The sequence below is a fragment of the Kryptolebias marmoratus genome, linkage group LG15 (genome assembly GCF_001649575.2).
Source record: "Kryptolebias marmoratus isolate JLee-2015 linkage group LG15, ASM164957v2, whole genome shotgun sequence".
Lineage (NCBI taxonomy): Eukaryota > Metazoa > Chordata > Actinopteri > Cyprinodontiformes > Rivulidae > Kryptolebias > Kryptolebias marmoratus.
The window spans coordinates 21,943,036-22,015,124 of record NC_051444.1 but is presented as its reverse complement, the minus strand read 5'-3'; the positions used below and the strand labels follow the sequence as shown (position 1 = coordinate 22,015,124).

The window sequence follows — 72,089 nt, the reverse complement described above, 5'->3', positions numbered from 1 at the left end:
TGTACCATGCCAATAGCTGCCTGCTTGAACCTCCCAGCTAGCTCACATAACACCCATGCACACAATTCAAGTGCGTACACACAGACAATGCAGCCTTAATGTTGAGTCTATAATCTGTGCCTTTGGTACACATTTTTATATCAAAGAAATGAGAAATAAATTTGTTTGCACAAAAACCGGCAACTATGAGTAGCCAAGTCTCTAGAAATTGGTCTATAGTGACTGTCTCTCTTGCACACATACACACATCAACACACGCATCCACACATTCACCACACCCCCAAGCCAAAATCAGGCCATTTTTGTCTTGAGATGTTCACGCAATTAAGTCATCTTAATGCGAGTGGACAGGCGCCTACTGCTGAAGCTGCCAGACACAATATACTATAATTACACATTCACTAAATGCAAACATCTGAAAATGTTTTCTTCTGTTCGACTCTGGAGCCTAAAAGAATAAAGAATTCCAGGGTTACATGCCAGAATCTGAGGTGAACCTTGTGGTGTGCAACTTCACTGCTAATGTTAGAAAGGCCATGATCTAGTAGCGCTGTGCTTCTCCCGTGTGTGGAAATGAGGATTTTGGAAAGATTTTAGATGCCGCCGGGAGCGTGACATTGTGTTACACACCCACATGCATTTGACTGAATACAAACTTTTCATCACTGTAAACTCACCAAAACTAGCAGAACTGCTTCTGTAAAACAATGTGCCAAAACGAAAGCCGCCTGGCTTAATTCATTAGTGTGGGTGTTGCTCTAAGCTTGCCATGCATTCAGGGATGTTAATGCAGTCTGCAGACAGATGTGGTTCTAAATAGCACCACACTGTGAGCCTTCACTATAGCCCACCATGACCCCCACGCTACATTGTGGAATAAAAAGACGCCAGAAAAATGCTTGTTTAGGAATAAAGCACTGCAGAACTTTGCACTACATTGTGAAAAAAAAACCCAGAATAAGTAGGCTGGCCCATCCAAGGCTCAGATATGCGAATGTGAGAATGGATGTCTGGTTGCGGATCTCACTGCACAGAAGAGATTGAATGCAGTCGGTACTCATTTATTCACTGCAGCCTAATCAGTGGAGGTGGTAGAACTACACCTGACTGTTGGGCTCCAGCCGGTTCATCAAGCACCCGCTGCTGGAGCTTTCTTCAGTTGACAAAATTTTGCTGGCAGCACGCTTGCCCAGATCACACTCCCCAGGCTGTAATTAGAAATAATGGCAAATTCTGACCATCCACTACACCGCCATAGTTGTTGCTCAATCTGTGTAGAGAGGCTTTCTACCCAGACAACTTTCAAAAACACCAAAGTTTGGCTGACGTCATATTTGTGATAAGGAACAGTTGATTGTTTTCTGTGTGATGCTTCAGTCTAAGGAGACTGAATTCTGCAGGTGATCACATTTTATTAGTTGCTTGTTAGTTTACACTGCAAGATGTCTCCACTGCAATTGAAACTCACAGCACTGTGATGACAACTCACCACATCAGATGATGATATCACTCTGCACTATTATATCTAGTATCACCCAATTAGCACCGTCTATATTTTGCTGTCTTTAACATAATATTTTGTTCAACTGAGTTCTCCCAAACAGCATAAAAAGAGTGATTCTCGGCATCAGTACCAGAAGAGAATTAGAAGAAAGCAGATGATTAGCAGAAAAAGCAAACAGAAAATAAATATATGTCTGTAAAATATAAGAATTCATTGATTTTTAGTGAATTGGCATTGTCTGTATCTACGTCAAACTCAAAACTTCATAACCAAAAAGAAAGATAACTAATTTATATTTAAATGTTCCAACAATCTTAAGGACAAATAAAACATTATTTATGTTTGCCAGTTTAAAATTAAGAGCACTTAAAACCTTTTAGTTGTCAAGTTTTTAACATAAAAGTTTTAGAGAAAAAGGAAAAATAGATTAAAAAAAGGTTTTCCTAAACTATGCTAAGCATTTTTACAGGTGACTATTCTCCTTTTTCCTTCTTTCTTTCTTTTTTTTCTGAAAACAGAATGTATATTCAGTGAAATGGAAATGCAATTTTGGTGCCATTTTTACTAACATGACTGATCAAATAAATAAATAAATAAAACTCTACTCAATACATAAACAAATGATCAGGTTGCAAATATTATTTGGCAAGAAAACATATTTCTGTTTTTTTATATATATATATATTTGCCCCAGCTACAAATTTTCTTTTATAAGTACTTAAGTATGACCCAGTACCACTTTGTTTATTTGAACCAAACCGGGAAATATAAACTGATTTTCTTTTAAAAGTTGGCTTCAAATTCTCTTGACAAATGAACGAAAAAACAGCTTGTGAACCAACTGTGTCACAGGCTGTAAATGAGGGCAATAGAAGCGGCTGAGAATGCATTCCTCAGACGAGACTGTTTCCACGGCCTGTTCTCAAAGAAAAGCTGAGTAGACGCTGTCCTATAAACTCCTGCATATAAACCTTGCTGGGACCTCTCACTGGGTCAAGTTAATGTCATTCCTCAACCTGTCTGCATTAGACTAGTGGAACTGAGAATAATGGTCATTGCAGGTCTAAGTAAGACCTGTAGGGGCCCTAACTTTCAAGGTGGTCCCATTGATGAACATTAGTTTTACAGATCTCCTTAACAGGCCTGACTTCCCAGATGACCTGAAATGTCACCATTAGTGGTTCAAGACTAACAAAACACTGTTAAAGATTCTCAGAAAGCTAAAAAAAATTGCCAGGTGACAGCAATTCGCACACAATAAGTGGTGTAACAGTGCACGTAATCACAGTTGGTATGTACCTCAGTTTTTGGGTCATGGTTCAGTATGGGTCTGGCACTACCACTACAGGAAAAAATAACAAATGCCAAATGCTAATTGGCTTGATTCAATTTTATTTTATTTATTTTTGAGTCTTATTTTTAAAAGAATCCTCACAAAAACAATGTGCTAACATAACTAATCTGTGGGAGCCAGATTTGTGTCTTGGTTGTCGGGGATTCAAATACATTTTTTCCTCAGTGATTTGCAAATCAGTGTTTTATTTATTTATTTTTTTTCTGGACTTTTATTTCTTATTCTGTTTTTTGACTGATCTTTTTTGTTTTTTGGAAGCTAACAAATTAACAAAATAATCAGGGAATTAAATGATTATTTCCCGTACGGTAACTACGTTTACTGAATCCTTCTTTTAGTCTCTGCTCCAGAGTCCTTGCTTTCTTGGTTCAATAGAAACTGTATTGAGTGGCCAGCCTTCAGTCAACCCACTTTGGCCTCTTATTTTTGGATACCTTGCATTTCCTGCTGGTTGTGGGCAACAAACTTTGAGGGGGCTACCCACACGCTCCAAAAGATTGGCTTGTGTTAAAAAGAAAGGTCTTCACATGCCCAGCATGCCTGCTGCATGGGCCAGTGGGCAACATGTGGGCATTCTACAGGACATGCTGGGGAAGACTGGGGATACTGGGGGGGTCAATGGAAAAGGTGGGAGAAATTTCGGTGTGTGGCAATATGGGCACGCTGCTCTTCACAACTATGTTTTTCACATCTTTAATCTTGATCAACATTAGCTTGGTCCTTCTTTTTGTCTCCGATATATCCTGGCATTACTAATAAAACAAGCTGGGTAAGTAGGGAGCTGGCTAAAAGCAACATAAATTCATATTACAACATGAGAAAACATCTAAAACAATGGATAGATGCTGGACACAAGTCTCTTCTCAACATCTTCACCATGTAAATTCATTCCATTTATAATCCTTTTGGGTTTTTCTGTTGAACTTATCACCTGTGTTTGCATAACATTGAAGCTACATAGCATGCCTATTTCTTCTTCTTAGTTTTTTTTATCACATCTTTGTTTATTGACCTTTGTGTATTGTGTTGCTGTTGATAATAATATATCAATTAATATATCAATTATTGTTTCAATAATAACGCCAAGAATAGCAGTTTATATATATGATATACCACGACTTGGGTTGGCGTAGATTCTCAAAGTTCTCTCAAGTTTTCAAGAAAGAAGAAAGCAAGTTCAGCTGCATTTTCATGAAGCGTATTATTTTAATCCAAGTTTGTACTTGTGATTTCTGATTGTTGAATTGCAGAAGAGCTACAAAAAATAAACTGAAATGGTAAAATCTGGAGTAAAGGAGAGTCTAAGTGAAAATGACAGTATCAGCAGCATGGTTTTTTTTAGCTAAACTCTCCACTCCTTTCCTCTCTGTGCTCCAGGTTTTATCTTTGGCCATTTGTAGCAGCCATTAACTTTGAAGGGCCAACTAATCTCTAGCTGCAGGGAAAGAAATTCACTTTCAAAGAGCCCAGGCAATTCACTGCCCCCTCTTATACCTCCTCCCCCTCTGTTGTTGCCTCCTCCTCTGGGGCTCAGGCCTTTATGGTGACATCTGTCTACCACATTCCAAAGACATCTCCTCATCCATACCTGTTGGTCCAACACAAAATGCAGGGTTTTTTTCAGAACATATAATACATTCTTAAATGCTGCCAGTTTTTAAATGTAATAAGTGTATATTCTTTAGAGATAAAATATTAATAAACAAATAAAAAACTTGTTTATTCAAAACAACTGGGATGGCTACATTATTGCCATTTTCTATTGCATAGTAGGACTTTCTAAACATAACTTTTTTTTTTTTGGAATAGGGATAAATTTTATGTTGTTATTTTTTTCCCTGGTGCTATTTTGTATCCCCTCCCAGTGGAATGAGCTGAAATAGCATCATGAAACACTGAGAGTTATTTGCCCATTTCAAACATCACTAGCACATTGGTTTCTAAAATGTGTTCATGATTAGATGCTGGGTGAACAGGTGTGGGACAACAACAAATCACTAGCTGCTACTGGACCACGGGAGACCACTTCTCAGTCCTTATAACCGCTTCGCTGTTTATTTGTTTTCTCGCTGGCAGTACTGTGGCTGTTTATAGTCCATATAAGGCACTTTAAAAAAAATCCCTTCAAGCCCCGACTGAGATGCTTTCTGGCCATCTCAGTGCAGTTTCTGAATGGACCAAGGCAGCATGTAGGGGTTGAAGCTTTTGAGCTGCCAAACGAGGTAGTAACAGAGCCGTAACAGTTGTTACTTGAAAAAGGTAAGCTGGGTTACGACTCCAGGATGTGATGTAGAAAAGAAATACAATCTGTGCGACCACCCGGCCGTGGAATTTAAAAGATTAAACAACAATAAACATATTCTTTACTGAGGAGAAGACTGAACATGACGCACAGCCACTTTGCCTTTAGTTAAAGAATTTGGCTAACCATAAAGAGGATAAGTAAACTGAGTTGATTTATCCTGTTTTGAAAATGATGTGAGGATGTCAGACATCTGTCACACATTTAATGCATAGTTCTCAGTTTAAGTGCAGCCGAGTTCCACTCCACCCCTATTTTCTTAATTTCTGAAAGCTTACTTCTGATGTGGTCACTTGATTGATTTACAAACGCTCAGAGGCAGCTTCAAGACAAACTGGCCTTTGCAGCCATTTTGCAAAACTGTTTTATGAATGAGGTCTATATCTACCTGGCCTTTTTTAGTTCCTGCTTCAGGGTAGGTGCTTTTTGGGCACAGAACGAACTCTTGAGGGACACAAGGGAGAGGTCTTAGCTGTAAATGTACGTTGATTGGCTGAGCAAATTGAATGTTCTTTCAGCACTCGCACTGTTAATGTTGCTTGCAGCACAAGTAGACTGATCTCTTGTAATAATCTTTGGTTCTTATAACTCTTTCTTCTGAAGGTTTGTAGCACTCTTTCAAACTCTGCTTTACACATTAAATCAATGACCCACAACATGCAGTTCTTAACTCCATTGTTGTTGTTATTGAATGTCACATGCATAAGAGACGTGGTTGTCAGCACTGTCAGCTGAGTACTGCACAATCTCAGCTTTCTCATGGCGGTGCGAAAGCAAACACATAGGTCCTTATAACTGCTCATAGTGGGACTAAAAGTCCTTATAAACCTCTGAGAGTCCTTATAGGTGTTTGGTCCAAAAATCCCTTCTGTGTGCTTAGACATAACAAGTGGGCATTTGAGACTCAGCAGGGTGACGGCCACGTTGTTGGTATGATCAGGGTGTTCCACTTTACACCTCCCACTTCACACTTACACACCAGTTTGCTTCTGCAAGAACTTCAGTAGCTGCATAGGTCAGAGGGGCATCAGCTGAACCCTCAATCTGCCTCTGATCAGTTAATACAAACCTATCGGGTGGCTTTGTTGCAAATTAGCATTAAGCTTGAAACTACAGGGGAAATGCTTAGGCAGATTTTATTTAATCAAGGCCATGACTCATTTACTATGTTCAGAAATTTTTGCTACCCCACAAGCAAAGTTGACATTTATGTAGGCAAAGAATACAAATGTAAGACATGGTGTTTAGTGTGTTGAAGACATGAGGCGGGGGAAAGTGGAATTGAACCAACAACCTCACAGCTGGCAGACTGCTGTTCCTCCTGAACCATAAATATCAATTTTTAATGCATAGATCCATTGGTGTTTTACCTTTAATGTCATTCAACTTCAAAACCTGGTGAGACTGACGTGCTTCTTTAAATATACAGCAAAAGCCTTTTAGTGTTAGCATGTTACATCTAATCACTTTGTCACTTCATTTGGCATCATCCAAATGGTTTCATCAGTAAGAAGAACTGCCTTTCCTTTATTTCCACCGACTCCAACTTCTACTCTTGCTTCCTTCACTTTATCTCAGAACTTGAAAGTCATTTTATCCTCTTTATTTTGCTATATTTGCTTCTCATCAGCAGTTATATATAGTTGACATAGGAAAAAAATGAGCTAATGAAGCTCTTCCACTATTGTTTTTCCATATATTGATTAGAAAATCCAACTTTTTATTGGCAGCTTTTCCTCATTTGTCAATGAAAGCAGCAACATACTGTATGTTCAATAGTTGTTTGTCATTGCAATAATTTGCACACAATAATAAAACATGAACTATGCAACAACAAGTCACTAGGACTTTGGCTAAACTGATACTGAAGTCAGTACAAACACATATAAAACCCAAAACACTATTCTCAGATCAGTGTTTGGACAACAAAAAGGATGACAGAGGTCAAATTTCAGTGGAGAAGTCCCCCTTGAAAGCAATGCTTTTCTGTTTCTTTGTGCCCCCCCACTCATAAAAATGTCACACCGTCCCCAATCAGAATAAAGTGCCTAAATGTTGAGTCACACCCCCTTCCCTGCGTACAAGAGTGGAAACAATCCAAATTCACTTCTCCTCTGTGTGAGAATAAAGACACAGAAAGGAACAATCACACTTGTTCTTGGCTCTTCACTGGAGCACCAAAAACAACAGAACAGTAGTGGTGAACGTGAGCTCAGAGGGTGATTTGTGACTGCCTTTAAGTTATGATAATAAATCTAGTTATACAGAGAGCATCAACAAATCATCTTGTAGAGAACGAGTGAGTTAGTGTGGCAGAATATTCAAATCATGTAATAAAATGTGCAAAAGTTTTAAAGAAATTGAAAGTATTATGTAAAAGGACCCAGATAAACTCAGCATGTCATTATACACTAGTTGCTGCAGAGGGGAATAGGGACTTTAATAGTAGTTTGCTCATTTGCTGTTTTCACTGGATTTGTGTGACCTTTAATGTTTGATGTCCATCAGCTGACATCAAAACTCTAGAAGTATTTAACAAGACGTTTAAGCAGCATGCCAACAAGCTTTGTACATTTGAATTTTAGCAGGCGCTCTGGTGTCCTTTTAAATGTTTCTTCTTTATTGTGACCCCTTCGGATGCTTGAAGTACATCAGAAGTAGTGGTGAAGAAAAAGAAGATGACAGTTCACAGAAGAAGATCAGCTAACCTATATTTTTATTATCATGTGAAATGATGTCATGTTTTCCTGTTTTTATATAAAAGCAGGACTTTGGGATAAACACTGGTTTAGGATAATACTCCCTAGTCCAGGCATCGCTACAGCAAGCAAACTTGCACAAAAGATTTTGCAATTGTTTTACGCCGGATGCCCTTCCTGACGGAGCCTGGGCTCAAACCTGCAGCCTAAGGACCCTATCACTGACCACCGAGCTACTGCAGCCCCCTGCAACAGTTTTTAATTAAATAAATATTTAATTCAAACAATATTTCATCATTTAATTCAACGTTTTACAGGTTTCTTCAGTTATACTTGAGCTCCTCATCATTCTGTGTGAGCTGACCTGAAGATGTTTTGACAGCAAGTTCATTTCTCCCTGTAAGGACAGACAGACCACATGGCAAAGGAATCAAACATCATTCATGTTAGTGTGTTTTGATTTGTATTTTTATCATTATTTATCACTTCCCAGCGTCCCTTTTTGAAAATGCAGGCACCTCTTGCAGAGTTTTTGAAAAAGATCCATTCAGTAAAGAATTCATGTCATAACTTGTTGGATCCCGGTCAACACAACGAACATGCCAAATATCACGGTCCAGTTTGCAAGTTACTGACGGAATAGTGTGTTGGCACAAATAAAAATGTTAAGGTCCACCATATTTATGCTACTACATTTGTTTTTATTTTGTTGATCAGTAATCAGGACTGCATGGGAACATCTGTTTAATCTAAATTAAAATCAATGATTTTAAAAACACTGAAGATGCCAGAGAACCAGAAGCACTTGGAGAGCGGTAACCTCCGCCAAGGCCACAGTGTCGTTAAATAATTCAATCTGGATTACAACCAAAACCTAATCAGTTGTTTCCCCCAAATTTCCTAACGAATAAACAACCAAACCAATACTGCTGAAAACATGATCTCCTTGGCGAAGGTAATTAGGTTCAATTCTAAAGACTGATGTAAAAATTGACTTTTTTAATTGAAATTGATTTGTTTTTATTATTATTACTTTTTTTGACTGGTGTAAATATAGCACAAAGAGTAAGAAAATTTATGTTTGGTCAAATATTGCTTCATTACAACAATGCTTCTTGGCAATAAATCTTCCTCCACTGATAAGTCTGTTATTTCCCCTTAAATGGTGCCAGGTTTGTTAGGAAAAGGCATTCATGGGTTGAGCAACGGAGTTGAGTATGGGGCCCATGAACAGTTTGCCAAATCTTCTCTGCTAATGCCAAATAGCTGAGTGTGCTATTGACTCTTTTTTGGTGTTGTAATGGATTTGATGACGCTGTAGTCATAAACCTTTACATGGACATAAGGTCTGCCATTGGATGGCGTCTTTGAGCTCTGTATAAGTCCCTTTTCTTCCAAATACTGACGATATGAAGCAATAAAGCAAACATTTAAACACAACTATAAGGCCCCCGAAACAAAGGATAGGCTCTATGATCCAAGAGAAAGCTAAACTGGTTGACAATATTAGCAAGGTCAACAACACATGGGGCTGAGTTATTTGGAATGTGAGAAATAGCAGGCAGTTGTTTTTTCAGACAACACAGTGCTTTGATTTTTGAGGTAAAATGACAATAATCGCACGGACAAGCTCAGCTCTGTGAACTTATCACAGCCCAGAACCTATAAAAATGTGTGACATTAACAGATTTTAAGTGAATGAAGCAAAAATGCTTCTAGGTTTAGCTGAATGTGAGTTAGGGGGAAGAGAAGAGAAAACTTTGGGAAAACAAAACAGGAATTTGAACTAATGAAATGTTAATTGTTTCACAGTGGTTATATTCTAAAACACAAATAAAAACACATCAGGTTATTATTTTTATTTTACAGATTTCTTGTTCACTTTTCTTGCTCTCATGAATGTTGCAGCTGCAGAGTGCAATCTTTGCGAACATTAATAACTTTTCCTGGAGTAATCTAAAGGTATGTGCCACACTAAAGTTAAATGTGAGATAACTGAGACAAAAGGACACAAATAAGATGCTGAGAATGCTCAGGTTCAGGGAACTATAAAAAACTTTTTTTCAGGGTTGAAAAATGTATCTTTTTTTTAAATATACAAGTTTTATTCCTCATGTGTCGAAATGAAAAGAATATATATACACACACACACACACACACACACACACACATATATATATATATATATATATATATATATATACTATATGTTTGAAAGAACGATACTCAGTGACATACTCAGTTTTGTGTTTGTCCAATATTACTTTGACATTTTTGTGCATTTCATTTTAAAAAAATGACAGAAAAAAAAATCTGAACACAATCTATAGTCACTTAAATTACAAAAAAAAGTAAGTTGTTACTTCCTTGTGTGTGTGCACGCGTGTGTGTGCATCCTCCTCACTCAGATAACAATGATCGCTCTGTGGAGGGCTGCACCACTACAACCCTTGATAGAGATACAGAGAGTGAGGGAGCAGGAAAAGAGAGCATGGCAAAAAGAAGAAGGAAAAAAAGAGGTCTGATTTGTGGAGTGTGCCTCACACCCTCCTTTTGGTGCCCCCTCTCCTTTGGGTGCCCCTCTCCTCTCTCTGCTCCCGTTCCTTTCTTCTCTGCCACTCTGATGTAATCCAAAGGCCTCCGCAGGAGCAGCTGCACAGCGAACCAGCCTTCCCTCCTTCCCTCTCCCTTTCTCTAAATTTCTTTCTCTCCTTTCTTTGCACTTCCAGAGGCATGCGAGGCAAGGCGAGGCGAGGGAGAGGAGGGTGCTCAGACACAATTGGGGTCTTTTTCTGTCCTGAAAAAAGGGGACTATCGCCTCACATGTCCTTCTGTCGCCCCTCTACTGTACTATATTTGAGGCGGGTGAGTGGGTGAGTGCAGTGGCACGATGTCTTCATGTGGTGAAAGGACAGCATAAAGAAACAAGCGCACGTAAATACTGAAGCCAGACAGCAGTAACTGCAGACAAACAGGATGCTGGCATTACAGAACACCATGAGGACAGATGTATCAAAAATGAGTTTGTCCAAGTTTTTATTAATGTTTAAACTCCAAAATTTAGTTTTGAGCTTTTGTTAAATGATGCAAAACTTATCCCAAACCTCAGCCAGACTGTTAAAAACTCTACATCGTACACAGCACACAGTGTAATTGACTAATGACAAAATCTTGTACATGAGTGAAATGTCTTTAAGAATGTATACTCGATCCATGCCTTCTGTTATAATCCATATCTGAAGCTGTGCTAGCAGCCCCTACAGGTTGTAATGTGACTTACAGCTCACATTTCAAGACTGATGGATGCAGTAAGTTCAATAACTCCTATACTTCACTCCTATCAGTTCAGACTCTACGAGACTTTTTACGCACCAAAACTGACTGCGAACACTGCTAGTCTGTTTCTAAATACGTTTTTGTGATGACTATGTGTTAAGATAACAGTTCTTGAGAGATCCTATTATTATAAAAGTATATTAGAGATCTTTTTATTACATTAGTAAAGCTTCGATTTCAGTATGAGAACACCAGCCTTTTTAAAAAAACATGTATCCATTTGAATCAGTTTCAGGTTTTTGCATAAATCCCATCTAGTGATCATCCTTCAAATGTATCTGGTTTCTTTTTATGAATGAATATAGAAAGTATCTAGAAGAGTTTGTCAGGAAGGTTTATTTAATTTAAAACAGACATGTTGATTTATTTTTTTCATTTATTGAAAAGTTGTGTTTTTGAAGGTATTAGATTTCTGTCTGACAGCAGCATTGACATGTTGGCAAGTGACCTTATATGGTTCTGTGTGTTTTCTGTGTATATATTAATTTATTTACTTACCACATTGAAAAAAAAAACAGTCATGTTTCACCTTGTCAGCGCAGTTTGAGGAGAATCTCTCTAGCGGAGTGTGTGCATTTCCAGTTTCCACAACCGCTGCGACTGAAGATTAAATGTTACTAACTCAAAATGGGGAGTCATACCTTACTTGATCAGACTGTGTCGATGTAGTTCATGTCAATAGTTTGTGTCCAAAACAAGAACAATACAAGAACACCAATACAATCAATACAAGAACAGCAAAATTTAAATGTGCCTGTTACATATAGGAAAGTCATAAAACACACATTTATACGGAAAAACTACTGTGGAGCCTGCTGTCTAAAACTGGCTCCAGCATGCATTTCACACAAGCCATAAAAAAATGAGGTATCTGAAGCTGCAATGAGAGACCGGTTTTGGACAGGTGGGGGCAGTGCAACAAACTTTAAACACAACATGACTGAGAACAGCCCACACAAACCCCATTAAGGATTTTGGCCTAAAAATAGAATGACATCACATGTCTTTATTTTGTTTAACTGTTTGAGGATTTATTTGAAAAAACAAAATAATAGGTCTGATCTTTTTTAACACGCTTTTGAGTCTAGAAAAAGAAAGAACAAATGAAATGCATCAATCAGGTTCAATTAATCAAAACATTTCATGCTCACTGGGTGGAAAATGCTCTGCTGTGTTTCTGAATTTATCTCTAATCATGTCTAATGTTGAAACGAGATTTAAAAAAAACTTTGTAGCAATGGCCAAATGAGACAAGCAGGCAGTAATTATTGGTTTCTGCAAACATGAAAAACAAAACAACAACAACAAAAAACATGTGGTGTGCTCTACAAGTTCCCGCCTTGTATGTTTCAATGTTTACTAGTATGAAAAGCAGGTTAAGGTCACTCAGATTTGTGTTTGTTGATACTGTCAGAGAATGATGAGGCAGCTACTGCTTATAGGAACCATCCACACCACTGAGAATGTGTAAAGGGCTGCTTTGTGCGTTTGACTCTATAATGTTTAAGTCTGTGTTTATGTCATGCGTATGTGCGTTTGTCTGACTGTTAGCAAAATATGTCATGTACCACTGGTCAGATTTTGATGAAACTTTCAGAAAGTAATTATATCATGCACATCTACAACTGATTAACTTTTGAAGTCGATCCAATCCAAGACAACTGCGCCAAATAATCAACCTTAGCTGACACAAAAATGGCTGTAAATGTTACAGAAATTGTGCTAAAATTTGATGTGATTTCTAGCTGAGAATCATTTGCAACTACAACGCGGACACTGCGCTCTAACAGATTGTGTGTAATAGCATGAGTTCATAAAAACTATTTTTTTTTTAAGGTTTGACCAAAGTGTCTTCAGCTCCATCATTTCTGAGCACAAGATCTTAGTTGAGCACTCTTGCATGAAGGGCAACGGGCGATATGCATTCCTTTAAGGAATGCTAGGTCTTTAAATCAACTTGTATTCAGTCTTCATAGAGGTCTCCTTTGACACAGACTGACCTGAACATCTCTTACTTGCTGGTATCAAACAATATGTTTACACAATGGCTTTACGATAAGCAAAAATGTCTAAGTGGGGCACTTTTGTATTTGTCATACTTTTTTTTTTAGGTGTAACACTGCCTGAAACTTTAGTGTGATTCAAGAGCAGAACAAAATATGAACGTAAAGTTTATAAGGACTTGTTGTCTCTGTGTGTTTTTTATTCAGAATTGAACAAAAAGAAGTGAAGGAAGTGGTCAGAGGAGTTCAGAAGCTTCCTGCTAATTCAGCAGGTACCGCCCTGCTGGAAGGTGAGAAAAATGAAGTCTGTCCAAAAGAACTGAAGAAATTTGATATTTGTAAGAAATGGAGCTGCAGGTTATTTAGTAATTTGTTCATCTTACAATGGTTAATATGTCTGTGTTCACTGTCTTTACTGAAAAACCAAAACTGGAAGGATAAGTCAACAGAAGGCATAAGTAAAAAAAAAAAGAGGAAGTGGCTGGATAATCAAGGAGCAAGCACACTGCTAATTTGGCATAGTTGGGAAGTAAGGAATTCATGTGTTAGCCTGCATGTGTGTGTGGTGTGTGTGGGGGTGTGTGTCTGGGTGCATGGGCATATGTTTGTCTGGGTTACCATCCAAAGCTGACAGCAAACTGGCAACCTCCAGAACCAGGATCAGTGCAGGGTGGCACACTTCACAAACAACATGGCACTGGAGCCAGGGAATGTGTGTGTGCAGCAGGGTGCAGCTCTGTGGGTGGCCTGGCCTGTTCAGCTGCCTCTTTGGCACTATGGGTGTCTGGGCAGCAGCATTTTAACCTGGCAAACTTCATTCTAATGAGGAGCTTTTGACTTATGTCGCTGGAAGCTTGAGCTGGTTGAGGTTTATTGTGCAAAAAACCCCACAAGTTTGATTGGTGGACTTATATATTAAACAAAACACAGGCTGTAGTTTTTTCCTTGAAATAATGCATATTGCTTGCCACCTTTTATGTCAGAATTTTAAACTAAGAGAATTTATATGAAAAAAATGATGAAATTAGAGCTGTCTTGGTCAAAGTTGAAAAATTATATTATGCATGATCTCGAGCATTATTGTGAGCTCTTGCATGATCCATTAGTGCATGGAGTACTTGTTAGGAACAAATCTCAGCTACTAGCAGATCAACTGGCTGTGGCAGTCATCTTGAATTGGGTCGGCTCCAAAAGTTAATCAGTTGTAGATGCACAGCCAATGAATACATTCTGAGAGCTTCATTAACATCCATCCAGTGGTTTTTATGATATTTTGCTACCACACAGACTAACAAACACATGCATGCTCAAATTTACACACATACAAGCAAACCCTTTTCAGCAGTGAGCCATATTTATATGATGAATCTGAAGAACTGATCTGAAATTTTTATAGACCCTTATTATCTAAAATATATTTAGACAATAATAGAAACTGTACAAAATATTCATGTCAACTAATTCTAAATTACGTAATTGTCTTATAATTTTGACAGGTCTAAAATAATCAGCATTTGAAATGTTCAGTATTTTCTTGCTCGTTCTGTTAGTAGTACCTTTGTATTTTATTCTTAGACTGTCTTCTAAACAACAGTTTTTTTTCCAGGTTTATGTAAATTGTTTCAAAACTCTTTACCTTTAATTGTGGCTTTTCTCTAGTTGTTACACATTTATCACTACTATCAGGCATCCCTAAACATTAGGTTAAGGACTTGTACCACTCCTTGGATCATGCGGTAAATTAGCTTCTTTCAGAGTCGTGTTCAGCAGGAGTTTTCTTTCAATCTATAGTATGTCTTCTGCAGCCTGGTTGGGTCTTGCATTCAGTATAGAGTCGGAAAACCAGTTCTTAGACAGAACAAGTTTTCAAAACTTGGACATTTGGAGTCATAGGCTGACCAAACAGGAAGTCAAAGCAAATCAAGTCTGTGGATAGATCTTTATGGTCACAACAGACCTTTTTATGATCACTTGCTAAAGTGTACCATACAAGGACACGAAAATAAAAACAGTCCTTTTATGCAAATACATGACATGACTGGTGATGCTAAAAAAAGTATGAAATCATCAAGACTTAATGAGGACTATCTAGAACAATTACAAAATGTCTCTTTACATTCTTCACAATTTATGGTTCCTGCATTTATTTGCACTGACTGGAGGCAACTTAAAACCAATAAAGCTTCACAGACCATGGCAGATGACAAAACCTGTGTCACAATAGATTTTTGTTTTGAACTCTATAACCGCACCAACAAAAGACAACTATTGAGTCACTAGAGTTTAGCAAGGTCCAGTTTCTCTGGAGTTTTTCTTTTTTTGCTGCACGTACAAGTTTTTCTTTAAACCTAAAAGTCCAGTTATTGTAAAACACTTTAAAAGCATATTGGAAATTTAAATTGTCAACGAACGCCTTTGTGTCGCCACGGCTGAATGCAAAATTGCGTGGGGCAAATTTCATGGTCAGTTGATCACAGGCATCCCAGGCCTTACCCTCAGGACAGCTGCAAGAGCCACTGCCCCCCCAGTTCTCACACAGTTCTTACTTTGGATCTGTAGTCTGTCTCCTCTGTTTTTACAATCTCGAGGCACCGGGTCTGATTTTTCTCAGTCTTTTCTATTTGTGTGGCATTCTGCAATATGACTTCATCTCCTTTGACTTCCTTTGTTCTTCTGGTGTCTTTGCTTCAGTATGAACAAATATAGGCAGACCCATTTACTTACTGCACTATTCTAGTGGGAACCCATACAGCTGTGTTTTATGGAAAACATAATTAGTGGAAAAAGGTGGGCAATGACTTTATATTTATCATTTATCGTAGGACACAGCCGGTGCACAGATAGCACAGTACAATCCTGAGGGGACCCTTCATTGCACCTCAGGGAGAGAGGACACAGGAAGCTCTGTTTAGTCAGAAGCAGTGCCTCTATGATAGTGTGATGTTTCACAATTTGGAGTACCTTATCACTTTGGAATCAGAGCTCACTGAACTGAATCTTTTGTTTAGTGTCCACTATTTCTGCCTACTCTGTCGTGTTTAGGTTGTGCCGCCAGGACAACTGATTCAAAAACATTGCAAACTGCTCAGACCTGCCTAACATGGTGGCATGCTTGTGCTGTCATATCCTTAGTATTATTTGCTTTGTGAATAAAATGTGAGGTAGAGTAAATCAAGTTGTTAAATGATGCACAATATTTGACATTAAAAGCAAGAGCAGTTCGCTGTTTGTGCATTAGGCTTTTGGAAACACGGAGGTGTAGCGTTGAACTGCTAAAATAGGTACAGACCTTAACAGAAAAAGGCCTCCCCGATCATGTTTCTCCAAAATTCCATAGTGCATTTCTGAGTTAGTGATGCTTTTACACATGGTACCCTTTGCCGTGACATACACTAGCATTTGCACCTTTTACAGTAGAACTGACGAATGATTTCTTCCCTGGCGGTTCAACTTCAGGTCACATTTCTGAATGAAGGAGTGGGCCATGTAGAATGACAATGGATTTTAAATTCAAGCTTGATCTCATGAAGGTGAATCTGCCAGGACTTTGTTACCTGTGTATACTCATAAATTGATCTAACTTTATTCATCTAATCTTTTCTTGGCTGTGTCTGTCTGCTTTATGTACATTTTCTACAAACATTGAAGGTTTCCAGTGAGCATTCAGCCAAATATTTATTTGCTTTTTTGAGATAAAAGTTTGAAAAACATGCAGGTTGAACTTGTTGAGGAAACTTCCTGACTTCTTTAGCACAGGTTTTGTACATAATAAAGAAAAAGTGAGTTTTGTTTAATGAGTTTCTGACCCATTTACTCCCCACTTCACCATATATCTATTTATGCAATGTAATAAACGTAATAAATTTCTTCCAGTGTTGAAGAGTAGTTGCCAGTGATCCACTGTGCTATTTTTATGACATACTGGAGCTTCTTCCTGTTTACCAATGTGCATCCAATGTATCACACTGTGATGAAATATGTCATACACCTGTGAAAGTTAACAGCTGCTGTTCTCAAAGTTGTATTGTTTTCAGTGTCCTCAGGAAGTGGAGCCTCTGATGACCTTTTTTTTTTGCTACTGCTGATGTGTTGGTGTTCCATAACAGATTTATGGCTATGTGTACTCCAGAAATCAAAACCAGTTTACCATCACCCTCTCACAGTGAGTGGCAGTGGGATGGTGGTCTCTCCACTCCCAACCCCTGCAGTCCAAGATGAGTTCTTTTGTTTTCTTGCTATTAATCCCCATTATTAAACATTAAAGAGTGTGACTAGCTGCCCCACATTTACACCTCAAACAGAACTATAGATGAAGATCACAGAGGGGTCGTTGGCCTGGCCATCAATTGTTCTTCTTAGTCCACGTTTATCATGCCAGACACCTTGTATAGACTCCCCTCTTCATCCTGCACACCCACCACCCCCTTCTGTGACCCAATACAGTGACCCTTTGCCTCCAGAACTGACCCCTGAGTCTGAGCACCAGCACAAAGTGCCTGCCACCCTGTGTGCAATCTCCAAGATAATGAGTTTTGCTGCTACTAAGCCTAGCTGCACTGGGTTTGTGCAAACCACGATTAGAGCATTTCTGCACAAACAACAATCTTGGAGTTCGTGGTTTAGCCTTAGGGTGTTACAGTAATCCCCAGTTTTAGCAGGATGAAGGCTAATGTGGTTATAAACACATCACTTAAGTTTAATCTGCTGCAAGGCTCTGACCCCTTTAATCTATTGACCTCCTTGACCCCTCTACTAATTCATAAATATGACAATTAAAGAAGAAGATAACCATATTATACACCATCGCATCATCTCTAAATCAGTCTTCTCACAGTATTCATATCTACTAAAGGAAGAGCAACTTTATCCCAATCCCAGCTAAGCTGTTGCTGAGGTCCACTTATTGCAAGTTTGAAGGTTCAGTTTTTGGCATCACCATATGCTTCCTGTCCTCAGGGAAGACACTTAACCTGTACTCTTTTTGCTGACAACAGTAATAAACCTGGCATGGAGCTCTTCTGACATTATCACTGGAACAGAAATGGTTAAAAAGAAATTGCTTTGAGTAACATTACAGTAAAAACAGTTTTACATGAGTGACACGTCTCCAGATAAACTAAAAGTAACTGGTAATGTCAAAAACTTAATACAGCTTGTAACCTATTCATTCATTTATTTATCTTCAAACTATAAATGACACTCCACATAAGTTGAATTTGTTATGGGTTCTGCTAGTTGATTAAATATCCCTTAGCAAGTTGAACCTTGGCCACAGGGTCTGGTTAAAATCTGGCTAGATATTTGGCCAGTCTTTTTGGCAGAATGAGTAAAAATCATTTAAACTGGTTGATGTTCTGGCACATACAGTATGTGGCTTTTAAACATGAGCCACACATTCCCAGTATGGTTGAGGTCAAAGCTTTGGGAAGGCCATTCCAGAAGCTAAATGTTAGCCTGCTTTATACATTCAGACCCCAGTTTTGATGCGAGTTTGGGAAAATTGTACTGTTGGAATACCCCATTTGTGTCCAAGTTCCAATAATCTAGCTGATAATTTAAAAGGTAAAAGTAAGGAATTTGGATATATATACACATAAAGTATCATTTTAATGCCTTGGAAAAAGACTGATTCAAATAACTTGTTGAAAGTTCAAAAATATTACATTCATATCCAATAAATGTGTATGTAAAATTCTGGTCTCAGCTAGGAGTATTAACACAGACAGAAAAACAGGCAGATTAATTTTTCTCTACCTTTATCTCAGCACTTTCAAAATATTTTACCACTATTTTACCTGCCATGAAAAGTAGACAATCATATGATTTCCTTTTTGTCTGTTTGTCAGTCATGTTACCAAATATTTCATTTCCAAATGGACAGATCTTTTACAAAACTCTCAGAAAGTAACCACTGAATGTACATCTGCAACTGATTGTCTCCGGGAGTCTGGCTATAATGGTTACAACTCAGTCACTTTAACAGATACTGAGCTGAAATACAGTGTGGTAGTAGGTGAGAGTCTTACCCAACACACTCTATAATGCGACACTAACCAATCATGTGACATCTTTGTTTAAAACCTTCTTTAACCCTCTTGTGGCCTTCGGGTCAAATGGACCTGAAGTTACAAGGGCTTCTCTGCCTCTCTTCAGTTATGAGGCTTCAGGAGGTTTAAAACCTCTCTCTGCCTCAAATGATCAAACCTGGAAATCATAATTCTTTATGAAGCACCTGCTACATAGGCTGAACAAGAACACTATTCAGCACCCAACTGTTGAGGTCTCACAATGATGATTATTGGCCTCAGCATACAGTATTTTCTAACATTAAACTTACCTGTGTTCTCTCTCCCAAACCCTTCTAGTGTGACCACTCCTTTGTTGATTTCAAGGATGCCATCTGAGTCTCTTTGAGGCCTGTTATTAAGACGCCTCTGCTCTCCTCTGTGTTCAGGAACCACTCAGCTCAAATTCTTAGGTTCACACTCACCTGCCTGCTCACTCTCCACTGTATTTCTACTAGTTCTTCTTGATGTCTTTCTTTTGTGGGCTCACCTCCTTTCATTCCTGGAAAATAAACATAAATAAATAGAAGACCGTCCTATTAAAGAAACTTCAGCCCATTTGACTTCTCATTAACCCTTGTCATCTCTCTTTGAAGTTGCTTGGTGTGCCTCAGACTTTTCATAATTCTCTTAAATAAAAAAAATAATAAAGCATTTTACAACACTTCTTTTGTCTATGGTTTTGTGGTCGACTGTAACATGATGACAGAGCTCTACTTCATGAACTTTTTCACAGCCCTCAGTTTTTCATTACACATTAATTTACATAGAATCCTCTGACTTTTCGTGAGCAGAGGTAGCAGCATCAAGCTGTAGTGCTTCCAGTTCAGCCACTTCCAGCAGGAATATGATAAGATTTCTGCTGAAGCAACTATGCAATATGAAATTGATGGTTTATATAACAGGGTTTTACATGTTTCAGGAAGGCAGCAATTCACTTTGGTCTTGGACACAATTGACGAGCTTGTTGGCTGTGTCAGACTTAAACGCTATTTTCTCATTTAGAATATTTATTCTTTATAACCTTTCTGCAGGACCCAATATTAAAAGGCCCAGCTTATACCTTTAAACAGCAAAGCATCTAAAGTGGAGAAGAAAAAAAAATCAATATTCAGTATTTGTTTTTGAGAAAAAGAAAAGTAGTATTTACAGTGTGATCAGAGGTGAGTGAAAGAATAAAGGGAAATGTGGCTCATAAAATAAAAACATTTTCATGGAGTCAGTTTAAATACTTCACATACAGTATGTGCTTTTAGAGTTGAAACACCACCAATTTTTATAAAAGATTATCAACAGAGAAGTGCCTTTTCATGGTTTAAAAACCCTTCAAACTTTAAACATTTATTTCTAGTTTAAATACATGCTATTGTGTAGTTTTAGCTCAACTTTTCTTTAAAAACACTGATATCATGGAGTGGCCAATAAACTGTATCTTAATAATCACTGACAAACTTGCAGCACTATATGTTTTTTTATGAAAGATCTTAGGCCTGCAGACAAGTAGATGTGGGGCCACTCGGAAAATGAAAAGAAGGAGGAGTGTGGAAGACGGATGCATAGATGGATAGATGGATGGCAGGTAGTTTTAGCAGCATTCCAGCAGCAGACTGGCCTCATTGTCCCGTGTGTGTGGGAACCTCTGAACACTTCCTTTAAGAACGATTAAATGGAAACCCAAGACGCTGGATTACTGACCCTTCTCATGTTCACCTCAACCTGCTGTAGATCAAGCCATTCAACCCCCCCCCCCCTTACCTATCCTCAAACACACATGAACACACGCACAACCGCAGGCGCACACGCACACACAACTTCAGGAAGTGAACCGCTCATGCATTTGTGACATAAACAGTGGAAACCGATGAGCACTTTGTGATCCTCGCAGCTAGCAGTTATTCTCAGAGGACCTTTCAGCCGCAGTGTGTTGCTTTTAGTGCAGGGTTAAAGCAGCTGTCAGATATGTCCATCCATCACGCCGAGCACTGCCAAACTCCGGTCCAGAGCAACAAATCAGCATCTGACAGCTCCCAGAGCTGGTCTCATAAAGACTTTTGTGACCCTCACAAAACTCAGTGAAACAAATCACGAGGACATAAAAATAAACAAGGAAGCTAAAACCATTACAAGTTCCACTTGGTCTTTGGTTAGATTTGTATTAAATCAGGTTTTTTTCTAGAGATAAAGTATATTAAATCTTCTGGAATGTCAGAAGCAAACCTTTTTTTTTTTGACAACAGATGACAAGAGATAAATTGTAGCAAACTATTCTTATCCTGAAGAAAATGACAGTAAAGTGAAAAGAAGAAGGTTTCAGAACAAGGTTCTTGTCATTTTGTCTCTCTGCCAAATCATACCCCACCTTGTTCCCAGCAGTGATAAATTTGTGCCCAGCAGGTGACATTCCTTGCTCAGCAGTGTACCTTTGGTACCATTTGTGTACAAAATGGTTACCACTTCTCACCCGGTCACCTAACATGAACACATGTACGACCCTGCACTCACTTCTGGGTGCAGAGGCATCAGATCCACACAAACCTGCCTGCATAGGATCAAGCTGTGCTTAATTCAAAGTAAATTAAGTACATTTTCCATAATCCAGTGATAACTTAGACATATTCAAAAGTGTACCACAGTACATTAAATCATCTACATTGGGGAATGCATAATGGATCAATCACGGTGCGTAAGTCATGCACGTTTCAGACTCAGACTTTTGACAGTTCAGGTGTTTTGAAGTAGATGCTATTTGTATGAAATACCAAAGAAAAAAACAAACAAACAAACAAAAAAAAACACTCTTTAATATGTTATTTGATGAACAGCTTCCTAAAAAGGGTAGATATGAATTATTAGCTAGAAAACACAATCAAATCAAACTTGATCCCTTAATAAGTTCCAGTCCAAAATGTCATCAAAGTAGCAGACATTTTTTATAGCTTTTTCTAAAAGTTGCTCTAAAAATGGCACACAGTCGACAGAAATGTTATTATTTCAGTTTGATATTTTCCCCCTTCACATGTCAAATTCACCTTTTTACTGTGTGAAGATTTAGTTTTACTTTTCTTTGTACATTTTAAAGTAACAACAAAAACAAAAAAACAAAAACAAACTTTAAAGTCATTAAAAACTTTGTGTTGAACACAGAAGATTTATTGCAGTCATTTTGCTTCATGCATGTCTTCTTCTGCTAAATATTGGAAAGAACAGCTTATCATCTGGTTCAGAGCTTCATTGGCTATTTGATGTGTTTTTTCCTTGACACGCTTATTTAAAGATGGTTTCATGACAGAAAGGGGGCAAGCATTTCTTACAAAGTGGACTCTGTTGTTTTTATACTCTGAAAATGAGGTGTCATTCTACAGCTCAGGGTGCTGGCTGTATGTTGAAATCATCGTGTTTGAAGGATACTTGCAAAGTAGTCTTATAAGAGCAAATTAAAGTTTAGGCTGATTTAAAATAAGTCATCAATAATCTGAAGGATTATATTTGAGAACATTTTTGGTCCACAGTTTTATTAAACTTGATTTCCTGTCAATAAAAAAAATCCAGCTAACATTTGGATATTGATTATTTTACTACCAGAAGACTTTAGAGGTGAGTTGCCTTGATACTGTACTATGATTTTTATTTGGATACCTTCTGTATCTGTATTATAAATTGTCCATGTCTACATGAATCACATCACAAAAAAACAACAATTTTTTAATGTGATGTTGCGTGTGCACCCTCATAAATCTGAGTATTTTATATCTCAGCTGATCATTTCAATCAGTTTTCCACAACATGAGGACCATCCACAAAACAAAATTTTAATTTATGACAGCGGGTGCAACTTTACCCTCTGAAGTGCTGATTTCCTGTCCTGTAGAGACTTGTTATCCATCAGTTCTTCCGAGAAACAAAAGCTTTGATAATTCTAGACAGGATCTCAGTACAGTTTATTTTCACTAACTCCAGCATTCAGTGACTCATTGTTTGATTTCTGTTTGCTGGGAGCTGTGGTGAGTGATGGACTACAGGTAGACCATCTGTGAACAATCTGATTGTCTCTAATTGAATCAGCTTTGATTGGAGAATGGTTTGAAGGTCTTTGCTGCCATCTAGCGGTGAAAGAAAATTAACACAGGTCAGAAAGAACCATCGGAACCTGAAACAAACACTTTAGGCAGTAGAAAGCAGGACTGTGGAGTTTAGCATCACTGTAGTTTTGTTCAAGTTGGCACAATTTTTATTAATAAAACATATTAAATTCTTGTCTCAGAATTGCAACCAAAGAAAACTGAAGTCAACCTGAAAACAGATAATAAAAAAGATTCAAAGTGGGATAAATACGATCTAAATCTTTTTAAAGGGCACTATCACTTTGTGTATCACTTTTCTGGCATTCCCAGTTTTTAGGTTATGTCCTGAAAATCTTAGTTTCCACCATGTAATGAATGAGTTTATTTAATAAAACGTATCTCTAGTTTTATGTAGTAGCTTTTTATTAAAGGTTCAGAGCTCCATCCATCCATCCATCCATCCATCCATCCATCCATCCATCCATCCATCCATCCATCCATCCATCCATCCATCCATCCATCCATCCATCCATCCATCCATCCATCCATCCATCCATCCATCCATCCATCCATCCATCCATCCATCCATCCATCCATCAATAACAACAGCAATGCCCTACATTGAGGCCTTAAAGAAGAAACAAAACAAGCTAAATGACGGACACAAAGTACTTCAGCGGCTAAAATAAATCTCTAAACCTAATGTGATTTGGTAAATCTAACCAAACAATGAGCAAAATAAAAAAAACAAAAAACCCCAAAAAACAAATTAAATTCAAAGAGAGAAACTGTGTTCAATCCCCTGTTCAAAAAACTGAGACAGGGAATCAATGACAGCTGTGTGTGACTCAACAACTGCAGCTTATAAATTTTTAAAGTCAGAAATTGTTGGCCTGTTTGATGCTCTGCTGTGTGAGCTAACCCATCATCTGTGCGAGTGTTCTTATCACTAAGTCCTGTCAAATCAGATTCAACCTCTGAGCCAGTCTTGCCACAGTTACATCTGATGAATCTGAGTTCATTTGGGTCCACAGTTCCTGACAACAGAGAGTACTGTAGGGTTCACTTAAACTAGATATAAATATATGGCACGTTATTGTAAGTCACATGAGCATCCATGCTTCTGCAGGTCATGTTGATCAAATAAAACTCATTTGTCTTCCAGAGTCATCAAAGCCACAGGGGAGAAGAGGTTGTATTTTGATTGATTCATTGCTGACATCTACTGGAGCACCAGTGTAATTTAGTTTCCACTGCATACAGTAGGTCTAAAAATTTCAGCCTTCAATCTGTCATTCAGTGTAAGGAAAAATACATTTGATCAAAGTGAAATATCATTTTATTTTATCTGCTACATTTTCATAATTTGCACACATTAAACTCAATTATCAAATGAGGGGCACATGTCTTAAAGGACTGCATTCAAACTGGTTTCTGAATTCCACTCATGTCAGAAACAATCGTGGACTGCTATTTTATATATATATATTTCCGAATATGTCATCTTCTGGCTGTATCTAACATTGCAATCCTGATATTAGTTTGAAGATGAGGATAATCCTGACATTGACTGAGGTCAGAAGTCGGAGTGAATTCAATTGGTTTTATTGCTGCAGATAAGAAACTTTGACCATGTGAGTTCGAAAACAATTTGTACACAAATGGGCTTTAATGTCTCTTATGAAAATTTGCTATGCAGTAGCACAGACACAGTCATTTTATTCCAGATGTTCAGCAGACCCCAAGAAAAATTGGTTATTTTGGTTTTTATTGGATCAATGTTCCGTTGTAACTTTAATTATTGGTGGTTGCTTTGTAAAGCCCTTATGTCTTGTTTTCAACTGTAGAAATGACTTGTACCAGTTAGAAGGTTTCTGGTAAAGTGCTATAAAGATATAAAGCACTTTATATATATAAATATATTAGGTGTGCTTCAAAGTTTGCATTGACACCCTTAGTAATGATTGTTGAGAGCTTGCCACAGATATAGTGTTCACCTTACCCATATCCAGTAATTGTTCATACATGAATACAAACTCATTTACCAGCTTTGACAACAGTTAGTCTTGTCAATCTGTCACCCCTTTAGCCACTCTCATTCCCTGCCTAATCCCACCTGTTCAACCCACTCCTCAACTAATCCAACCTTTTGAAATTTACATTTAGAATGCTTTTGCTTTATCAAATCATTGCAACACTGATGCAAATTCACTTTCCCTAAATCCCCTTAGGAAAGGAGATTAAAATGGTGGAGCGAGCCAGGTCAGCGAGAAAATAAAAGCAAACTGAAAGACCCTCATTTGTCAGAATGAGGACTTTCCTTATTGTGACACATGTGATTAATTATTTTGAGGGAGCACTCTGGCAAATGTGAAGATATTAGTAAGCCCAGGGGGCACTGCTGCTCCTGTGGGACGCACGGGCCATGTCAAAACTATTTGTTTTTCTTTAGTACAGCCCATCAAACCCAGTCATCCAGATACAAATATTGAATTTCAGTATTAAAAATAATTACTGTGAATCCCCCAGAGAGAAATCCACACTGTTTATGAGGTGCTTCCTGGAGCTTCTTGCCTGCATGGTGCCATCACACTCACTCACTTACTCACTCACACACACACACACACACACACACACACACACACACACACACACACACACACACACACACACAAGCATACACCATGTGGAGCTACAACATAATGGATGGACAGGAAGAGATTAGAGGTGTCACTGCATAAACGAAAGAGACATCTTAATTTAATACATCTAGTTTAGGAAGGGAGATAGATGGTGTGAGTTTGTGTGCGCTGTACCTGTTCATCTGCTTATCTATATTTCATCACGCATTTATAGCAGATAGATGAGGATAAAAGGGTGTTAACCTTTCTTCAACTTACAGCATATTAAGCTCTCGTTAAAGGGGCACCAGGTCAGAGTGACCAAACAACCTGCCAATTTACTTCAAAACAAAAAGAAACAAACCCCCCACCCCAAAAAAAAAATCCTGTTTCTGCTTCTCTTTTAGGCAAAGACAAGCAGGCAGTTTATTTGTTACAACATTGAAATAGCACATGGCATACCTTGAGTATATTTATTTGGGAGCTTAGTACACGGTGCATACATTTCCATTTGTGAATGGTGGTCTTACAACATGATCAAATAGTTTATTTGTGATCTACCTCATACCATAGTTTTTCCAACAAACTACAAAAATACCATGTTTGTAATGGCGCTGTCAGACAAAGGCGTAGAGAGAGAGAGAGAGAGAGAGAGAAAGTGGCAGAAGAGCCAAGAAAGCAACAGAAACCTGAAGGATCCTCAGTGTGAGGTCAGACACTGTTTAACATGCATATACATCAGTACACTCTTGTGCCTGCAGAAGCCTTTTTTCAAGTGCTAAACAGCTGGATGCGATGTTTCATTTTGTATGTCATCGGTCTCATCGAGTCGGGGAACAATTTACATGACCTTTCAACGGGAACTCCTGCCTGGCGCATGCTGTGAACCCAGCACAGCAAGCAGTGAGATGAAGCTGTCCAAATGATCCTGCAGATGTAAAACGAGGGAAGTCTGCATTGTTGTTGTGTCTCGGTGGTCCATAATGCATGCTGATGTGTGTTAATTCAGCGCCTCCTGCACAAGCAGTCACAACAGAAGGCACAGCAGGTGATGTGATGATGGAGTGGGGTGTGGAGTTGTTTTTTAGCGAGGTTCTGCGGTGATTACCATATCAAGGTTCTTATTATCTTCTGGCTGAATGTTTTGGAAGGTTTTTCTGCTTTTCCCTTAGTTGAGCAAAATAGCATGTGGTCCAAATAAAAAAAAAACATAAATAAAAAAAAGTAGCTCTGGGAATACACAACAACCAGGTGAACTTCTTCCACTGCACTTATTTATGGAATCGGGCACACCTGGCTGGTTTGTGCCCTCTCGCATTTTTGCATGATTTACAGACTTAAGTTGTGCATTTTAAACAGTTTTCAGCTGTGTGGTACGTCCAGTAGTTTAGTTTTGGGGTTTATAGGTTTAGGGGACCGGCCTGAATCTGACAGCTTACTGCAAGATTGGATGGAGGCTGTCTCTGTCGTTTGTATGTTTTGGCTGCGGCTCCAAATCATCCTAATTTTTCAGTGGTTTCGAAGAATTGTTTTCATAAAACAGACTTTAAATGCTACAATTGTCTGGTCTCTATATGTCATATGTCCTTTGAGTCATTTTTGGTTGAGAGACCATAACCTTTCTAGACACTGAAATAATGAAGACCACAAAATTTTACTAATAGACAGCTGAAAGCCCAACAATACACTGAGAACTGGAATAGAAATGAGAAATTAGGACCAACCAGGGAACAGTCTATCAACAGTCTGTAAAACAGTAAAAATAAATAAAACACAAAACATAAAGCAAAACCAATAAAACAAATAACAAGGACAATCTTAGCTAAACCTAAGACCCCCTCTACACTGGATGATGACCCCACTACACTGTCCACTTCCTACACAACCAATTAGGACTCGGCTAATCACAGCAAATTTGGAAAATCTCCTTCAGAGTGAAGGCAATCATGGCGACGCTATACTCTGACTTGCCAAAAAAAAAAAAAAAAAAAAATTTTCCCTGCTATTTCCACATCCCTGAAAGACTCTCCAGCTCTCTCGCTTAATGATGAGCCCACTGCGTATTTAACATGTGGCTAAAGACTTCGCAAAGACCATCAACGTTCTCACTGATTATTTCTTCATTTTTTTTTGTCACAGAGGCATCGTCATCCAATATGACAGGGTCTGAAAAAAACCCACTGACCCTGATAATGTGCGTTTATTTTTAAGCTATGCATTTGTATTTGTTTAACCTGTCCCTGTCCATCCCTCTGGTGAATAAATTATGAAAGCCTGAGTCATTCTTTTTGTGTTTCTATTCTTAATAGGACATGAAAGGAATGAAAAAAAATGTTATTTAATTTTTATTTTTTTCAAAAATATGAATTTCTCAGAGTTACACACACGTCCACTCCAGTGGACTACATGAGCATGAGCACTCTATAGTATGCTGAGGATATTATTGTTGAGCTCATCAAACCTTTGCAGGATGAAAGCTGGCAGCGCATTCAGGGCACAGTGGCACACAGCATTGCATCCAGATGTGTTTTGAGGCCATGTGGATGACTGAACTGTCAAGCCAGAATGGGACAGTAATGATTGCATTTTTGTTGACAACAGAGCAAACCCCTCTGCCCTCTTCTATCGAGGGTACCGAATGCACCCCATCACCATGTTGATCCTTAAAATAATCAGCATTTCTTCTCCTGTCACAGACAGATTTTCTCTCCCTTTCTGGAAAGCGTACAAGTTGTGGCTTGTGTGTGGCCAGGAACCATCAACACATCTTCCACAGTTCCCTCATGAAGCTGACCTTCATTCTGACTCCCTTCATCATTTTCAGACCCTATGTCCATTGTTCTCTGGCAGACATTTTTCATCACTTTTGTCATTGTACTCACCTCTGGTACTAATTGAACACTCTACAAAATACAGCATAAATACAATGATTTACAGCCAAAGCAGTCAAAAGAAAAGGTGAAGCAATTACATGACTTGAGTTGGAAAATATACTTGAAGATGCATGATGTCCACTTTTGTGGGCACATGGTTAATTACAACGGCGAATTAGTGCCATTGTAGATAAAAAAGGAGGAGTAAATTTCCACCAACAGACATTTCCAAGATTAATTTCAGAAAATTTCTGAGATAAATCTTGGAAATTTCCAAGTTTTATCTTGCAAATTTTTACCTTCCCAAACTCTTAATCTCAGAATTTCTGAGTGCCTGTATTTTTTTATTTTGCAGAAATTTCCTTTTTTTTTCTATCTACAATGGTACTAGTACGCTGTCATAGTTAATTGTAATTTACAACTTATTGATTTTTTTTTTTTCAAATAAATGATACATTTAAATAATTGGAGGCTCCTTTGTATCATCATGTTTTTTTCACTACTAAGTTTCTTCTAGAATAGAAGGATTTACAGTACAGACTAGCAGTAGTCAACAAATGTTGCTGTCTGGCAGCCATCTTGGATTCAGAGGAAATTCATGTGCACTAGCAACAACTGACCACTGAATAAACCCCAGTGGAGTGAAGCAGTAGAGAGCACTCTAGGGGCTAATATGCAGTTTCATCATGGAAACCAGTGCATTTAAGAAAAAATGACTTTTGAATTATTTGTGAAGAATAAAATCAGCTTAGCTTGAGTTTAACTCAAGACAGCCACAGTATACACTCAGTAACCAGAGCCATCTCTGTGACAATTCATGCTACTGTAGAAAAGACCAGGACCATATTTTATTAAGATGACACTCACAGACAGAATAAAAGTAATTATGACTACTGAGTACTTGTGGATCATTTGATGCTAAAAAGACAAATCCTAAACCATTTTAGATTATTTTTGGATAGGATGCAGTTGATGATGTAAAGACAGAATACAATTTTCAAATCAAAGCTGTCAACCTGTCTAAAGAAACTTTCACATGAGTACAAAAAAATACTCATTTGGGCAGCATAGATGTCACTGGTGTGGGTGGATTCAACATGTTGGCTTTCCAGCTGGTGGAGTGGCTGGGCAGATGTCCACTGCTCCCTACACCCTAATCTCCTTTCAGCCTTAATCTAAAAAAACAAACAAAAAAACAACACACACACAAAGGCTCTATTTAAAGCCACCCAAACCCATGATAAAAAGCACAGCCCTAATCTCAGTGATGGATCTGTAGAAAGAATTATAAGCTTCATTAGTCACTTCTGTCATGACTGGATATCAGATCATAGATGTTCCAGATGTTTTCTTTTAGTTGTTTTGATGTTCTGTTCTTTCACTGTCCTGTTGAATACTTGAAAATAAATTGTATGTGTTTATTTTTGTTTAATGTAGTTCATATAAAGCAGCATAATCATCTGAACTGTGATAAAGGAAATTAAACTATTTGGATAAATCAGATTACTGAACTGTCTAAATTTTATTTCTGAGGAAAAAAAAAGTTATATTACCAGCCAAGATTTAATAAAGTTAATATTAAAAAACTGACATGACTTTGAAACCAAAATGAACCACATGTCAAATAAAATAAAGTAAAATGAAATAAAAATTCAGCTTCTATTAAAGTATCTGATATCAAACTGACTGAACCACTGAAGTACTTTCTGGTTTTTTTGTTTTTTTTTTTGTGGATGTGGGGGTACAGGCTCTTGCTTTAGTTGCACATGATGTAGTGCCTTTCACTTGCAGTATTGTCACTGTTAATCTTCCCTCTGGAAAAAGCTATTTCGGTGATGTAAGAGGCTTCTGAGAAAATGTCCATCCTTATCATCCTCCCTTGTTAGGACACTCAGCACGTCAGCCCGGTGGAATAGTGCCAGAGACGGGGTTGGCCCTGTTGTGAAGTTTGGTGTTTATGTGTTGGGAAGACACGGAACATGGCCGCAACTTTAATAAATTACAACCAAATTCAGAACTACTGGTAACTCCTAAACCCAACTAATACTTAATGAGAAGACAAAGATCGATATAATGAAATGACACGAGGTTACCGTCGCTTGTACAGGCAGGGACAAGTTAGTTCCCGCTTGCTTTTTGAAGTCTTGTGAACCAATCACCTCTAGAAAAAAGAAGACAGGTTAGTCACACAGACAAACTTAATCAGAAACTGACAGGGCTCCATAATAGGCATATTCGGGCCATTTTTCATGGAGAAACTCCAAAGGCAAAGACTTTGTTCAAACTAGAGACCCCCTGAGGACACGAGGCTCCAAATATTCCTCCTGCCCTTCCCGGATAAAGAGCAGCAAGCTTGTGAAGTCTCCTTTCAGATCTTTCCCATTTTGTAGAATATACCCAGGCCCAGGATTATGACAGGCTCTGTCCATCTCCGAGCACATCCAAAACTTATTTTTGTCAGTTTTAGTTTATTCTGATCCAATTGCCTTCCTACAGCTGCTGAAAATCCAAGGGAGCTCTGCTGATTTTGAAAGATGACATGGAAACGCTGACTGGTCAGAAAGATTCCTCAACAGCATCTTTGCCAAAGTGCTGGAAATAACTATATGTATGATCACAATTAGCATGGTTACATGCTAATTGTGATCATGGATTGCAGAAGCTAAGACCGATATGACGTCTGTGCATTTTATACAGTGTACACTTTACCTTACAGTTATTTTAAATGACACAGTAAACAATATCATGTCCTTCACTGCACCCTTGCAACCATTTTTTTTCCCACCAAGCTTGTCACAGTTTGAGATTATGTTGTTGTCTCCCACTTGCAAGTAGGCTGAGTATAATCTGGCCTTGGTGAATGTCAAGCTCAAGAACAAGTGCAAATGAGTCACATGTCTGATGCTTGCCGTAGGATTGCACTGACAGAACACTGAAGGAAAGCCAATGATGGGAACAAATGTGAGTGTCACTGCTGGTGCAAGCTTTGCTGATGGGAGGATTTACTACTTATCTTAAAACATCCACCTCGCCCAACCACTATAATAATATCCTGCTTTTACTTCATGGGATGGAAATATTATCAGATGTTACAATATTCGTCATGTTAAATGATCTTCTGAGGTAAATATTTTTTTTGGTTAAACATTTCTTAGTATAATTACCAACTTAACTCCAACAGTTTTAAATGAAAAAATATTGTCCTGTAACCAAGTTTTGGTTTGTTTGTTTTTGTTTTCTGTGATTTGAGTACTCTAATTTAAATAAAAAATCTGACTACTTTCTCCACAGCTGGTGTGCTTGTGCATGTGCCTTAGCCCAGCTCTGCCATCCTCTGTGTTATCCTTTCTGACCTTCTGTAACCTGAAATCCAATCAGATTAGTGCAAAGACCAGCGGGCCTGCCTGATGTGTCAGCTTCAGCTCACCACAGACTTCAGTGCCAGATGTTCACTGTGGCATCTGCCTCATCGTGCTTAAACTCTCCCACTGTTTTTTTTTCCTTCTTCCTCTTTGTTAAATATATTGCATATTCATAGGCGCCTGCTCAGAGGAGCAGTAGTCCTCCCATTTTCTAACGTGGGGCGCAAACTTGTGTTTTTGCTCCTCCATTTTTTGACCTAAAAAGAACATCTATCACTCCCAGCAATAAGACAAAAGCATGTATTGTTTATTGATTCTAAATGGACTTTTTTAGTTAATAATTGTTACATACTACAACTCCCTCCGTCAGCTTTAAGCTGGTTTAGTCCAACTCAGCTACACAAGAAGCCCCAGATTGATTGTAAGACAGCATTCAGATATGGAGACAAGAAAAAAAGCTGTGTCTTGTTTTGATGTTAAAACTGTTCTCCATTTCTTTCTGCCTACAAATCAGACATAACAGTAAAGATTTTGAGTGATATCATGCTATGTAAGACGACAAGATAGCTACGAGTTCATAAAAAGTGAAAAATAGTCCATTTATGCCGCTCCTATTTAGAAATCTACCCGAGGCGGAGATCATGTGCAGGTGTGTGAGACTCCGTGTGAGCATTTTTTTGGGGGGGATGAACAGATGTCTAGGCAAAAATTAGACTAAATGTGGCCTAAAAGTGTTTGAATCTCAGCAGGACCATTCTGAGTTGAGTTTGCATGTTCTCCAGGTGCATGAGTATGTGTGTTTTCCTCTGGATTTCTCCCACAGTCCAAAAAACATGTAGAATATGTTTTAATGGTGTTTCTAAATTGACTTTAGGTGTAAGTATATGCACGTATGGTAGCTTGACTTGTGTCTCTGTGTTGGCCCCGCGGTGGACTGGTGACTTGTTCAGGGTGTATCCCATCTCTCACTTGTTGACCTGTAGACAGTAACCCCCATGACTCTGAGCAGGGGAAGAATTAAGCAATGAATGGATTTTGGAGATTTGCTGCTACGTTTGAGATCGTTGACATGTTGAATGATTCACTTTCAGCCACGCTTTAGCTGTCAGACAGATAACCTTACATTTGATACAAGAATACTTTGGTTTAGAGAAGAGTTCATGGTTTATTCAATGATTGCAGGGTGCCAAGGTCTGGCAGCTGCAAAACAAGCTCAAATAATCAACCTTCCATTGTTGTGCTTGGCAGCTGATGTGAGGTGTTTGTGCTACAGCAACAGTTTCTCTCTAAAATCGTTGCTGATATCTTTCCTCCTTGACAGTGTGTTAACACACACCTGAATGCAATTATTGGATGTACATTTACACTGATCGATGGCCACCATAGCTAATTGACCCTAGCAAATACAAAAATGGCTAAAACTCAATCTTTTTTTTTTATTGACCTTGAGATCAACTTTGGCGTGGCAATGGCCAAGAATCATTCCCAACACATTCACCAAGAACTAACAGATTGTGGTAGACCTTTGTTTAAAACTGGCATTAAAGGCTGGCAAAATGTTTCTTTCCTTTGCTATTTGTTCATCTGAGTTTTACTTTATCTAAGTTTAACAATTTGTGAAGGCAATATGATTATTTTCCTAATGTATAAAATGAATAAACCTGAAAGAGGAGCTACCTATTATTCACCGTAGTACATTGCATACCATTTTTAACATATTCTGCCTTGAGTTTAAGACTTTTAAAAAATGCAGGCAAAGCAATGGAATTTTACTTTTCTGCTGAACCGTTATTCCAACCGCTTCCTGAGGTCTGTCAAGTTTTTTCTTTTCTGCGAGTGACACTCCTACGTGCTATTAGAGCTCTTCTGGCATGCTCAGGAAGTGCTTATTAGAAACTCCTGAAGGTAAACTTTGATTTTTACAGTTGACAGATTTATGTCAGCCTGCAGGAGCTCAAACTTTCCCTAAAAAGTCTCCCGAGGCAGAGACGTGAGCTCTAAAAACAGCATTGGGCGTTCAGCTTTGACACTTGGATACAATGTGCAGCACATTTCAGCTGCCCATCAGGTGTTATTTTATGTACCTGGAAATGAAGTGGGCTTCACGCCTCTGTAGCTGGTACCAAGATTAAAAAGAAATGCACAATTAGGTCTTCAGTGACATGTTTTTTCCAGCTTAGCAGTTTTATATGGCTTTGCCGCTTTTGGACGTTTCACACTTTTAAAAGCCTGAATTTGAATAAATCTCAGTGGGTGGCAAAAATGATCCATGTTGGCCAGGGTAAATAAAAGCTTTTATAAGGTAAATTAATTTGTGTTTAGACAAACCTATTTATCTACTCTCTTGTGTACTTTAAAACATCACAGTGCGGTTTAACATTCAGGCAATTTTGAGAGTATTTCTTGACCAACTACTGTCCACCTAACATCAGTCCATGCTGAGACAGTGATAGTTGAACCCACTTTAAGCTGAGAAGAGGTGAATGTCCTCTTCAGGCAGTGGGTATTTGATTTGCTGCATGACACATCATTATGGGTTATGTAAGATGCAGGTTAGTCACATTCTATTTGCCTGGCTCAGCTTCCATGAGATGGGATTAGTTAAGCAGTGAGTCTGCGGCTTCTGTCTCAGTCTGACTTGATGTTTGCTCTCTGGCTGCCCAGTAATCTGAAAGCTGAGTCGCAGGATGTGCAAATTAAGAATTAGCGCAAAGCTCTGAGCAGTCGCATGGTGACATCCCTATCTGTCTTATTAAATCTCCTAATCTCCCAGAAAGGATCTCTGATGTCAATTTTCTAGGCTGCACAACACAATTTTTATGCATCTGTTGCTGTTCTGTATAACGAGCATGCATGACTTTTTTCAAGGATCTGAGATGTTAAGAAACTTTCTCTGAAACGTTATCACTTGGCTGCAGCATGACATTTTGTGTTTTGAAACAGCAAGTACTATAAACTCATTAGGCGCTACCGTTTTGCTTGATTATTCTGAAAAGCTGTGTCTGATGTTTTATTTGGACATGAAACTTTTTGCCCTAAAAAGGAGAGTTTTAAATTTGGAAAAATTTGAAATTAAACCAAATGTAAGAACATAGCTTTTTTATTTGACATGAGAGAGCATAATGACATAATATGAGGTATATGTTCAATAGAAATTTTTAACAGAATGCATCACTGTACTTAGGAAGTTAGAAGATAAAACAGATGTATTTATCTTATTCCTTTCCAACAACAATTTCTCATCTGCAATGAAGGTCAAAAAGAAAATAGCAAGTAATGTTTTGCCAGGGCTTTATTCAATGTTTTATATTCCCACAAAAAAAGACTGTTCTGCATGCTTTGCTTTGATTTGCTTTGTGACTGAATGCAGTTAATGGTTCTGCCATTACAATATTAAGCTCTGATGAGATGTGCCTTTATAGGCAACGCTTCTTGTCCATAAGGCTCTTAAAATTTTCTCAGAACTCCAAACAGAGAGTGAAGACATTGGTTTATGGTGCCAATATGTAATGAAAGAATTATGACTTGATTGTGACTGGCATTTTGAAAAGGGAACTGTATTGGACTTTGCTTGTATAATCTGTGTAATATCCATTTTAAACAGCACTCACCACTCTTCCCGTTTGCAAACTCAGAAACAGACAGACACAGTTGAACAACAGATCACAACATAGCAAAAGTTGAGACTTCTTGAAAGAGAATAAAAATGTTTGTTGCTGTATTTTCCTAAGAACCTAATAAAAATGTATCTGATTCAAAAATGTAACCTGAGCCATCTTTTTTGCAGATGTATGATGTGCTGTATGCTCATACCTTTCATTGTTCTATTAGTCATTCTTATGCCATCTTGTGTTTTGGTGAGCAAGACCCATGTCAAAGAATTTTCACACCAGCGACATTCTGGTTCATTCAGCATGTTTGCTTATTGGACAAGTCGAGTAAGTTGAGGATGGTTTGAAAAGACATGACAAATCAAAATATCAAAGCATTTTAACCCTCTTGAGGCCTTCGGGTCAAATGGATCCGAAGTTACAAAGGCTTCTCTTCCTTTCCTCAGTTATAAGGGCTTCAGGAGTGTTACATGCCATTTAGTTTGATTTCGGAAATATAGTCTAAAACTAATATTTGATCTTGTCCTTTGCCCACTGCCATGAACAGAACCCATTCCTCTGTTTGAAAAAAAGTATCAAAATAACTACTCAAGGTGGAATATTGAGTAACTTTTTACTAGATTTTAACACTGGTAACTTCACTAAACTTAAATAAAAAAGTCATTGTCATAACTGTCCTTTTACTTTAGCACTTTATAATGATACTCTCCATGTCTGGTAAAAGAATATAAATGTTTCAATGCAAAAATGATATATATAGAAATAAAACTGTGCTCATCGGACAAAAACATTTTTAACAAGATATTGAAATATTTCTGCAGAGATGCAACCTGTTGTTGGACTCTTCAATATTGGCCAGCACCAGTCTGATTTTGTGGATTCTCTATACGTGATTGATGTCAGATTGATGTCCATCTATATGTTTTGCAAATAGTTATGCACAGAGTATGCCCCTTGCTTAGCACAAAACAAAAATTCCAACTCTGGGTAAAACCTAACAATGAAAAGAAAACCTTCAAAAAGCATATATAGTTTCACTGGGAATGTGACTCTAGAGGCCAGTTCAAAGTCAGCTGCACAACTGCATCAAGTGTGGCATATACCAAGACAATGCTCTAACCCCATTCGTGTTCTACCTGGACCTGAACCCCCTCCGCTATATGATTGCAAAGAATGGCTATGGATACCAGTTCTGAAGTGGAACAGTCATCAGCCACTTCCTCTACATGGATGTCATCAACCTGTATGCCAAAAGTAAGCGAGACATCTACTCACTGATCCACCTCACCAGGATTGTTATGTCATTCCAACTCAATAAATATGGCCAAATGGTATCCAAGAGAGGCAAGGTGATCACAACTGAAGGGGTTAAACTCTCTGACGGCAACATTGCAGATATCCAGGACAGCTACCAATACCTTAGAATCCCACAGGCAAATGGCAACCATGATGAGGCCACAAGGAAATCAGCGACAACCAAATACTTACAGAGAGTAAGGCAGGTCCTGAAGAGCCAGCTGCATGGTAAGAACAAAGTTCAAGCCATCAACACATATGCGGTGCCAGTCATCAGATACCATGCTGGTATAATAACCTGTCTAAAGGAGGGGATAGAAGCCACTGACATCAAGACACAAAATTTCCTCACAATGCACGGAGGGTTTCACCCTAAGTCCAGCACCCTGAGACTGTACACTAAAAGAAAGGAGGGAGACAGAGGACTAATGAGCATCAGAGCCACTATACAGGATGAAACAACCAAGATCCTGGAGTACATTGGGAAGATAGCCTCCAGTGCATAACTGTGAAGTGAATGTCTCAGGCAGCAGAAACCCATTGTGGAGGAGGAGGAACCATGTACCACCGGCAGATTGAGGAGATGCTGATATCAACAAATCCAACCAGTGGCTAGAAAGGGCTGGACCAAAGGACAGCACAGAGGCACTAATCATGTCAGCACAAGAGCAAGTGAGGCTGATGTCTATTGCCTCTTTTGCACCGGCTCTAAAGGTCCCGGCTCCACTGTACCGGCATTTTTTCGAGGCCGATCCCTGCTTTTTTGGTCCCTGCTTCGGAGTAGGGCCAGCCGGGCCGGCCCTGCTTTTGTAGGTGGCGCAAGTTTAGCTCCTGTTCACTCATTGGTCGTGGGTGTGGCCAGATGCAGGCATAAAGAGCGAACGGTAGGAATATAAAGAACTTAGCTTACCCTGCAACGTTTATGCCGTCTGTCCCCCAGCTGAAAGAGCTGTAAAGCCTGAAATCTCAGGAGGATAACAGCTGTCCTACTCCGCGCAACAATCGCAACATCCAGAGCATTTCTTCCACTGCGCCTCTCTTCCTGAAGTCTCAGGAGAATCCCCATAAGTAAAAAACAGCAACAACACAGGGCCAACGTTGTCCGTAGCTCTTCCGTTGTTTACACAAATGGCGCCAAGTTCTGCCCCCCCCCCCACCACCACCACCACCAGCACCACCAGCNACCCCCCTTGGCTAACCAACTGGACATTGTGGTGCTCAAGAAATAATAAAAGAACACAATGGTGATATTTGCACCAATCCCAAGCGACTATAATGTCAAGAATAAGGAGCATGAGAAACTTTAGGAATATCAAGGGGCTGAAAGAGGAAATGGAGAAGCTGTAGAGAGTCAAGGCCTCAGTGGTGCCAGTGGTCATTAGAGCACTCAATACAGTGACCCCCAAACTCCGACAGATCCACAGTCCTAGGAACAGCTAAGATACTGAGCAGAACCCTCAAGCTCCCAGGCCTCTGGTAGAGGACCCGAGCTTGAAGTGAAAGTGGAACCGCCCATGTGGAAAAATAGGGCGAGCTGGGTGTTTTGTTGTTTTTTATTCCAAATTCCAACTTTGATTTCTAAGGTACAACAAATACAGCATGATGTCAAGTTGTGAACAGCTCACAAACTACACATTTTCAAACTAAGGTAGCTTCAGACAACATGACATGGTTATGTTATGAGTTTTTGAGTGGGCAGTCAGTTCCAATACCCCGGTACAGTATGTCCTTAAGTCCAGAAAATTTGATTTGTTTCATACATCCCCTTTTAACGTGTTACTTTTATAAGTACACTTTTGGAAAGTGTCTTAGGGTTGCATGAAAACATTTTTATTTTATTTATTCTAAGTTTGTAAAGTATACACTAAGTATTTATAGTAGTAAGTATAGTATGCAGTATAACTACTGTACCGTATGTGCCTTGTTGAGGAGACATTTTATTAGTCCTTTCTCATAATAAAGACTTTCTCTCTTTATAATAATGTTGAGCACTGATGCAGTCTGTAAACTTTATGGAAATGTCATCCTTTAGTTTGGAGTGCTTTTCTTTTTGTCCAACTCTAAAACTCTTCTCATTCTTGTCACAGCTGAACTGCTTCAGTTTCATCCACTTGACTCACATCTGTGAGTTCCAGACAATGCTCGTATTCCTGCATTCATCACTTGACTCTTTTCTTGTCTTTGGTCCCCCAGTACATACCCTAGTTCTAGCAGCTTGTGAGGCCCTCAGTGAGATTCAGCAAAACTTGTGTGGTGTTTGTCTGCCTCACTCATTTTGAATAGCTTTTATTTTTTTCAGCCTTTTTCTTCCTCGTTTATACAGGCTGGCTTTTTATGACTGTTGATGAACTTGTTTTGCCTCTTGTTTTTGTCAACCACTTTTTTTTCTTCCCCATACCTTAAGAGGTACAGTATCAAGCTGCTTTTGAGTCTTTACCTCACAGCCACTGTCTAAATGAAATGTAAACACTTATCAAAATATAAACTGTGACAGATACTTGCTGAAAAACCAGGCCTTTAATATTTCAGAAACTTCTCTCAAACCAAAGTGTTGCCCTGGGGAAGGACTGAGTAAAAGGCAAGGCCAGGGAAAGGGTCGATGAAATCACAGATCTGATGGTGGCAGAGATGTTCTGCCTGCTTGACATTGCTAAAACTGTCTGTCAAAGAGGATTACTGTCATATTCTGTAAGCTTCTTGCTCTTGTGGTGAAAGAAAGTCATTAATGTACAACACCTTTGTAATCTCCCTTTTATTATAAAAACAATAAACCTTCATCTCAGCTGCTGTTGCAAGTTATCAATAAATCTATTTGTGTCATAGAGATGAAATGTGTTACTTTGATCACAATAAATTCAATAAAAATAAACATTATCAGAGGTGGTTAACAATAACAATGGTAAGGTGTGCCTTATCTTACTCAAAATATATCACTTATTATTTGTTTACATTATGGAACACAGCGATGGGAACAGAAGTGTGTGTGTGTGTCCGTGTGTGCGTGCGTGCGTGTCTGTAGAGGAATGAGTCGACATTAGACTAGCACACATTTTGAACATTAGGTCTGTATACTGAGGAGCCTGACATGGCTGCAGAAATATTTGTCAGTGATCGACATGTCATGCTAATCAAACCTCTGTATCCAAACGAAAAACCAAAAACCCAAAACAAAACATAGAGGTCACATAGATTCAAGACGACAAATGTAAACGTCTACTTTTCGATGAACAGCAAACTCACAGTGCAGTGAAGTGTGTGCGCTGATGGGCTCACACAGGATATGATGCAAAGAAATGAGAGAATGTGTGAAGCAGAGCACAGGCAGCGCTGCCATCAGTAATGATGCTCTTTTCATTCACTGTAATTTCTCTTTTTTTTCTTTTTTTTTCGTCCACATTCTGAACAGTAAACAGTCATGCTGCTTCTTGTCGTATCTGAGAAGTATCCTCAAATGTATCCACTCCCATCCGTTCATCTCCTGCAGACTGTGTGGCATGGCTTTCACTCCCTGCTGTGATGTGTTGCAACGGCATAAATAGATTTAATTGTGATCGTCCCTTCCCGCTGCTTTGGGTCTGTTTGGTATAGGAAGTGATAAGTTGGTTGCTGACATAATTTTATTGAAGTCTCTTCAGTGGGCCAACAGTAAAGGGAGGAACTTATGCAGGAACAGAAGAGTGATGAAGAGAAGTGGGTCCATGGTGCTCATCATGCTGCAGTCTGAATGAAAGATAGAGACAGAAAGAAAATGAGGGAAATAATAATGTTAGAACAGAACTGCATGGTCATTCGCTGGGTCTGCATTTATTATACATGTCCTGATTGAGGAATACGTTGAAATTAGAAAATTTCTGAAGAAATCACACTCTAAATTGAACATCCCATGGTAAAATCTCCATAGACTGCAAAAACCTAAACTGTGATTATGTAAAAACCATTAAAAATATCAAAATTTCATTTCAGTCACGCAAAATCTAATTTTCTGTGACCCACTTAAACCTTGAATGATGCTCCTACTGTGATGTATGTCTGACATATGGAGCTCCAAAAAAAAGCTTGGTTTTCTCCTTCATTTTGCCAAAATTCCCTTCTTGTGTAAGTGGAAATCTTTCACAGTTTTTTTTGTCAGTTGTGTTTGTGCTGTTTGATGTGCAGCTACCAAAAGTCAAGGCACATTATTCCCGAATAAAATACTTTTTTTTTTTACATTGGTGTTTTTCCAACATCCACGGGAAGAAGCAAATCAAAAACCATAATGAAGAAGAAGAATAACAAGCAAATAGTAATAAGTTATTTAAAAATGATCATTAAAGTAATTACTTCTGGCATTCTGAAGGCTCTGCTGCAGTAATCAACCTCGAGGAATAAATACCATGGAAGACAATAAATACGGAATATAAATTGAACTTTAATTCAAACTTTAGTCAGTAATGTTTAATGTATGTAAAACAATGGGTGCCTCAACTGAAAATTAGGAAAAGGACCGGAATATTTCTTCAAGAGTGAAACTAAAAACCCCACACTGCAGACACTGAGGGAAATACACAGAAAATCAGACTCATGCTTTGGGGGATGAAAGGGCCGAGATAATGATTTCCTCTAACGACCACAGTTGGTGTATTTGCATGAACTTACCCGATGTGAATAATTTTAATTTTATTTATTTATTTTGAAAGCAAAGGCAAGATGGAAAGCTGGGAACGGACATTTGTTGAGCGATGGGAGTAGCTGAAAATCATCGGAAGCTTGCCGGACTGATTTTTGCACAGAGCCACAGTAACATACATTTGAATATTACAGCCAACAAAAGCCTCATTTTTCACCTGGCAATTGTGGGAACTTTCAAAAAGTGACAGCAGGAATTAACAGATGCACTGCTGGGACAGAAGAAACTGATCTTTGCCTGCCAACTGAGTTTCAGGGGCTAAAATAAATGTTTGAAACCTACATAGTTCAAATTTGCAGTGTGCTTTTGTAATCTCACATAAAAAAGCACACCCTTCTCATACTGTAACCCAGAACGGTTAACAAACATTTTTTAGTCAGTTCTTATTATAGGGAACAAGGTAAAATGCAATAAAATAAGTACATACAGACACAGCAGCACTCGTTTACAGTGTCTTGGCACTTCGTACAACTGAAAGTAGAAACTATTTTGAATATTTGTTTGGATGTTGGCGTAGGAATCAAGATACGGGGAGGTTTTTGTCAAAATAATCACGATACTTTAAGGACAGTCTTGTGCAGTCCTTGAATATGTAAATGACTCGAGAAATAAGAGAACACAAATGTTTGGTTGATTACAAAGATGAAGCACAAATGGAGGATCCATTAGCATATTAATGAGGTACTAACATAATGGGCTTTTAATTAAATGCTAATGCAAGATTCAACCATAAATTTTAACACCTTTTCATGCCCAGAAAAATGACATTTTTATGTAATCTTTGTTGATCAAGTGGATGAGAAATTATTTGCAGAAGGTTTTGGAAAAGCCACACACAACTCAGAGCATCAGAGTTACTCTGTGGATGAGCAAGAACACTGCAACTTTAAGAACCAACCAGCCAACCAAAAAAGCAAAAATAAAAGAACCACACAATGACAGACAACCTATGTCATGACTTCAGCTGTATCTTGAAAAAAAAATCACCCCCTGACCTGCTGCAATGGATTGTAACATGCAAATGATTTCAGCTTGCATAAACAGAACATTTCACTGCAGTTTTAAAGCTTAGAACTCTACAATCCACACACCAAAAATTAAAAATTAAAAAAAGACTTTGTCTGATTAGAAACTAAACATCTTTAACTAACATAAAAGAAGTCCAAACACGCTGGGCATTATCTGGCATTGGCTCTAAAGACATGCTATTTGAAAGAGCTTCTTGACTAAAACTGGGGGTGGGATAACAAAAGTGATCAAGTCAGCAAGTTTAAAATTATGCTTTTCTAGGGAGAGGAAAAAGATAACAAATGCGTGGCAAAAAAGAAGGGCATCGGCTGTCACAAAAACAGCATTAGGGCTGTGTGAGGAGGCCTGGCAACCTCCTTGAGCTGCATCAGATAATCACATAATCTGTGCACTGGATCAGACCGACCACATAGATCATACTTTGTGCAGAATCAAATCAGAAGGGAGACACAAGCAGAATAATTGTTGTTGTCTTGACCGTTGGAAGCCAAGGTCGGCACAAGAGCCAACAATCATCTTGTGTCAAAAACAACAACAACAACAAATTGGCTTTATTTATTTTCCTGTTAAAGGCACATTAGCAAGGTCTCTCGACAATCATAGTGCAGTTATCCATATGCACAAGAATTATTAGTTTTGAGCCATGTCTATTTTTTTTTTTGATGTTGTCTTATGGCTGCATATAAATTAGGTCATTTTAATGGTTTCCACTATACTTTAACCTTTCACTCTTTATATTCAAGTCACAACAGAAAAATACTGTTTCTCGATGCTGTCAGATGATGGAATTAAAGAATTTAAATATCAAACAAATGGTTCATAGCATTACAGAGTCTACATGTCACCTCTAAAGGTTATTTTTAAAAGGTTCATAACTTTACAGTAATGTTACAGAATCATCATGTCACTTCTAAAGGTTAATTTTTAGGCCTACGAGCATAATGACCTTTCCAGGTCTGTGCAGGGTACAGCAGACTGCAAACTTTCCAGCTGAGGACCTGGCGGTGTGCTTAGAGTGGACACAGAAGGAGGCAGGTGCTGCTATATTAACGTCATCTTTGTGGATCACAGGCTTTCAATAGTATTCAGTCAACTATCCAACCATCCATTTTTTCTTTTTTTTACCTGTTTCTTCCTGGACAGGTCACAAGTCCACCACACGGACATGTAGAGGCAAACGAGACAAACAACCATTCACGCTCTCACTCACGCAGCTTTGCTTTGCTAGTTTTTTCTGTGTCGTGGCGGCTGCCTCCACCGCAACACATTTTTATCGTAGCAGCCAGCCCAATGTTGACTTTGATCAGGTTCTAGCGTGCGCTTGTTTCCTCTTCAGCTTCAGACGATTGCTGCTCTATTGGAGGCAAAGCTAATTAATGCAGCAACATGTTTTAATAGAATTGGCTGACGTAATTTACAAGAATCGTGGCATTTAAGATGCTTTTATGTGACTTTATCAGGCTTTGAAACGGATAGGTCACGCACTGGTAACAGAGGAAGAGAGTTCTGCTGTCAACATGGCGACACTTGAGAGTTCCTTTTTATTATCCTTTGAAATGCTTCTTGCAGTCCCCCTCTTAAGCAGCAGATATTGCAACAGAGAAAATAATGCTACTACACAGCACTAATGGCAAACAAAGGAAAATTGACAGAAAGTCCACTCTTCATATACAAATTTAACTACAGATTTAACTTATTTGCACAAAGCCAGGATTTAATTTGCAGCAGAGTGTTAAAGAAGATATTCAATAGATAGATAGATAGATAGATAGATAGATAGATAGATAGATAGATAGATAGATAATCAGACAGACAATCAGACAGACAGAACTGCTGCTGCTTGAAGGTTTTTTTTTCTTCCCTCTTCTCGCTCGCTCCTCTTTGTGCTTAATTACCAAAGCAGCTCCTGTTGTGCAAGGTCAGATCTCAGCTTCATCCAATCACTCATCTCATCCATAAATACCCGGGTTCAACTAGCGCACAGCATTACATCATCATACGCTGTTGAGACTGTTAGTTTTGGCTGCCAATCTTGGGTCTCGCTCCTGTATTTTAAACCACGATGATTCATTTCTCTGAGAAAGCTGAAAGTCCCCAGACCCAGCCCTGCCACCAAAAATCTGGAATGCTCTTTTCAAGCTTGGGACTCTTCTACTCCAAGTCTCAAGTCAAGTCAAAAATGCTTCAGAACCTGTTCCTGAGGCCTTACAATAAACCCAACTACACCTACAGCTGGTTTAAACTGTGCTTTCGGGTCCAGACCTAATCCATGGCAGAATCACTTGGCTTCACAATGGGCAATTTATGACCACTAAACGCACAAAAATGTAGTGAGCCCTTTTAAGCATGAAGGAATACATATCAGGATATATTTTTTAAGAAAAACAAAATTCTTGAAAATAATTTTCTGTCTGTATCATTTTCTATTCCTAAAGCACATTTGAGTGATACATTGTCCATCTTTATAAATGACGAAGGTCAGATGAGAAACGCAGCTAGAAGCATGCATTTGAATAATTAAAAAAAGATCCCTCAACCTAAACACCAGAATGGATCTTCTGACATTACAAGCATCTGTATTAATATCAGAGAGTCAGAGATGCTCTGTAAATGTCTTGAATGACATTGAACTGACATTTCATCCTGAAATGTGCATTGCCCTAAAATGATCCCTTCTGTAGATCGGCTGAAAGACATCTAAATGCTCATGCCATCTGTCGTACAAGACCTGCCCTGTCACTACACATATACGGTCAACAAACATACACAGGGTCTCACTTATTACGGCTGATGTGCACAATTGCCACACACTATGTTTTTGAAAGAGCAATCACATCGAGCCTTCAAGGAATCAACACAAAACCTCCAGTCAAGTCCCACTGACTATGACCTATTGATGCATTTTGGATTCTCTCGCACTTGTTGAGTTGGATGGAAGCAAGAAACAATTGCAATAAAATTCTTTATTTCAGGTCTGGATTGGTCAAAACAAAACAAAAAAAAATGGTTGGCTTTATTAAAATTTTAAAGTGTTTTGCAGTAATCCTACTTCCTAGGTTCAGTATATGAAAGACTATGGCTTCCCAAAGAAAACTGGAACGTCCAACAGGACATTCTGAATGATGACCCTACAACATAAAAAAATAGCCAGGTTGTAAATAGTCTTTGCAGCATCTTAGCGAGGTCTTCAATCGCACATTAAAAAAATATGGTGTGCTCCCCCACTACACACAATACAGGCTGACAGATTGTGGAGGGTTTTGAGCATGAACAAAACTTCTGCTGTCTGGCCGTGGTGATTTATTATTGTAGCAGTAGTAAGTATCATGTATCAAGGTTCTGAGTGGAGCATGGTGGCAACAAATCTATGACATGGAGCTCGGCATAGCTCGGGGGTCAATAATTTGAAGCAAGACTGGCCGCTGGCCTCATCCTTAGCCTACCACTGTGAGGCCATGGAAGGAACCTAGCACAGACGTGACGCCCGTGTTGGCAGAGTTGCGCTAGTGTCAAGGGATCTTCTAGAGCAGGGGTGTCAAACTCCGTTCCTCGGGGGGCGCTCTCCTGCATGTTTTAGATGTGTTCTTGCTTTAAAACACCTGGTTTAAATGGATGACTTGTGGACATGCTCCTGGAGACCTTGATGATTTGGTGAGGAGGTAATTAAACCATTTGAGTCAGGTGTGTTCGAGCAGAAAAACCTAAAACTTTCAGGACAGCAGAGCCTCGAGGCCTGGAGTCTGACACCCCTGTTCTAGAGCATAGCTGCATTCTGACACTGGAGAAAGTTGTGACAGGTTGGGCACGTAATGATGAGGATGCAGGAGAGTATCTCGGGTCGCAAAGGTTGTGGGAGCCTAGTAGGTTTGGTGGAAAGTGCTCATGCTTTGCACGCCCCTGAAAACTGAAAAATATTGAAAGCAGCGAGTTTTTTCACACAGTATTTCCACGAAACAAGTATCCATGTTAGTTTTTTTTTTCTTCTGCTCATGGTTTGACTCAGAGTCTTTGATGTTTCTCTGGTGCCATTTTTCTAAATGAAGGATGCGTGTACTGCAGCTTTGCACATTGAGTCTGATCTCAAAAATCTGAGCTGAGCTCATCCGCCGAGGAGGCTGGCGAACCCTAGCAGACAAGTAGGATGATAAATTTTACATCACAGGCAGACATATGAACAACCATGTTTACAGCCTTAGGCAGGCCAATCCAACAGGTACTCCACCAGCTCCATAAGGGAAAAAAACAAGAATACCTTCTAACCTTTAAACATACTTCCCACTGACACACTGTGTTGGGCACAAACAACAGAATTTATATTTACATCTGAAATCTGCAAAATAATAAAGACAACATGGAGTTTTAATGTAAAAAACCTTCACATATGCTGTAAAATTGCCCTGCGTTGCTTCCTAAGTATTGTCTGTATTTTATCACAAACATTATGAAACCTAACTGTGTAGAGCTAAAGTAAAAGAAGTGAAGCTTGCAGCTGCACAACATATCGTTTTACATCACGCAAGGCATTTTTTTCCTGATCATTTCAGAGAACATTAAGCTGAAGCTCTCATTTTGCTCTGAGACTGTGCAGTGGTGTTAGTTACACATAAAATGTCGCTGCCTGAATATTTTACACACACCTCATCCAGTGGCAAAGATAAAAAAAAAAAAAAGGGAGCCAGCTTAGTTATTCTGTCTGCTCTGCCAAGACAGATGTCGGAGTTTGATGCTTCAGTGGCAGCAGTGTCTTTCAGATGTCCTCATCTCATACACATGCATGTAAAACATATAGCTTCAATTTATTAAATCTTATTGCCTTTAAGATAAAGTGTGCCAGTGAGCGCATCAAAGCATTACTTTATCATTTCGGACAGACAGTTAAGGTGAATCCTTTACCATTTAACAGGAAAGCTCACACACACACACACACACACAGAGCCCGAGCAGATAAGGGACTAAAACAGCTGTCAGGTCAGATTCTGCAGAAAGACTCTATACAGGGGAGCTGCTGTCAGTCTGATTGTGTCTCATTGTGCTACATTTCCCCCCCCCCAGAATATAACACAGCATTATTACTGATGCATTATTGCTATTTTTTTTTCTCCTCCTGCAATAGTTAAAGAAGAAACATCCACCCGATATAATGTCCTTTCCCTCAAAGTTTTGCACATATAGTTAATTCAAATGCTAATTTTTCTTGTGATATTAGAGTTTTCAGTTTAAGCTCTGGCATATTATCTTTAATAGCTTTTCATTCACAATTGTGTTTGAGTCAAAATTGTTCTCTTTGTTAACTAAAGCCAAGGTTAAATTGAGCGACTATTTCATTCTTTTTTTTTTCTTCCTACCTAATTTTGTACAAATGTGGCTTCGCTCCATACCGATACACACAACACTATTTAAAGTTTACACTACTGTGATTAACAAAGAACAAGGTCATCCGAAGCACCACAGGACAACCCTAAACTTTCCAAAATACTAGAACATTTTAACAATTGGAGTATTTTTAATATTTTAGAATTCGGAAACCAAACGTACAATTTCCATGTCATCTGTGTCTCTATTTAAGTCTAAAGATGCTTTACTATGTAGTAACACAATAAATTATCTCTTTAACTTACTCTTCTTAGATTCCTTTTGCAATTTATAGAGCTCAGGATTCATCAAATATTAACACAGGGTCATAATGCTGCTGTGTTAGCTTTTAAACATAATGTGCTTTTTTGAAATTATTATGGTGGTCAAGGTTCTTTCTAGCTGGTAACCTTACGGTCGCAAGACATTTCATTAAAAAAGGCTGTCAATTCTGGATGTAACAAAATGTAATTTAATGGGAATTTATTCCATGAACATGAAGTTTTCTTAACTGTAACCAAGCACTTCTAACACCTAACCTCAACCTTGATAGCCTAACCTTAACCAAAAATCATTTTATGCTAAATATCAACCTTTCAGAATCTATTTTATGGGTGTAGCTTATATACTTTTTCTTAGAGGTTTCCTTTTCTCTTTTTGCATAATTTATTGGAGATTTTTTGGGGCACTTTCATTTTTTTTGGACACATTTTGACTCATCTTGGTTTTAACCTTTTTGCTGCTTTTCTTTTAATGATCTGTACTTCTTACTTTACTTTATGTAAGATCATAACAGTAAAAGGAAAATTTGCTTTCCTGTTGCTCTTTTCCTTGACTACATTTGGAAACATCACAAGTTTGAAGAACTGGATGCAGAGAACGGTGCTGCAGTCTGAATACGAAAAAACTAAATGAAGCTGTGACATAAAACTGCAGCACTGAAGCTACGTAAAAAAAAAAGCTTCTTTTTTTCTAAATTACATTACTTGGGCTCTCTCATTTTACATTATGTAAATGTTATATCTTATATAATGTAATTTTACATTATATAAGATAAAGCAATATATAATGCCAAATAGCTGGGTTAGTCACTGAAAAGAAAGAAGAAAGAAAGAAATGTTTTCTTTTTAAAAGGCAGTCCTTTTCTTGCTGCTGGCATCCATGATCCTGACCTCATAATGTTGTTTACATGAATCCAGATTAGTAAGACTGTTTGAGCAGCGCTTTGTATGATGCAGCTGCAACGATCTGTGGGATTAAACAGTCTTCTTTTCTTTCATGAAGGAATAACACAACGAAGAAAGCACTCAATCGTCTTACCTTGAAACTGAAAAGTAAAATGATTTGTGACAGCTACAGATATACTTTCTTGTCCTTTAATAAATCTGAGTCTTGATTTCGGTTCAAAACACACACCTGGTTTAAGTTTGGCGATTTAACTTCTCAGGATAAATGAACTAAACTAAACTAAATGAAGCTAGTGTATATTCTATATTTTTGTTAAGATCTTCAATCCTTGTATACATCTGTTTACAAAAAATACAACGCTTTAAAGCAGTGCTTCCCAAAGTTGGGGTCCCCTTACAAAAAAATCCCACGAAATTCACATGTGATCACATGTGATTCCCATTTTCCACATGTGGTTCACATAATCCACAAAAAAATCACGTTTTCACATGTGGAAATGTGGGAATCACATGTGATTCCCATGTGATCCCATGTGATCACGTGATTTTCATGGGATTTTTTTGTAAGGGACCCCATTGTGGGTCATGAAAAGTGAAGTGAGGTTCCCCAGATCATCTCCTGAAATAAAATTAAATATAAAATGATTGCTAATGGCATTTTCACCATAATTACTACAAAGAATAGATGCAACAATAATAATTAATAAAACTAATATCAAAGTAGTTAGGGCTGTGGCGTTGTCATGTTGTTCTTCTCTAATAACAGAATTTGGACGATTAAAGTGGAAATATTTGGGGTCAAAAGCCTCTGCCGCTTTTTTTTTGTGGGTCAGAAGCTGAAAAGTTTGGGGATGACACTGTTTTAATAACTAATAACAGATTACAGATTGATAACTAATAACAGATTAAAAAAAAACATTGTTATGAGCACATGAAATAGCTGAAATGATTTTAAACACATTCACCCGTGTTCTCTAACTGTCCTTTTCTGTATTAGTTTTTTTTAATTATTATTTTCTGTGTAACAAAGCCAATAAAGAGCAAAGGAACCCAAAGTAAAAATTAAATGAATGAAAAGAGGAAAATAGAGGAAGTGAAAACCAGTAATCCTAAAGTTGGTTTCGTCACTGTTATGAAGCTTCTTCCCTGCCTGTGTTTTACTGCTGCTGCAGGCCCATCAGTCAGTGCAACAGAAGGCTTACTGGTAGTATCCATCTGAGGAGTAGTTGCCCATGAAAACTGACAGTAAAAAAGGCACCTACAGACAAAAGAAGCTTTTGACCGGGCAAGTTGGGAATAAAACCGTTCTGCATTCAGCCCCATCACAGCGAGCAGGCTGTTCTGTGTCCTTCCATCAGATCATTTTGTAAGTTTGCAATCTGAAAGCTCTGAATCAGGACCTCTGGGATTCAGCCACTGAAGCTAATGCTAATGCTGGCGTTAAAAAAAAAAGTGATCTGATCTTTAGGATGGAGTGATATTTGAGTCTGCCGGCTCACTCAGCTCTTTCGATTGGGTCTCGGGCTCGCACAATGTGGAGAGGCAGCTGTTTTTGAAGAAAAAAAAACAAAACGCACTACCTGCTCAGCAGTCGGGGATGGCTGCTAAACATACTGGAGAATTTGAAGAAAACAATAAATGCCAGAGATCTATGGAGAATTTGTCACCGTTAGCTTACATGTAAATGCCTGTTGATAATGTCACAGTAGCTGTTCAGGGTTGAGATAAGCAATTAGTTTGTAATTCCTTTGACTATTTCCTGCCTGTATAACAGCACAGAAGATGGTCTACAAATCAACAAGAGATGGTCATTACTACCATGTGTGTTCAACATGTTGCTGTGAAGGTGACTGATGTGCACCTGCACCCCAAAACACCAACTCACTCGTGTGATGTTTGCCCACCCTAACAGCTGCCGGGGGCGCCCTGAATAGAGCATGCACACGATGGTGATGGATTGTTGGAGGAGAAATGAAAATGTGAGAGGCAATATGAGACTCATGACAGCTTATCTCTTCCCTCCACCTGCAACCCCCTCCCATATTTATTTGTTTTTGCCACTCAATCAGATGACATTGCAGAAAAGTGACAGATGCCTGCGTTTTTGAACCCCCCCCTCCCCCGGCTGCTCACCACATTGACTGTTATTAGCAGGAATAAGGCAGCGGAGGTAATCTTTCAATTCTGCTGTTTTTCAACCTAAATCTGTTAGGAAAAAGGCTCCCAGGATAATAATAATAACATTATTTTTAATAAAAAGAAAAAAGAAGAACAAGAATATGCTAAATACAGTTTTCCTTGACAGCTGAAAAGTGACAGAAAGCCACTTCAGCTGGGTTTGATGTAGTGCGTAACAGACACAAGCAGCCCAGTTAGTTGACAGGCCACACTAAAGCAGTATTAATCACCTGCACTCTCCACTCTAAGTATGCACTGGTTATGGGTGACGGAAGTTCAATTCACTCCACCTGATGAAGTGTTATTCCAGGCAAAGCACTGGAGTAAGCTATATTGGCATAGTTCTCCCAGCTGCTTGCAGTCCGACTCTCAATGATTGGCTCATTCACAGCAGCATAGCTGGCATCATATGGCTTCAGGTGTGCGGCAATAACATTATAGGCTCCCCAACTGCTGTTCTGGCCAATGTAAATTACAGCTCTATCTCACTCCTCCACTTTCAGCTTTCAGTGGTAATCATGTTGGAGCTTCCATCCAGCTTGAATTACCGTGCATGTGTTTGCATGCGGCGATCAATAATTAGCAAACCTTTATCATCATGACTCTCGTAAATAAGGAACCAAAGGTAATTTCAAGCTACACTATCTGTCTATCTATTTAGATATATGTACAGTAAGTATCAAATTCCAAGTGGGAGGACGGATACTCTTCATTTAGTAAAATTAGTGCTTTACATGTATCATAAAATGTACAATAGATTTCATAAATGATAAATAACCGTGATATAGTGACTGTGTTCTGCTCCTCTCAGTCAGTGATTTTCAGAGTAAAGATGAGCGATATGCCTCAAAATGCTATCACAACATTTCAAGTAAATCTGCAATAATGATATTGATTACATCCATTATTTTTTTGCTGCTTATCAAAAGTTGGGCTGTAGGGGTAACCGGTCCAGGACGGAACTCAAACATTAAGGAAGGGAAATTATTTTCAAATGCTGAAAGACTCCTTAAAAAGTGCGAGTTTGAAAGATCAATGTGACTTTCGTTTTAATTCATTTTATTTTCATGTTATTTTCAACACAACTAGCTTGCTCATCATCAACCCTACCCACCTTTGAAGTGATCCCACATCTAGTTTTATTTTGAAAGGATTCCAAAGTGGAAACTATGTCTGCAGGTGAGCTATGACTTCACTGCAGTAATACATGCCCACTCCTCTGAATTAGCAGCTGCATGGGTCTGCATACCCAAAGCCTCTGTTCCAACGGAGGGTGGCAGAACTAAAGTCAGGTAGACCAATTCACCACAAGTGAATAATATCTTTTATTATTTTTAACAAAACCATGAAATGAGCAATAGTACTAAATCATAAACTGATTGGTTAAATTAGCCCTCGTTAAAATGAACTGGGTAAAATATTATTCAGATTAGTACTGCTTTCTCTCATGTGTGTAAAATTAAAAATAATAATGATACTATAAAGGCTTAGTTCAGCCCAGCTCTCTCCCCCTCTCTCTCTCTTTCCTCAACCTGTTTTTCTGACACTTGTTGTGCTACGAGTAAAGGACAGAATAAACAGATTAGGAAAAGCCTGAATAATTAGTGTGCGCACACTGTGTGTGGAGTAGGGTTGGATGGTCAACCAGGGGTGGGGGTTGCTACCGGTGGCGGTAAGGGGTGTCGTGGGTGGCTGGAGACAATATTCAAAAGAATAATTAAATGCTGACCAACAAATCTGAAGAGTACTTTTGCTTAAAATGATCATCCCTACTAGAAGTTCCTCTCAGAATCAGAAAAAAACTATATTAATCCCTGGAGGGAAATTTGAATTTATAATGAAGCCCTCGATAGATGATGCCAAGTAGAGCAAGGTAGACAAAGATTAGAAATAGATGACTCCTTTCACTGCGGAAGAGCAGCAGCAGCTCTAATCTGAGCTCCCACCCCCCCAGATGATGCAGCTTCTCACCCTACCTCTCCATGAAGTAAGCCCATTTCAGTCCCTTTTATCCTGGATCTCATTCTTTCGGCCAGATCCAAGGGGAAAGACCACAGATGGAAAGTGGAACTTAGATAAACCAGTAAATCAAGAGATTTGACTTTCAGGTCAGCTCCTCCTTTACCCCAACAAACCAGAGTAACACCATCATTACTTTAGGCGATACCCTAATATATAGGTCCATCTCCCACTCCCTCCTACTATTACCCACCAACAAGATTTGATTCTTGAATTTGAGGCAAAGATGCACCTTCAACCCAGAGGGAGTGTTTTTTTTTTTTTTTTTCTGGCTGAGAACCACTGCCTCGAATTTAGAGCAGCTGACTTTTATAATGGCTGCTTCGAACTCAGATGTAAACCGCCCCAGTGCATGCTGAAGGTCATGCAGAGGAAGATGCCAACAAAACCACATTATCTGCAAAAAGCAGAGCTGAGACCCTGAGGTCGCAAAGCAGACACCTTCCTCTGCACCTTGAGATCCTGTCCATAATCACCACAAACAGAACAGGAGACAAACTAAGGATAATAACGCCAAAAAAACAAAAAAAAAAGACACTGAAAAAAATTATTTATGCATACGGCTTGCAGGTAGTAGCTTTTATTAGAAGCATTTTTCATCTTTAATTTTTTATGACCCACTGTGTTTGATGATAGTGTGGATTTCTCGCTACAAGTGGCCTCACAACAGCAGCCTTATACTTCAAAATCAGGGATATTTCTAGGACTAAGCTGTATGCATGCATTAAAGCATTCTAGGTTTGTTTTCTCTGAAAGTTTAAGGTAAAAGTAAAACATTGCGGTCTAATAAAAATGCCTTAATAAATACTGATGCAATCTAAACTTGCAGCTCTTCGAGAATCTCTCCAATACACTGTCAACTAATAAAAGTAACTCTACGTTTTAAATAAAAAATTGTAAACAAAGAGAAGTAGTCGCTCAGACAGGCATCAAAATCTGGTCAAATAATATTCAGCAGTATCAGTAATTTCCATAAACCACTTTGTTTTCCTGTCAAGTGCCTAGCGATTATTGCAGCAATGATTTGTTGAGTCATTTCTTTATCTTTCGGCTACCCATGCAGCTCCCATGCATTTAATACCTGGTTGTACTCTGTTGAGTTTTTTTTTCTTCTTCCAATGGTTAAACAACATTGTTTTAAATCCACCTTGAACCGTAACTGTTACTGTGCTTCGTTGAAGGTCTGTCTTCTTGCAGGAAAAAAAAAACAAAAAAAAAACACACTGTCATATACTAATAGCTTCTGGATGCTAACATGCTGCTCTGACCCTCAGGGGGTTTACTCCTTACTGGTGTGCCGCGCATTACCTGAACATGACAACAAGCCACGTTTGGCTTTTGGCATTGAAACAAGCTTACTATCACTGTATCAGCAATATCTAACTCAATACATTACTGCATGCTTCGGAGTGTGTATGACGTGGACCCACTGTCAATGTGCTGCGCGTGCTGAGAAACGTAAACGCGGCACGTTGTCATTTCACTCACATCGCAATGTGACACTTTTGGAAATTGCAAAAAAGTTATCTTCAGAGTTATTGTGGATAACACAATATGACACAGACTTAGTTCAGAAGTATCATTTGACAAGGACTCATACGTTGCTTCCTGCAGAACTTCCGCCTCTATTTGCACACGGGGTAAGTGGATCTGACAGTCTACTCTTGTGTACTAGCAACGCTTCATCAAATACTAATGTGCTTTTTTTTTAATTTATTCAAGAGGAGATCGCTCACAGACAGATAAAGTCTTTAATAAACTCATATCTTGTTTCTGCTGAAGTCGGCATGTGGAGGACTTGCTGAAGTGAAGCTCACTCAAGCCTGATCGCTTTGTTCTTGATATGATTAATAGATTTAAGCGGTCATCACATGAATTCTTGATGCTCCAGTTTGCATGGTGAAAGTAATAAAAAATTGCAATTTTTCCATTTGGCTATTGTGTTAGTCTAAATTTAGCTCTTTGCATCAATTTAATTTTTTTTTTCTAAGACTAATTTGTAATTTGACTCATTCACAATGGCCATCCATGTGTGGGGGTAAAGACCCACCTGACAAGATGGGCTGCAGTGGCCAAACTATGGTAAAGACTTTTATGTATGGAGTTATGTTCCGATCTTAATTCAAGAGTACGCTTAATAGAAGAGCAAGGGTGTTTTTTTGCTCTTCCCCAAAGACTGCTGTTATACAAATATGTTTCTACGTGTGTGTATTTTTCCCCAAAACATTTTCTTTCTTTCTTTTTTTTCTCAACAGCAGTTCACAGCAAATAATCTCAAATTACTTGACAAATGTTTCATTTCCAGATGAATGCAGTCTAATTTATTATATCCCAATCTATGCAAATTATGAGGCAGCAGCTTCTGTTATCTTTCGGTGTCAAAAAATATTGATACTCCATGATAATTCAATACTTAAATTAAATATTTAATTAAATACTCAACTGCAATAATACTGAAAATAGCAGCTCTGTCTTTATCTCTTCCAGTTGTTCTGAAAAGCTCTCACGCTTCCTCGCTATCAGCCGCCTTTTAATACGGACCTGCTGCCGTCACCAGCGTCAAACCACTGTAGCATTGTTTTATTGTTGGCATCTTTTTCAGAGCTCAAGACCACATCAATTTAGTCTCATTTTACCCCTGCTCTTACAAACAAAAGCATGCAGGAGCAAATGGTTGCTATGATTAGCTCTCATTAAGATAAATGTGATAAATTAATGTTCCTATTGCTTTCTCTCACTTGTGTTTCGATGTTTTGTGTGTTCAGAATGGCATTACAGTGGCTTAGTTCAGCTCCATGCTTATGTTTTTGTCTTTTTTGTTGTTTTTGTTGTTTGTTTGTTTGGGAATTATTTTCTTTTCTCCGTTGAACCAAGCCCAAATTGAAACTCGTACCGAACCATGACCCTAAAACCAAGGTGCATGCCTCCCAGTTCTTAGCTGTGAATTTGAATTTAAAAGGCAAAATGGTTTAGAATCACCATTCTAACTTGTGCGATTAACCACAGTTTAACCCAGTGATAGGTTAAGAATTGTGCATTATTAAGAACTGGTAATGTTTAGGGGCGGCATGGGGGTGCAATGGTTAGCGCTGTGCCCTTACTGCGAGGAGGTCACAGGTTTGCCTCCCGTGTACAGTTTGCATGTTATCTGTGGTTACTCCAGTTTCCAAAAACAGACGTATTAGATAACTCTACACTATCCCTAGATGTGAGTGAGCGTGTGAATGATCGTCTGTCTTATTTGTCTCTATGAGATGAACTTGCGACCTGTCCAAAGTGTACCCTGCCTCTCGCCAAATGACCGCTATAGATAGGCACCAGCTCCCCCGAGACCCGTAAAGGAAAAAAAACAGGTTAAAAAAGATGGATGACTGGACAGATGGATGGTTATGTTTGTCAGTGAATGAGGTGTGACTTTTCATAGTACTGCAGGTAAACTGTAGACAATGATAGCTTTCACATGAGAGCAATCTTCTACCATAATATAAAAAAATAGTCATGACTTGAATTCTTTGAGAACACAAAATGAGAACTACGAAACAATCAAGCTTCACAGTCCAATAAGTGAAGGCAGAAATTATGACTGTGAGCATCTCTGTGCTGCTTCAGTAATCATCTAGAAGACAGCTAACAGATGCAAGTTACATAAATGAACAGCGGACACGTGGCATTGAAACTTCTGTTTATCAATGTTTCTTTTGTTTTTGGCCTACAGCTTGCTGCAGACTACACTGATACACAAAATGAAATCTGTGTTTGGCAAGGCGCAGTGTTTATTTTGAAAGGTCGTGATCTTTGCTGATTAAATGTTTGCATTTGGTCGTGTCAAAAAAAAAAAAAGAAAAAAAAAAGCTAAGTCTGAAGGAAGACCCTGGCTTTCATGCAAAACATGTAATTTAGAAAAACACGAAAAATATCATTTCTGAGTGCACTGATTATTTTGCCAAGATGCTGTATTTTTAGTTTTAAACTAAGAGACTCCTGCAACACTTGGAGCATGTAAAAGGTTTTTTTTATAAAAATCAGTTATTTTGTACCTTTCCAGACTAGACAGAGCACCTTTTTTTTTCTCTAACCTCTGCAACAACTGACAGAGATGAGCTCATTTATTTGTTTGGAAGCATGTTCACTTATTGGTTTTACTGTTTTCTTCTCTAGCACATGAGCTGAACGGACTTCCTTCTAAACTCGTAACTGAAAAATACCTCAAATACTCAACATTTAAACATCAGTAATTAAACTAAAAAGCTATAACATTATGATTGCCAAAAACTGAAAAGGCACCCTTTTGCCACCAAAATAGCTCTGACGTTTTGATGCACCAACTCTAAAGGTAGTATCTCACTGTCACTGGGCTGTGATGGCTGCCAGCTGGTTTGTGGGGCTCTCAATCACCTCGCACAGTCTTGCAGTCTTGTCGCTTAAATTTTGAACATTTCAAAAAAAATTTGCAAAAGAGATTTTCTCCCAAAAGGATTGCAGAGCTATTGCAGGAGTCTTAAACCCTTCCCAGTTTAGTTTTCATAATTTTAGAGGGCTAGAGCTGCAATTTGATACACTGATGATAAATAATACATGATAATAAAAAAAAAAAAAACTGGTCCCAATCTGCCTATTATCATTTTAAAAGTGTAAAATTGTAGATGTGGGGACAGCTGTCAAAGTGGGTACAATGCAAACCAAGGTGGGTACGATGTGGGCAACAAAATACTGTGCTTGGCCTAGAGTACAGTTTTTCTACACCAAAAATAGTTACTGATTTTTATAAATTGGCTGCACAAAACACGGCAGCATGGCTCGCTTGTTGCTTGGATGCAAACACTCAAAATGCAGTGAGACTGCAGCTGAAAAATTGGCTATTTTCTAGCAATCTTCTCACAATTTTGAGTCTCCAATTAGTCTCCAACAGGCACAGCCTGGGTAGACACTGTCTTAAGAGTTCTCTGAAATCTGGTGGTGGCGTTCACGCTGTCAGTTGCAGATATTTTAGGTCGTGGAAGTTGCGAGGCGGAGTCTCCTCGAACTGGACTTTTTCGTCTAGCACATCTCACCGATGCTCAACTGCATTGGGATTTGGAAAAATAATAAAATAAAAAATTGGATGTCAACCTGGCACCTCCAGCTCTCCGTACTTCAGCATTATCCTGCTGAAAGAAGTTACTGCAATAAGGAAACTGTGTTTCCACGACGGGGGTGTACGTGTCAAAGTAACGTCAACGTGAAGAGCAAGCCCAAGTTTTCCCCAAAACACTGCCTAAAGTAGCACACTGCCCAGCTGGCGTCTACTTTTTAATGAATAATAATACGCATAACATCATAGAAAACATGATTCATCAGGACAGGTTACCTTCTTCTGTTACTCTGTTGTCTAATTTCGATGCTCAAGTGGCCGCTGAAGGAGCTTCCAGTGGTGGACGGGGATAAACATGGTCACCCTGACCAGTCTGCAGCTACCTCATCCAACAAACTGCAATGCACCGGGTTTTCTGATACCATTCTGGGAAAGCCTGAATGAACCTTTTCAGCATTTTGAGCTACTTCAGAGAAAAAAAAAAAAAAAAAAACAGGATCAGCTAAATCTATTTGCCTAAATAGACATTCAAGAGGTTTTTTTTTTTTTCTTTGATAGGTCTTGACCACTGCCATTTGAAAACATTCCCCAGAAATCCATTTGTGGAGATGCAATGAGAGAGCTGTCTAGCTGTCTATCACAATTTGGCTCAAAGTTGCAGAAATTCTTAAGCTGCAGGTCATTTTAGCTGCTGCCAACACAACAGTATTGAAGAAAAAAATGCAATTTACTGCCTGATATATGTCAATCACTGGTCCCATTATCATAAAATATCGTTTCAGCCCTCCTGCCAGTGGTCATAATATTGTGGTGGATTGTGTGCAATGTAACAAAAAAGGTTAAACACGTTGAATGTCCTCCTAAGCACTCGTGAATGATTTTGTTGTTGTTGTTTTGTAGACTGTTTTTCTGATCGATTTAAGCTGATGAACTGTTTTTTAAAAATGAAAAGAGAAACATTTATTTGATGGTGAACCGACTACAGACGAAGGGAGATGCAGCAAGCAACAGTGCTCAAAAAAAAAAAAAAATCTGCCTCCCTTCTCCCAGTGAGAAGCTTCTGCATGACTGATCAAAGCTGTGAGAAAAGCCAAATAATAAATTTCTGGAAGGACTCGACACAGAGAGAGCCGCCACATGACTCCGGCTCTTATACCTTCAACTTCTCTAATTGGTCCCAGCCATTCTGCAACATAATACGAGCAAGATGGAAGTCTAAATGCCTGAGTCAACCAAAACATGGGCCATCTTATCCACATATGGTATCTGCATGGCTCAGTCTGTTATTTTTCATACAGACTGGCTGCTCTCTGCATTAGCAGAATGCCCGACAAGCTTCCATAAGACTGTTGAGTTTTAATTATGCACGCGCACGCTCCATCGAACAGAACTGGGACAAGGGAAAAGCAATGAGGAGGTAGATTACAACTCTCCAACCTTCTCACTCCTGCTCGTACCATCTGCTCGGCTGCTGGCAGACGTGGAAGTGAGTAAGTGTAAAACATGTGCACACAAGTCCTATTAAGTGCTCCGTGTTTCAGAGAGGTTCTAAAGAAGTGACAGGGGCAGGAGAGATGCATGGTCATTAGAGGATGCGGAGATGAAGAAATATTTGTGCACTCACTTCATAAACTGTGTCCCAAAAGCAGTATGTGGGGGGGGGGGATCACTCCAAATGGGAAGAAAAGAAAATGTGAACAACACACATAATGATGTAAGCAAATTTAGCTTCAGAGGTGAGAGACTGCATTCACACGATGTTATTATGAAGAGGGGGAAGTAATTGGATTTCAGTATGAGCACAAACAAGCCTGACACTACATCTAGTAGGTAAAAATATGCAACATTCTATTGGCAACCACTGAGAAAAGCGAGATGAACCACTGCATCCACAACACAAAGCTAAAAGGCTGATGTCAAAAGAAAACCACTGAACGTTTGTTTAAGTTTGATTTACTTCGACAGATGAGCAGCGAGACATGCAGCATCAAAGCAGCCACAGTGTCTGCAGAGCTGTACGTGCCTGTGTGTTTTTTTTTTTTTTTAACAAATCTCAGGTGGGTCTCCTTTACCAACCACCAGGGGTCACTGTGGCTCTGTTTCACTCCCAACACACTTACCGGCGCCGTGCTGCCGGAGGATGGCTGCAGTCCCTGGCAGCGGTGAGGCTGACGACTTGGCCACTGAGGTGGTGGATGACATGGAAGGGAGGAGATCGGGCTGGGCCGGCTGAGGTACCCTGAGCTTCCCCTGCCCTGATTTGGCTCCTCCCGTCAGCCCCTGGCTGGGCTTGGAGGTGGCACTCCCTGCTAAACCCCCTCCCGGGGCCGAATTGGTATTCCTCAGCGGCCAGCGGTTCTGGATGTGCGACACAGCCTCCTCAGCCACCATGCCGCCCCCCGCTGAGACGCGCAGCGTGGCGTGAACAGTAAAATCCTGAGTCTCTTCGGCCCACAGGTCGGACACGCGGCACTCGTACACCCCCTCATCCTCCTTTTTCACCTTGGACAGGCTGAGGCGGTGGGAGATGGCATTGCCCTGGACTCGCACGGTCTGAAATCCAGGAAGAGAGAGAGACGGAAACTCCATAAAAACCTGGCAAACATTTTAATAACAGCTGGTTTTAGCGTACATTAATCATAAGCTTAATGAGGGTAGCTATCCTTGTGTTTTATGACTGGGGGTGGGAGCGCAGGCATCAAAAACAGCACCAAATCATGGCCATGTGTTAGCTGCTCAGCAGACCGACACATTAATTCTTATAAAGCCTCAATTATCCCTAATAAGGGGGCACTTTACCTTGACTGAAATGTGACATATCAACCCTAAGCTGCCACAGCATGTTAACACTGACACATCTTAGAGGTTTGAAAACATTAGGAGATAAATCATGTAAGTAGGAAGGCACTCGGCTGAAAAAAAGGCAGAACAAATCTGCATTAATAGGAGGAACTGAGTGCCACAGATCCAATTATTCTTTACAAAACATCATTAAAAGATAAATCCCTCCTCAAGAAGTAGATATCCTTAGGTATTATGTCAGACGGACACTTACACTTATTTTCGTGGCTTCTCTGAAACCAACCTGAAGAGACAAAAGCAGAAGAAATCAAACGTAAACATTTTTCATCTTGTTACAAAAAAAAAGCATGAGCAGTTTTTTTTTCCCCCCTTTAACTGAAAGATCCATGTCTTTTTCCTGTTCGAGAGAGTAAAATGGCACGAGAAGAGCTAGTTCTGTACATGTGTCAAAGACGCCATTGATAACCTCCCCGTGCTCCTCCCCACCTTCCCCTCTGCACTCATCCTCACCCCCGCACCCCCCCTCTCGTGTGAGGAAATGTCACAGATGTGATTGTCCGAAGACTTGCGGTGGCAGTTGAAAAAAGAAAAAAAACAACAACACTCCAGCTGATTTGTCATGCTGAAGGGAAAAATGATTCCCTCTGCATTCTGCCACGGCATCCCATCATGGCGAGCTCCGAGCGGCGGACCTGAGAAGAATGTAATGGCTTTTGATCGCCAACAAGTGCCTTTCCCACAGTACGAGCGACAACCACCCACCCCCCCGTCCTGAGGGATCAACATGCTCGCGCGCTTCTTGTCTGAGTGCCAGCAGATGCAGCCGAGGTCAGATGCGCATCACGAGGAGGTTATGACAAGCTGATAAACTGCATGACTTGTGGATTAGGGCCTATAGCTCACACAAGCTAAATCTTTGAACACGGGCCGTTATTACTTTTGTAAAACACATAAAACTGAAGGCCACGCGGCTAGCCTATATGAATACAGGCCTGATTGAATATCTGCAGCTTGTTGTCAGATTTGTAAAGAAGTGCAAAAGACATGGATGAATATTTCCCGCTGCTAGGCAACAAACTGCTTCAAAGGATGCAGATGTAGGGCACGGGCAGGGAACAGGTTTTTTTTTTTTTTTCCCCCCCAAGATCTGTGTCTTTGGGTGACGGTGGCTGCAGGTATACCTTGGCCCGGTTCGTCGGCGCACCGATCTGCAGCTCGTGCGGCAGGTCCTTTTGGTTGTCCTCCTTTAGGTACCACCACTGTATTTCCAAAGACATGGGAGCTGAGCTCACAGCCTTGAAGGCGCAGGGCATCTCCACGTCCTCTCCTTCCCCCACGCTCACATCTTTAGGGACTTCGGTGAACGCCGCTTTGGGTTCGGTTGCAGGGAAAAGGAACACAGCGGCACACAAGCAAAACAGGGGGGGAAAAAATAAATGAGTAAGTTGGGAGCGTGGAAATGAAGCTCGTTGCTCTGCGTAAACCTAAAATTTGCACTCTGCTGCCATTGTCCATTTAGATATCACTATCCTCACACACACACTCACACACACCCACACACACACACAGTAATATCACATTTTGCATCATCTAAAGATTCACCCTGTTAATCTCATGCACTGTAATATAAAAGCCACAGCTTGGTCTTCCTTAGTAATTTAACCCCTTTTTCCTAAGACTTTAAGGGGAAGTCTTGGGAGTAAAATGTGCAGGCTTAGATTCAACAATTAGCTGGGGAGCTTTAATCCTTCTCGTGGGTGACGCAGGCTGGTTGCACCGCTGCTCTTTCAAAAAAAAAAAGCCACAGTCTGCTTCAGTTCACTTACCATTTGCACATCTCACGAAGGGTGAATTGAGAATGAAGTAATAGAGGAGGCTATAATAGAGTCCTGTTTTTCCCATGTCACAGTAAGGGTCGTCACACTCAGCGCAGACATGAAAAGGTCATGTTTTGTTTTTTGTATGTTTTTTTTCTCCTTGTTTAACCCTCTAAGCGTAAATAACTCCAAAAGTGAGCGGAAAAAGGTGGTGGTGGGGGAAAAAAAAAGAAAGAATTAAAAAAAATAAATCAGACGCAGCAGCAGCAACATGTAGATAGTCCCCGACGGTCCGGAGCTCGAGCCCACATCGTTTCAGCGTGGAGACGAACGGAAAACTCCAGCAGTCCTGCCGGGAGGTGGATTTATTCTCCCTGCGAGCGAAGCCGCGGCTCTCTTGTCTTTTATTCCCCGCTGAGCCTCGTCTGAAACAGGAAAGCGAACTTCGCGGGCAGCGGAAGAGACCTGCTCGCCATCATCATCACGCCGCTTCCCCAGCGAAGGAAAGCTCTCGCGGGCTCCGCTCCAACAACAACACCCATCACCATAAAACCGGTCCTGAGCACGCGCGCGCGTGTGTGTGTGAGCGTGTCTCTTTGGCCGTGCGCGCGCGCGCGCGCGCGTGTGTGTGTGAAGGGGAAGAAAGCCGGGACTGCCGCAGTCGGAAAGAAGACCTGGAAGATAACTTATCCCTGCTGATAATCTCCGTGTCTCTCCTCTGCCGCTGCTGCCGTCACGGACCTGGAGTCCTCCGGCGCGCTGCTGAACGTCGCGAGCGCATCTCGGGGATNCTTGGTAGCCCCCACCGCCCCCACCGCCCCCACCGCGCCTCCCTGTAGGTCTCCACTGCGCAGTGTCTCCTCAGCTCGCTGACCTCTAAATTACAAAAAAACACAATGCTTCCTTTTATCGATGGAAATAAAGTGGATAATCTGGAAGGTTGTGTGACTCAATATGTTAAAATGCCGACACAACAGATTGTTTTGAAGGAAACACTTATGCGCAGATAAGACAAGCCTTTTTTTGTGTCTAATTAGCCTCGGTTTGACAGTATGGCACAGGGCACTTTGCCATGGGAAACACTGCATGTACAATTTATGCATGGGAGACTAAAACACAACTTAATTGTATCCTAATATAAAGATACGACCAAAATATATCCAGAAGTGTATTTTTTTTTTTGAATAAGTAATCTTACATATATGAACTTAGTATAAAAAAGTAAGATTATTTGTGTTTGGTTGGTTATTTATTTTTTAAAACAACACTTGTTGGCAATGGATATATTTCCCATTAAATGGTGTCACATTTGAAAGGAAAAGGCATTTGTGGGTTGAACGGCAGAGTTGAGTATGTGGGCTGCACCTGTGAAAAACTTGCCAAATCTTCTCTGCCAAACAGCTTATTCTGCTACTGATTCTTGTCTGGTCTTATTTATTGGATTGGATCATTGAAGTCAGAAGAAAGAAGAAATATTGGAATTTCACCAACTTATTTATTTAACAAACGGGAGCTTTAGCATGTGGAAGAACCACACACAGCCAGCCACAACAGCCTGGCACCACATCCACGTGCTGCTCACCAGTTTGGTCACGCACTGCTGTGAGTTGGCATCCCGTTTTCGAACCATTTTATTTATTTATTTATTTGTCACAAGTCAGTCAGTGTGGTTGTGATGGTTACTCTGTAACGAACAGCACGCCAAAGCTGATCCCACAGCAGTTCAATGAGGTTGACATCAGGACTAAAGGCACCCCACTACATCCTCTCCACTGCCAAATTCTGGAGGTAGTCTGATAAACATCACTCTGACGGGGCGAGTGTTGCCATCTTGGAGGATACGGTTCGGTCTGCAGAGATATGGCTCGAACCTCAAGCTGGTTACGTTGCCCATTAAAGTATTTTTGTGCTCTTTGACTTAGGTTACTGCCTTGCCTAAACAGTCACTCCCCAACGGGAACTTACTTGGAAACTACTGGATACTTACCCTTGCCGGACTGCTGGATCTCCTACCTGCTGGATCACTGAGGAAACCTTCATTACCTTCTCGACGCCATGGAACTCCCATAACACCTGTAAGAAAGAAAGAGACATTATTCACTCATTCGTATATTCTACGCTAAACCGAAGATTGTACCCGAGACTCACCTAGCTCCTTTTTGCCTTCCAGACTGCTCCTGACTACAGCCACTGTAAATACTTGCACCCTGTAAATAAACCCACTTACCTAAGTTCTGTCTCCGTGTCTGGTTTCGGTTTCGCTCTCTGAACAGTAAACCTGGTTTTATGTCAGGAAAGACATTTCAACTCAGCTGCTCAACCTATAAAAGCATTTCCCTTACTAATGGGGCACCATTTAAGGGAGAACAAACAGGCTTTTCCAATAATATAAGATTTATTGTTAATAGAGTTGGACTTTATGGCTCTTTGACGGGATCTGGATCTTGCACATTCGTTATTTCCAAAGAACCTTTCAAAAGACTGGCTCTTTTGATTGGTTAGTCACATGGTACTACGAGTGACGTAGTACTGCATGCGTCATTACGTACGACAGTAAGTCCCTACGTGAAGCCGTATGTTGTAATGTACGGCTTACAGTCGCTCCATGTGACTTGTTAGGTGCACCCCCTGTCCACCTTACCTGTGCTTTGTCTCAGTGGAACAGCAAACAAGTGTGTGTCTGCATCTGGTATTGAAAACCCGAGGTGGGGTAAAACAAACCCTAAAAAACATGAACGGTTCTTTACTGTCTGCGACCGGCTCACTTCGTTCATATTAAAGAGCCGTTGAAAAGATCCGGATCATTCGCAAACATCACATCTTCAAATTTCCAAAAAGCATTGTTACGACAAAGAAATACTCAACCCAACACAAATTTCCTTAGGTTTTGTGTTATGTTTATATATAAAGAAAAATGATCACCCTTCTTTTGCTTAACACATGGAAACAGAGAAAAAATATAGTATTAAGGAGTGTAATTAGTGTCATTACATGTAAAATATTCTAATTCAGTATGATTTTATTTGAAAACAATTACTAAAATTCAAGAAATAGCCAAGAGAAAAAAATCTATTGGTTCTTTAGTTATTCAGTTAAGATTGTTTTGTGTAAATGTGATCCATTTGTGATGCAAACTGTTGTATAATTATCATTATTATTATTATTTTTATTTTTTTTTTTACCTTTTAGAACATTGTAAACACTTATAACCCAAAGCCACTTCAGGAAGTAAGGTCATTTAGGTTTGTGTTCTTCATCAATACTGTTCCAAGCATTTTTGAAGGTCTTTCAAAAATTGTCTTTGGACTCTGGCTTTCTTTTTCACCCACAGCCACGTTTTTACCTAACATTTCTACAGGAATCACCTTGTTGGTGCTAAAGTACTTTTTTATATTAAAAAAATGTTTTTTCTTTTTTTTATTTTTATAAATTTAACCAAAGAAAGTGAAACAATTTCTTTCTTTGTATGACAGGCTATTTGTAACAAAGTGTTGAAAGATTTAATATGGGTTCTTTGCTTTGTTGCCTCGACACAACGCTGGTTCATCCCTTGAGTTTAGGAGCTTCTTTAAAATCTGAACGATTCATAGGTCCAAGTTAATTGGAACAACAAACAGATAAAAACACCCAGTTGAAAGTAATCAAATGCTTGACTGAATTTTTTTTTTTCTTAAAAAGCAGCCAATTCTCAGAGCAAAACTGATAAATAAATCTATAGCATCAAACCAGTAGGATAACCTCTGTTAGGTTAAAGGTTGGTGTTTCCTGCAGTGAGGAGTTCTGAGTTAGCTTCAAATTTTTTTCAACTGAATAAAAGTCACACTATCCTGTATGACCAGCAAAAATAAAATAAATTCATACAGTATTGATATGTGAAATGTTTATTGTTCTTTTACATGTTATTCTTACAATATGCAATAACCTTTTTCTCCTCCTGTACTTTCTAATCATAATTTAATTGTAATAAAGTGATAACATATTGGTCAAACTTGTATTTTTTGTTATAACATAAAAAGAAAAAATTGTGGCATAAGAAGTTGAAAAAATATTGTTAGAACAATAAACTCTCCATTTCAAAACATGATACGGTTTCTATTTTATTTTTGCTGAGATGGTAGCAATGTGCTTAATCCAGTTAAATAACAAGGAAGATAAAAAGTTAAAATGTCTAAATAATTAAGATGTTTCTTTATTTGTTTTGCATGTACACAGTACATCTCCCAATAAGTAAAATAAATAAATAAATGTTGTAAATACATGACTAACCCTACTTCAAAATGTGCCTTGTTCAACAACAGGCTACAATAGAAAAACATGAAACTGTAATATTGATGTGTGTGTTTGTATTTTAACTAGCATGTGGGTCCTAACTAGTTTGCAACAGTTTTATTATTTACAAAAATATGTTTTTAATCTTTTTTTGTTTTTGGTTCACCCTGTGCCAGAATTGTATATCTTCATGTGTGTGTAGTTCTTCTGTGCAGAGATTCTGCTCTTCTCCACAACATAAGTGTTAGTAAGTGTTATGAGGCTGTTGGTTAAAGTCTGTCTTTCAGAAATGTTATTTAAATTTGGATGTGATAACTGCTAAAGCTGCAAAATTTAACTCACAATTTTCATATTCGGTAAACACAGTGAGTCTTTCTGCCTTATAAACAAACAAACCAAATAAGAAAAAAAAACATCTGCAGTGTCTCTCGGCTCATTAGTTCAGGTGTTTCTTGATTTGTCACAGAACTGTGCAAAATACTGGAGGATTTCATTAGTGCGGTTTCCTGTTGTTGTTTTTGTTGTTCTCCTGCAAGAATCTTGGCTACTAAACATTAAGTCAAAAATACAAAGTTTAATAATTCATAGCGTTTATCAACATGAAACTGGTTTTTACGGCCCAGGCAATTAGATGCTGAGCAACTGCACATATATAAAAAATGAAAAAAAAAAAAAAAAGAAAAAGAAATGAAATTCTTGTGATGCTGTATGCATAAGAGTGCACCAGTAATTTGAAAGGAAAAATTCCTGTTTTCCCTAAAGTGGCAGACATTCATTAATACCAGCAATATGCAGCATATTTACTCCTTCTGTTTGGGGTTACTGACAGAATAACAGCCTGGTTTCACTTGCTGCAATTAGATCGCAAAAGGCTTGGTTAAAATGAAAATAAATGAACAATTTTTATATATACATATATATGTCACTGGAAGTTAACTTCAATACATATTTCCCTAAGTATAGTCTTCTTAGTTCAGCTGCTCCCTTTAGGCATATAAAGTGCAGTATTTTTATTTATTTATTCATAAATTAAAGGCTCGGGTTTTGTGTACAGGGCAGTTCCAAATAAAGGCCAGGAGTGCAAAGGCTAATTGGTTCATCCCTTGGTGCTAAAAAGAAAAAAAATACAGACATTAAGGACATATAGTTACAGCTGTTGAGATAAAGTTTGTTGTGTGAGTAGCTGAGAGTCATGTCCAAATTTTACTCTGTTTTTAAAACGTTGGCATTAGCCAATGGAATCAACTCTGCCTGTCTGCAAAATATTTCATGAACCACTGGAATTTGATGAAACACTCAAAGGGTAATGTCTGCAACTCATTAACATTTGGAGTCACAACAGCTGAAGATGACCACCATTAACAAACACGTAAGTGAGTGTAACTCAGCCAATTTGACAGAAAGTGAGCTAAAATTTGACGTGGTTGCAAGTGAGAGTCATCTCTAGGAAATACCCGCAATGCTACACATTGCGCAGCATATCGTGCTTAAAACTTGGCATTAACTGTTGGCGTCAACCCTGTCCGTCTGTTAGCAAAATCTTCCATGTTGTTTATAAAATGAATGGTTTTGAATTCCTATTGAATTTGTTTCAGCTGGTAGCAATGTTTATAGCCTCCCCTCCACCCACACCTCCTTCCTCCTTTACACACACACAATATAGTTTTTAGGTTTTGTTAAATTGATTTATAACATTATGATGCAATTGTGTCTTTTTCCTGGCCTCCACCTTACAGTCAATCTGGAACAAACCTTTTACTGGTTAAAAAGCAATACCTCTATTGCAGTAGTTCTTGAGATGTTCTGCTCACCTTTGTTTTGTTAAAACGCTTATTTTTGTCAGATTTCTTTTTTTATTTTCCTCGCGCTGTTTGATATGCTGAGCTGCTTTTACTGAGCTCTGTTGGTACTTCTACCTTTTAACATCTGGTAGAATGAGTTACCATGGCAATGTAAGAGTTGTTTTTTTTTTAAAAAAATGCCAATAAGAGAGTTGTTTGCATGCATTTGATTGAGTTTTCGAAAGCCCAACTAATGGTATGAATTAGACCTGACATCCCTGAAAAGTAAAGAAGTGAAGTAGAGGATGTAGAGCTGAAGCAAAGCTCTCAAAGAACCATTGCTTCCTTTGATCGCTGTGAATCAGATCCAAGACAAATAAAATGAATGAAATTGGAGCGCTGACAAGAGCGCAGCAGGAATATTGTGAATTCAGAATTAGGTTTTGTGCAGGAACAAATTCCAGAACCACTGTGAGAACAGCAGATACACAAAGCAATTTAAAGAAAAAATCAGCTAAAAATTGCTGCTCGAAGAACATCCTGTCTGTCACATAAGCTTTCTAAAACAGGACTCAGTATAAAACAAAAGGTTATTCTTATTTATATTTTGTTCATCTTGTTTTATTCATTCATTTTACATACCTGTCAATTGCTGCGGTAACACTGTGAATTTCCCCCTTGGGGGAAGAATAAAGGCTTATCTTATCTTATACCCACTGTCTCCTGTGCAGATTCATGGAAGTGCTGAACCCTTCTCCCAGCTCACACAGTGAGAGGCAAAGATATCCTATTTATGTTGTTTAGTCAAAATGTATAACAGTCATTCAATTATTTACTAATTGATTAATGTATTTATTGAAGAAATAAGATATGATACAATTCAAATTAGGTAAACCATTTTATTAAAGTTACTGTCCACCGATATATGTATTTTTCACTAACAACTGTGCAACATTAATAATAATCCACTCCAGGATTTCACAAAGTGCAAAGTTTTTAAATGTGTAAAAAAAAAAAAAAATGCCATTGTGCATGATGTGTGCTTAGGCTGTTGAGGTCACACAAGGCAGTGAGGATCTTGGTAATTAGATGTTATTAGCTAACTTTATGGCAGACGTGCAAATTTAATTCAGTTTCAATTAAACATTTTCATCTAGTTTGTAGATGTTTTACCTGAGGAATACACCTCAAATGAAGAAGAAAACAATAAAGATCAGACAAAGCAAATGTCTGAGTTGTGAAAAGTTCAATCTTTCCTATCTGAGCCAAAGTTTAACTCCACCAATCCCCAAGCCATGACAGATGCTGGCCTGGATGGCAAAGCTGAAGCAAGTAATGACAATGAAATAAGGACAATGATTGTTTTCAGAATATACATTGGTACCAACTTATATTCCTGTCTCCAGAGCAATGTGTTCTTTTATTTCTGCCTGACTGGAATGGTGGTAGTGGCATAGACTGTGCTGCAGGTGCAGACATGGTTGGGCTAAATGGTAGGATTGAGCTCATCATTAAGTCTGTCTGCAGTTCTGCAGGTCTCTGCAGGATATATCGTTGGGACTTGAAAATCATCTTTCAGTTCCAGCTTCTTAATGAGACACATCAACCAGGCCATGTGGGTTTTACTTGGCTCAGAATGATCACTGCAGATCTCCGATGAAGAAATCTGGCCTTTTCAATCTGCCCAGGTTTTTTTTTTTTGAAAAACTGCTTCCATGTGTTTATTGTCTCCAGTTCACCCCCCCACCCCACCCACCCCACCCCTCCAAAATAAATAGAAAAAAATACACGCAGCACTCTCAGGTGTTTTGTTGAAGCCATATGAACACTACTGAAAGACAAATTTAATCAAAATCATGAAATGAAACTGAAAAGAAGCTGACAAAAACACAAATGAACATGCTCAGAGTAACTCATTAATTCACTATTGCCTTTTGTGTGCTTGGATGTTTTTGCAGGGGTAGAACTGGAAAAAAAATCAAAACAAATGAAAGCACAATGGAAAAATGAATGGAAGTACCATATGTTGTTGTGCAGGTGGCAAAGTATATCTAATGTCTGTCTGGTTGCATTTTACAGACATGTGTGGCTAGTAGTTTTAAAGCTGAACCTTCTTTGACTAGAAGCAGTTCAAACCCACAGAAAACAAAACTGATGTAAATTTTGTAAATTTTAATGTCGAAAGCCTTGTTTCACACCATATAAATTGTTGTGTCTTCTTCCTAAATGATTAAAAAAAACTCTCATGAGTTCACAAAATATCAAGTTAGAGGTAGTTTTGCCAAGGTGTTTTTTTTATTTTTCATTTGGCAAACCTCATGCTGCTGGGACAGTTTGTGTGGAGCAGCAGCCTCAGGCCTGCTCTGTGATTCTCTGTGAATCATCTCGTGAGGTTCAACAGAAGATTCCTTTAGACATTTAGTTGTTACTCTGGAGTATCGCTTAAAATTCAACTTTGCATTATTTTGCCCAGTGTAGTGCTTTGCTCTGTCCTTTCAGCATCGGTCGCTGACCCATTTGCAAACAGAACATTGTGACTTCTAAGACGACTTGCAAGCCGACATGATAGCTCATTTGAGATCATTTTTTTCTGCTTCTAACCCGGTAAACAGGATTTTGGATTTCTGTCTCCACCCAACCATGAGGCCTGTGAGACATAGAAGTTGTTCTTTTTTTATGACGCACAAATGTTTGTATCTGTGTGGACTATTCACATGGTAAACAACTCCAGACAAAGCAGGTAGATCAAGCAGAACAACAGCTCACTGTTTGCCTCTCATGCCCATTCATGAGAAGCTTCGGGACAGCTGACTCAAATGCAGTATGAGTAG

General features: G+C 39.0%; 1 protein-coding gene across 1 annotated transcript; it reads right to left on the bottom strand.

Moving 5' to 3' along the window:
* Positions 1-38,280: 38,280 nt before the first annotated feature.
* On the bottom strand, positions 38,281-63,992 carry vstm2b (V-set and transmembrane domain containing 2B). Its single transcript, XM_017419542.3, has 5 exons — positions 63,218-63,992; positions 62,573-62,760; positions 61,645-61,674; positions 60,710-61,142; positions 38,281-40,807 (listed from the first exon to the last, which is right to left on the bottom strand). Exons 1-5 carry the CDS (start codon positions 63,291-63,293, stop codon positions 40,719-40,721), a joined length of 816 nt encoding a protein of 271 aa, XP_017275031.1. The 5' UTR covers positions 63,294-63,992; the 3' UTR covers positions 38,281-40,718.
* Positions 63,993-72,089: the final 8,097 nt, after the last annotated feature.

Bases quoted from the DNA above. Each gene is read 5' to 3' on its own strand.
- vstm2b (XM_017419542.3), bottom strand. From the start codon at position 63,293: ATGGGAAAAACAGGACTCTATTATAGCCTCCTCTATTACTTCATTCTC. The intron at 62,761-63,217 runs GTAAGTGAACTG...CCGAACCCAAAG, and splicing joins CTTCGTGAGATGTGCAAATG to CGGCGTTCACCGAAGTCCCT. The intron at 40,808-60,709 runs GTAAGTGTGTTG...TCTTTCATTCAG, and splicing joins CCTCCGGCAGCACGGCGCCG to ACTGCAGCATGATGAGCACC.